At 47.5% G+C, this 69883-nt stretch overlaps 6 protein-coding genes and 1 long non-coding RNA gene across 7 annotated transcripts in view; 6 read left to right on the top strand and 1 right to left on the bottom strand.

Annotated features, from left to right (window-relative positions):
• Positions 1-9985, top strand: part of LOC130491756 (zinc finger and SCAN domain-containing protein 12-like) — a 14546-nt gene extending 4561 nt beyond the window's left edge. The window contains exons 3-4 of the mRNA XM_056865582.1: positions 3231-3419; positions 9930-9985. Of these exons, the coding sequence (XP_056721560.1) occupies positions 3231-3419; positions 9930-9985 (245 nt within the window). The remainder of the gene's footprint in view (positions 1-3230; positions 3420-9929) is intronic.
• Positions 9986-12939: 2954 nt separating this feature from the next.
• On the bottom strand, positions 12940-18582 carry LOC130491653 (zinc finger and SCAN domain-containing protein 31-like). The gene is made up of 3 exons (XM_056865470.1): positions 17854-18582; positions 15496-15616; positions 12940-13898 (listed from the first exon to the last, which is right to left on the bottom strand). Exons 1-3 carry the CDS (start codon positions 18580-18582, stop codon positions 12979-12981), a joined length of 1770 nt encoding a protein of 589 aa, XP_056721448.1. The 3' UTR covers positions 12940-12978.
• A 1393-nt stretch (positions 18583-19975) lies between these two features.
• Positions 19976-24699, top strand: LOC130491553 (zinc finger and SCAN domain-containing protein 32-like). The gene is made up of 2 exons (XM_056865351.1): positions 19976-19984; positions 24040-24699. Exons 1-2 carry the CDS (start codon positions 19976-19978, stop codon positions 24697-24699), a joined length of 669 nt encoding a protein of 222 aa, XP_056721329.1.
• Positions 24700-28999: 4300 nt separating this feature from the next.
• Positions 29000-30064, top strand: LOC130491454 (gastrula zinc finger protein XlCGF8.2DB-like). The gene has a single exon (XM_056865234.1). It carries the CDS (start codon positions 29000-29002, stop codon positions 30062-30064), a length of 1065 nt encoding a protein of 354 aa, XP_056721212.1.
• A 7338-nt stretch (positions 30065-37402) lies between these two features.
• LOC130491361 (zinc finger and SCAN domain-containing protein 12-like) lies at positions 37403-61452 on the top strand. Its single transcript, XM_056865118.1, has 5 exons — positions 37403-37924; positions 39384-39504; positions 49037-49900; positions 49981-50077; positions 61407-61452. The coding sequence occupies exons 1-5, from the start codon at positions 37403-37405 to the stop codon at positions 61450-61452; spliced, it is 1650 nt and encodes a 549-aa protein (XP_056721096.1).
• A 2732-nt stretch (positions 61453-64184) lies between these two features.
• LOC130493253 (uncharacterized) lies at positions 64185-64929 on the top strand. Its single transcript, XR_008933967.1, has 3 exons — positions 64185-64223; positions 64446-64572; positions 64881-64929. It is a non-coding gene; the product is annotated as an uncharacterized LOC130493253 (long non-coding RNA).
• A 1484-nt stretch (positions 64930-66413) lies between these two features.
• LOC130491261 (gastrula zinc finger protein XlCGF57.1-like) lies at positions 66414-67869 on the top strand. Its single transcript, XM_056865009.1, has one exon. It carries the CDS (start codon positions 66442-66444, stop codon positions 67867-67869), a length of 1428 nt encoding a protein of 475 aa, XP_056720987.1. The 5' UTR covers positions 66414-66441.
• The last annotated feature ends 2014 nt before the right edge of the window (positions 67870-69883 follow it).

Raw genomic sequence — 69883 nt, 5'->3', positions numbered from 1 at the left:
TGTGTAGGGCCGATAAATTCAGACCTGATGTTCTGCAGATGACAGTGAAATTTGTTTCTCATATGTGACTCCTTGTAGTAGAGCATCTGCTTTGCCTTAGCTGTAATAGCCACCATGGTGAAGTGGCCAGTGTGTCAGACTAGGATCTGGGAGACCCAGGTTCAAATCCCTTCTCTGCCATGAAAACTCAATGGGAAACCTTAAAAACATAAGAAGAGCCCTGTTGGATAAGGTGAGCAGTTCATCTAGTCCAACTTCCTGTTTCACACAGTGGCCAACCAGTTGCCCTGGAGGGCAACTCTCCCCTGTCGCTTTCTCCTAGCACTGTGTTTCAGGGGTTGACGGCCTCTGGATATGGAAGTTCCCTTTACTCACCTGGTCTAATAGACACTGATGGACCTCTCCTCTATGAATCTGTCTAATCCCCTTTTAAAGTCAGCTATGCTTGTTGCCTTCACTACATCCACTGGTAACAAATTCCACAATTTAATTACTCATTGGCTAAAGAAGTGTTTCCTTTTGTCTGTCCTGAATCTGCTGCCCATCAACTTCATTGGGTGCCCCAGAGTTCTAGTATTATGGAAAATGGAGAAAAAGCTCCCTCTCCATCCACTTTGTTCACCACATGGGCCAATGATCCTCCCTCAGCCTAACCTGTCACAAGATGGTGGTTGTAAGGATATAATCCTGGAGAGAAGAATGATGTAAGCTCTCTGGTTCCCCATTGGGAAGCATACATTTTTTTAAAAAATAAAAAGAATGTTTATGGATATTCCATGGCATCGCCATAGTTCAGCCAATACCTTGCAGATGACAGACAAGCCTCTTTTTAAGCTTCCTATCTACATTAAAAATCATACCACATGGAAGCTGATGTTCCTTCTTTGGAAATGACATACGTTGCAGCTAAGACAAAATACTAGTGGCACCTGAGAGACTAACGCTTATTTCAACATGAGGTTTTGTGAGCCTCAGCCCACTTCCTCAGACTAACATGCCTGCCCCTTTGCAATAATTTGAATCTGATGTACAGTCAGTTTTGGACAGAGATAGGCAAGTGGGAAGATGCTGAAAAGTTACTGGAAGCTTTACCTCTGCTCTCTTCAGATGCTATCACTTGGTAGCCGCTACCTTCCCATTTTTACGCTCATGGCTGAGGTGCGGTTCTTTCAGGCTGGTAAGTTTTCCTGGTCCCTTCTTCTCTGGGCCTCTCCTACAGGGCTACAAAAGACTTACATCTGTCCTGTTTGGGCACCTGAAATGGTTTGGGAGGGGTTCTTGCTGGTCCCACTGTGCTGCAGGCCCCATCAGGATCAGACACTTGCAGGATCGTTAAAGGGCTAGAATCTACCTCTAAGATGGCGACAGCATGACCCACGAATGCCGTAACATCTAGTTTGGTTCACATATGCTAGTTGAGCTAGCAGACCTGTCACCGCCAGAAACATTTTTAGCCTAACCCAAACCCTTTTCTTTCTTTCTTTTTTCTCTCAAAGAAGGAAGCAGTGAAGAAGAGACCAAAGGGCAGAGTTTTCCTCAGGAAGGCCTTGCGTCACAAGAAGAGAATATTTCTTTCCCAGCTGAGTTTGCTGAGGGTGCGTACACAACGTCCTCTTCAACACGGAGGCAGGAAAAGGCTGTGGAAACAGAAGCAAGTGGGGCCTGGAGATCTTCTATAATGACAACTGATCTCAGAACTACACAGATCAATTATCTAGGCAGCTTCAGAGGGTGGACTGTATGGAATTACATCCCTGCTAAGCTCCCTCCCCAAACTCCATCCTCCTTGGCGCTAACTCCAAATCTGCAGGAATTTGCCAAACTGGAATTGGCAACCAAGGTGGAGGTGCATGGGGATGGTGTCCACATGACCCATCTCCATGCTGCTCGCTGCTTTTCCTACCCCTCCACCCCTACCCCTTGCGGTCTGTCCCAGCAGTTGTCAAAGCACAGAGATGCTGCAGTGGCAGCTGCCGCTGAAACCATGGTATTTTAATCTTCCCAGCTGATCACATCTCCAGTGGCCAGTCAGAAACATTGCTGGGCAATTGATTCCCCACTCCTTCCACATGAGTGGCGGAGGCTAATCTGGTGAACTGGATTTGTATCCCCACTCCTACACACAAAGGCAGCTGGGTGGCCTTGGGCTAGTCACAGCTCTCTCTGCCCCACCCACCTCACAGAGTGTCTGTTATGAGGAGGGGAAGGTGATTGTAAGCCAATTTGAGTCTCCTTTAAGTGGTAGAGAAAGTCGGCATATAAAAACCAACTCTTCTTCTTCTGCCCCACCTGGCTTCACCCACTTTCTAAAAGCCAGGGAATAGACAGAAAAGATGGCTGAATAGATCTAAGCATGTGCACTGATCTGTACTGGGAGAGGCAGGCCCTCAGGAAGAGCGGCCCCAGTGGAGCCAAATACCACAGGGTGGGCAAGTGTTTGGAATCTTTCTAGCTAGAAGTCTTCAAGCAGAGACTGTCAGGGATGCTCCAAGTTTGGATTCCCTGCAGGGGTGGTGGTAGACAGGATAGCCTGCAAGCTGCTTGATTTGCCGTTTGGTTTCATCATCCCAAAAAACAGGAGGATTTGCTCCCGGCATTTTCACAGGGACAGGTTGCCAAGGCCAGAGATAGAAGAAAATCTGGGTCTATGGGCGCACAGCTACCCTTCCTGCTAGACAGCTAGGCACTCCTTCCATCTTGCGCAAGAACTGAAGAAGAATATGGTCCCGGGACTCCAAAACTCTGTTTCTCCATATGCCTGCTCCAAACAAGATCTGAGAAATTATTTTGGCATTAAAAGCTTAGACAGCCACAGGTACATACTGGCTTCCTCTTGAATAGAAAAACCTTACAAGAACATTGTATTGGTCCTAGCAATTTCAGTAGCTAAGTAAACATGGGCTTTCAAAGTGAGATTACAGTTTAACATAACCCCTATATATTTAAAATGAGCAACCTGCTCCATCCAGGTCAGGTCTACACTCTCATTTTTGGATTGGACAAATTCATAGGTCAATCAGTGGCAACTAGCCATGGTGACTAAAGGGAACCTCCACATTCAGAGGCAGTCAACCCCTGAATCTCAGTGCCAGAAGGCAACATCGGGGAAGGCCTTGGCCACTATGCCCTGTTGGACCTCCGGGGCCACTGGGTTGGCCACAGGATGCTGGACTATATGGACCACTGGTCTGATCCAGCATGGCTCTTCTGATGTTATTTTTTTCCCCCAGCCAAAGCCTGGATGTCCAGAAGTGATGAGGAGACATACATGCCAGACAGTTCAGAACTGGTAAGACCGTGTGGGACTCTGACATGGACAGTGAAGCAGGATGCATCTCAGGAAATCTACCCAGTGGAGGAAGCAGAAGAAGGACGCAACACCCCCAGGGACACCCCAGCTCAGCCAGGAATTGATGCTAGTAAGAACCAAAACATCTCCAGTGCTTTTGGGAAAAGCTTCAGCCAGAACCCTGGCTTCATGAAAACCCCTTATCCAGGAAGAAAAGTGCATAAATGCCTGGTCTGTGGAAAATGCTTTTTTTCCAGCTCAAACCTTATTGTCCACCAGAGAACCCACACAGGAGTGAAACCCTATAAGTGTCTGGAATGTGGGAAAAGCTTCAACCGGAGCACCAATCTTACCACACATCAGAGAATCCACACAGGGGAGAAACCATACACATGCTTGGAGTGTGGAAAGAGTTTCAGTCGGAGCCACCATCTTGCCTCACATCAGAGAATCCACACGGGGGAGAGACCTTATAAATGCTCAGATTGCAGCAAGACGTTCTGTGACCAATCAAGCTTTATTAAGCACAAGAGAATCCACACTGGTGAGAAACCTTATAAGTGTCTGAAGTGTGGGAAGAGCTTTGGACAGAATACAACCCTCATTAAACATCAGAGAATCCACATTGGGACAGAATGTCCCATATGAACCTTTCCCCTGTTGATATCTGGATTTTTGAGGCTCCGGAATTAGTTTAAAAAGCAGGGTCTTTTTAGTGTTTGCCCATTCCTGTTGAACTCTCATCCAGTGGTTGAGGTCCCTTGGGGGCTCTGGTTGCATGTTGTAGTTGGATGGTTTTAATAACATTGTGTGTGTTGTGTGTTAAGTCCCGTCAAGTCGCTTCCGACTCATGGCGACCCTATGAATGAAAGTCCTCCAAAATGTCCTATCTTTGACAGCCTTGCTCAGATCTTGCAAAGTGAAGGCTGTAGCTTCCTTTATTGAGTCAGTCCATCTCTTGTTGAGTCTTCCTCTTTTCCTGCTGCCCTCAACTTTTCCTAGCATGACTGTCTTTTCCAGTGACTCTTGTCGTCTCAGGACGTGACCAAAATACGATAGCCTCAGTTTAGTCATTTTAGCTTCTAGGGTCAGTTCAGGCTTGATTTGATCTATAACCCACTGATTTGTTTTTTTGGCAGTCTGCGGAATCTGTAACACTCTCCTCCAACACCACATTTCAAAGGAATCTATTTTCTTCCTATCAGCTTTCTTCACTGTCCAGCTTTCACACCCATACATAGTAATAGGGAATACGATGGCATGAATTAATCTAGTCTTGGTGGCCAGTGACACATTGTTACACTTCAAAATCTTTTCTAGCTCCTTAATGGCTGCCGTTCCCAGTCTCAATCTCCTTCTGATTTCTTGGCTGCAGTCTCTCTTTTGGTTGATGGTGGAGCCAAGGAATAGAAAGTCTTGAACAATTTCAATTTTCTCATAGTCAACCTTAAAGTTGTGTAATTCTCCTGTAGTCATTACTTTTGTTTTCTTGATGTTCAGCTGTAGTCCTGCTTTGGCACTTTCTTTTTTAACTTTCAGCAGTAGTCGTTTCAAATCTTCACTATTTTCTGCCAATAATGTAGTGTCATCAGCATATCTCAAATTATTAATGTTCGTCCCTCCAATTTTCATTCCACCTTCATCTAAATCTAATCCAGCTTTCCTAATTATATGTTCTGCATATAGATTGAAGAGATAGGGAGATAAAATACATCCTTGTCTGACACCTTTGCCAATTGGAAACCATTCAATTTCTCCATATTCTGTTCTAACTGTGGCCTCTTGTCCAGAGTACAGATTGCGCATCAAAACGATCAGATGTAGTGGCACACCCATTTCCTTTAAAACCGGCCATAGCTTTTCATGATCCACACAGTCAAAAGCTTTGCTGTAATCTATGAAACACAAGCTGATTTTCTTCTGAAATTCTTTGAATAACATTACGTATTTTTATTACCTTAATCCACTTCGGGGGTTATTTTGGTTTGAAAGGCAGTGTCAAAAGAACTGTACAGAAAACAAGTAATAAAATTTTATATGGGTTCAGCCCTTCAAAAAGTGTTCCAACATCCAAATCCATGCAGAAGAATCCAAAAAAGGAATTATTATTTTTTTAAAAACTAGATCAGTGAAGCTTTTTCCACTGAGAAAGGGCCCAGCCAGTGTTTCATCACAGGAAAATTATGGCAATGCTTTGATTAGAATAAAAACTTTTTGAATGATCAGACTTTATAATCCATCAGGGAAACATGAGTGATGGTATTGGATGCTCAAATCAGTGAAGATGAGCTGTTTGCTCAGGCCTCTTTCCCCCCAGATGCCGTCTTTATTTGATAATAAATTATCTTCTGATTATGTAAGGATGTAATTAGCATAATGTTCTCGCTCTGGTGATTAGTAAGTTTTTGTGTGCACTTTTCCTTTTGGTATAGTATCTAGCTGCCCAATGTCCACTTAAGGTGATGGAAACTGCTGTAGGGTGTTTCAAGGCAAGAGACATCCAGAGGTGGTTTGCCATTGCCTGCCTCTGTGCAGCGACCTTGGACTTCCTTAATGGTCTCCCACCCAAATATTAATTCTCCCTCTTTCTGTCCCTGGGCTTTTTGGCTAATAGGCATTCCACCTAATGTTGTGCAAAAAGCAGGAATTCAACAGGAAAAGCATTAACACTGCATTTGTAGAAGCCAGATTAGGGCGGCACTCCACCAAGGGTGGTCCAGAGGTCACCCAGCAAGCTTTCATGGTAGAAGTGAGGATTTGAACTGGGTTGCCCAGGTTCCTAGTCCACCTCTATCCACTACCCACACTGGCTCTCAGCAGAGTGGAGGGAGAAGGCCAATGTGGGCTCTCCACCTACGGCAGATGGCATCCTTCCAAAGCCCCCATGGCTGATCTAAATGTGAACACAGATGATGTGGAAATGATTTGGGATCTCCAGCATCTAACTTACCACCCTGAAGAGCAGGAGAGGTGGGTAAGGCCCCCAGGTTGAAACATTTGCTCAACCATAGATTAGGACCTGGGTTCACTCAGCCATGCCTTAGACCAGGCATCCCTAACCTTTTTGAGCCTGTGGGCACATCTGGAATTCAGACACAAGTTAGTGGTTGCAACCATAACATGGCCGTAATGAGTCGTGCAGCCAACCTCAAAATGGCTGCCGTGAGAGGCAAAGCCACACACAAAGGAAAGCCAAGTACAGGGGACAAGAGGAGTAATTTTAATGTGCACAGCCAATCAAATCTCCAGTAACCAATCAGATGCCCTGGTGATCAGGAGCCCCAATCACTTTCTAAAAAACTCTTGATGGGTGATAGGAAAAGTGTCAGCAGACACCATGGCCCCCATGGATACCACATCAGGAACCCCTGCCTTCTCATAAACCTCAGTTTAACCTACCTCATAGGGTTGTTGTGAGGATAACATAAAGAACTACACAGAGTTGTTCTATGAAAAGTTATGAAGACAGACAGTCATCCACAATATTTTCTGCTGGATGTTAAGTTTACACAATGGGTTGATACTCCTATCTAACCCTTGTTGAGGGAGATCTGTGAGGGTTTTTTTTTTTTTTTGGATTATATACATGCTTGACCTCTGGATCTTTGAGATATCTACAGCTTTGTCAAGAAGGTGTGTTTGGAACAGCCATCTCGAGCTAACGCTACAACTTGTCTAACCAGAAATTTCAGCCTTGGACAAAAGCCATTGAATGAGAACCAGCATCGTGAATCCAGATGAACTGCAACCAGCCAACAATTGTAGGAGACAGAGTGGCGCAGGGCCTGCTCACTAATGCTGGGGCAGCAGGTTCAAATCCTGATACAACTTCTGCTGAGGGTGGGGGAGGGCTCTACTTATTTATGTTGAATATTAAGAATAACATGTGGGGACCAGCAAGAATCTCGCAGAAGTAGCTATCCCATTCCCCCGCTTTTCCCCCATCCACCTTTTCATTTTCTCTTGTTCGCCTTCCACCAAATACATACTAACTCTTCCTCTCTCTTTCTTCCTCCCAACACCTGTCAGTCTTTCTCCCCTCCTTCTCCTGCTTCAGCTGCTGCTACTGATTCTTTAGTTCTTTCTCCCTCCCAACACCTGTCAGTCTTTCTCCCCTCCTCCTTCTCTTGCTTCAGCTGCTGCTACTGATTCTTTAGTTCTTTCTGCCCCAGTTCCTGCTGTCACACTCTCTCACATACACTTTTGTCTCTCTCCATCCAGCCTCCCATCATATTCTTTCTCACTCCCCTGCCTGCCGCTGACTGCAATAGTTCCACCTCCCTCCCTCCACTGCCATGGAGAGGTGGTGAATATGGGTGATGATGGAGTGGCTGAAAATTACGCTGCTCAGTCACGTTTCCAAAGGATGGTCAAGCCCAGCCCAGTGGCATCCTCACCCTAGCCCCAGCCATTTTGCAGACTCAATGGGGGGTGGCTACTCTCCCGCCCACCTCCCTCCCAACACCTGACAAGTCTTTCTCCCCTTCTGCTCCTCATCTAAGCTGCTGTCGCTGCTTCTCTTAAGCCCGCTCTTTCTCCCCCAGTTCCTACTGGCACACTCTCTCACACACACTGCCTTTCTCCTTCTCAGGGCCGGATTAAGACCTTTAGAGGCCCTAAGCGCTTAAAAGAGTTTGGTGCCCCCCCCCCATACATGTAATTCAAAATATAAACAATAATAAACCATCAAATAAAATTTTATTTTTCGAAATGAAACAAAACGTACAGTAAGATGGAAAATAATGTTTATTTTTGTATGCTTCCACTTTATATTTGAAAAGTTTTCTCCTACTTTTTGTGGACCCTGGTTGAGCTGCACCATTTGCAGTTTTGCATCATATGGTCCACGGTAAATCCGGCAATGGGAAATTTCTTTGGTGTGTCCACCCCCCGTACTTATTTTGTGTGTGTTAAGTGCCGTCAAGTCGCTTCCGACTCATGGCGACCCTATGAATGAAAGTCCTCCAAAATGTCCTATCTTTGACAGCCTTGCTCAGATATTGCAAATTGAAGGCTGTGGCTTCCTTTATTGAGCCAATCCATCTCTTGTTGGGTCTTCCTCTTTTCCTGCATCTAGATGTGCATCTGTGTGTGTGTGTTAAGTGCCGTCAAGTCGCTTCCGACTCATGGCGACCCTATGAATGAAAGTCCTCCAAAATGTCCTAACTTTGACAGCCTTGCTCAGATCTTGCAAATTGAAGGCTGTGGCTTCCTTTATTGAGTCAATGCACCATTTTTTTTGCTTAACGGTTAATCCAGCCTTGCTCCTTCTCCATCCACCCTCCCATCCCTCTTTCTCTCGCTCTAACTCCCCTGCCAGCAGCTGACCACAGCAGCGCAGCAGTGACTTCCGTGCAAACCCCCGGCCAGCCACGTCGCCCCATTAATGGCAATACTTGCGTGGGGGGAGAAATCCTTCCCACCATTGGGGGGGGGGGAAATCCCTCCCACCATTGCCGCTGATGCCGGGACCGGCTCCCATCCCCCGCAGCTTCTCCCATCCCTTCCCCCCCCCCCCCAGCTCCATCATTGCAAGCTCAGCAGGGGGCAAGGAGGACTATCTGACTCCCTGGGTTGCCGGCTCTGCGGACGGGGTGGGGGGCAAGACTTCCCCCCGATCCCGCCCATGTCCTTTGTTGCCAGCTCAGTTTGCTGGTGGGCGGGCTTGGTGGGTGGAAGGAGGGGCAGCGAGGACTCCCATGCGCCGCGCCCAACTCCCTCCTTTCGGGTTTGGGGGGGGGCAAGGACTCCTCCCCCAGACTCCTGCCCGACTCCTTTGTTGCTGGTGCGGTGGGAGGGCAGGGAGGAGGACTCTTGTGCTTGACTCCTTTCTTTCCGGCTCGGTGGGGGGTGGGTGGGGGGCGGCTCGGCGGCCAGGGCTTCTTTCCCCCTGCTGCCACCACCCAGCTCCACCCCGAGGCTTCCCGCACAAACAGACCGTTTATGCACGGGAGGTTTTGCTTTGGATTCACCGCTCAATAGATGCGCATTTTCCCCATCCGAATTCCCAAAACTCAACAAGAAGCCCCCCTGCAGAGTTTGGAGAATTCGGATGTGGGAAATATGCATCTAGAGAGCAGCAAATGTGCATCTGTGTTAACATTTATACATGGGAGGTTTTGCCTTGGATTTGCCACTCTAGATGCACTGTCCCCCCAGCCATATTCTCAAAACTCAACAATAAGCCCCCATGCAGAGTTTTGAGAATTCGGATGGGGGGAAATGTGCATCTACAGAGTGGCAAATCCAATGCAAAACCTTCCGTCGCTTCCGACTCATGGCGACCCTATGAATGAAAGTCCTCCAAAACGTCCTGTCTTTGACAGCCCTGCTCAGATCCTGCAAATTGAAGGCTGTGGCTTCCTTTATTGAGTCCATCCATCTCTTGTTGGGTCTTCCTCTTCTCCTGCTGCCTTCATCTAGAGAGCAGCAAATCCAAGGCAGAACATCCCATGCATAAATGGCCATACTGACCATGGCGGAGCCCGGACGACGCTGGAGCCGGGCCTGGAGCGTCTCTCGGCGGCTGCTGCTGCCACCGCCAGCCCTCCAGGAATGCATGCATAGACAATACTTTTTTTAAAAAATCGGGAGAATTTCAACCCCTGGTTTTGCTGCTTCTTTTTTTTTAACTTTTCAGATTTTTCTGCAGAAAAACTGTTGGGGAGGAAGTGTGCCCCCTGTCTGCGGATTTAAGCATCTTGGAAATTAGATATATGGATAGATTATAGAGCTGGGAAAGGTGCCTAAGAGGGCAACCAAGATGCCCAGTCTAGGGATGTCAAACTCCAGGTACTACCTGGAGATCTCCTGCTATTACAACGGATCTCCAGCCGATAGAGATCATTCACCTGGAGAAAATGGCTGCTTTGGCAATCGGACTCTATGGCATGGAAGTCCCTCCCCAAACCCCGCCCTCCTCAGGCTCCGTCCAGAAACCTCCCAGTGGTGGCGAAGAGGGACCTGGCAACCCTAGCCCAGTCAGTTGGTGCACCTTCCCTATAAAACATGTATGGCCATTACATTGTATTTAGCCTTTTCCTATTATTAAACTTGTTGGGTAAGAGATTCAGGTCAGGAAAAAAAAATAGAAATAATTCTGCACTTCCTGAGAAATTAAACTGTAGAATTCACTGCCAGTGAGAGTAATGATGGCTTGAAAAGGGGATTGGACAGATTCACAGAGAGAAAGGTCCATCAGTGGCTACTAGCCATGGTTAGTAAAGGGGAGCCACCATATATAGCGACACTCAGCCTCTGAATACCAATGCCAGGAGGCATTGAATACCAATGTCAGGGAAGGCCTCAGCCTCTGTTCCTTGGCTGTTGGCCCTCCAGAGTACCTGGTTAGCCACTGTGCGAGGCAGGATGCTGGTCTAGATAGACCACTGTTTAGATTTAGCAAGGTACCACCTATGTTCTTGTGGTACATCCCTGCCCATGAGCTTGCTTTTCTACCATTTCTACCATCAGAACAGCCTGGCTGGATCAGACCTATGGTCACCCGTTGTCTTTTTTCCACACTGAAAAGCCCCAGACTCTTCTGCCTTTCTTTGTAGGAAAAGTGCTCCAACTCCTTAATCATCTTGGTTGCCCTCTTCTGCTTTTCCCAGCTCTGCAACACCTTTTTTTGAGATATGGCAAAATCTTCAGACCTTGTCTGCATTCTCATTCTTTCACTTGCACGGTGAAAGAATATTTAGAGGCCTTTTAAAAACTATCTTGGTTTACCATTCACCACTAAATCCATTTTTCGAAGCTTGTTGCGGGTGAGATCTTTCCCCCCACAACCTAAAAGTGGAGAAAGTCTGGTGATTTTCACCTCTTACCAAAGGAACAGGGACAGCAAAAACTATGCAAAATATGGCATCTACGGGCTGCATCAGGGGCAAAAATGTATAACCTTAGGCCAAAATCCAACACAGAAATCAGGGAAAGAGCTGATACTCTGTGGTGGAATCTTTATTCTGTGTGATGAAGTTCCCAGAGTTAAAAGGTTATTGGGCAGATCTTTCCACCACCTGCTACTGAATCTCTGGGGAATCAAAGAAAGAGCAGCCAACAAGAGTAGCCAATTCCCATCTGGATGGACCTCTGGTCAGACAAGACAGCTTCGTAGGTTCATGCGTGCTTCAATGCAGCTCATGCTATCCTGGACAATGGCCATATTTCAAGACCAGGGCTCTTGTCACACCAGGTGGGAAGAGCTGTCCCCACTGTGCAAGAAGTCATGAGCAGGACTGAGGGACATGGGGAAAACTTTTATGCACCCTGTTCCCATGCCGCTCACCACTTGGCACTGCTCTTCCCCGCCTCTTTCCTGCCCTTCCCAGCTCAGAACCCCTTCCCCAACAGTGATCCTTGGTTCACAGCTGAGCCATGGCTGAGGTGTCTTTTTTTTAAAGCCCTGTATAGGGCTAAAGTGGGTATGGGGAATGCCAGAGATGATTGTTGCCATTTTGAAGATGGTTAAGCTCAGTCCCCGCGCCCCCTCAGTGGCTGAGGGCAGAGCTTTCTCACAGAGGCTTCTGCCCATCGTTGTATGTCCATTTTTCCTTCAAGGCAGAGCCAAGGAGGTTTCCTTAACAGGGAAAGGCATGGAAGCCCCATGAGTTGTGTTTGGAAAGAGCAGTGTTGTATGGGCATGTTGTGTGCCAGCCAGGGAAATGGCCCCATATGGAAACAGCCAATGTTTGAACAGATGAATGTGCAATACAGGAAATCAGGTGGTTTCTGTATTGCAGGGGTCCCAAATTTGACACCTATGGGCACCATGTCACCTGTCAAATGTTTTTAGAGAGTGGGCAGGGACCAGTGGGACGTTTGCCTAGTAGGGCTTCTGGTTGGCTGTACAGATTGAGGGGGAATTGCTTTGGCAGCAGCTGACACCACAGTACAAAGGGACTGAAGGTAAGCTGTGTGTTCGCAAAAAAATATTTTAAAACAATACATTCATTTTTTAAAATGTCTGTCAAGCAGAGCTTCTCCTGCAATATTGAAGAGTTACTATGACAGTTATGCTCCTTCACATTGTGTGGTTGTCTCCACCACCCTGTGTCAGAATTCCAAAGGAGACAACAGCCTCAAAAAAGGTTGGGGATTCCTGCTTTACTGCATACAAAACAATGTGACTTGAAATGGGCTGTTTCTAGACATTTAAGATGGGGCCAGTCCTATTTTCTGTGGAACTGAGTTCCCCAGGTTAAAAGCATATTTCTCTCGCATGTTGGGACACAAATATGTTCTAGGGATTGGTAAGATTTCTTGGCCAAAGATTGTATGGCATCCAACAAGATGGGCAGCTGCCCCAGACAAGAAGCTTAAACAATCAGCTTTCTCTTGGTTAATGCAAATTCAAGTAGCTACACACACACACACACACATCAAGTGCAGACTATCTTTGTCATTTATTTTCTAATTTGTCTCTAGCTCCCCAAGGTGACATATAAATAAGAAAAATACAGCTAACCTCTTCAAAGCATTCAGGTGAAAATGTGCAATGAAACCTATAGAATGATCCACTTTCTCTATCATAGAAAGCACAGAGATATCCAGTTTCCTCAAACTAAGTGAAGGTTTGCAAAACAGAAATATGTTTCCAAGCTTCATAAACTTCAAGAGAATGCTAGCAAAGCCTCCGTAGCCAAGAAGGTCTGCAGCAAAGGGGCAGTCACTACAAAGGCCCTTCTTCATGTAACTGCCCTCTGCGCATCAGAAGGCCAGAACCCAGTTTGATTACCTAATTGTACTGGGAGGCTGGTGTGGGAATTTTCCATCATATGAATTCTGTGGTGTGAAATAAGGGTTGCACGCTGACTGAAACTCCTTCCACACTCGGGGCATTCGTACGGCTTCTCTTGTGTGTGGATCCTCTGATGCGAAGTGAGGGCTGTGCTCCGATTGAAGCTCTTCCCACACTCTGGGCACTGGTAGGGTTTCTCCCCCGTATGGATCCTCTTGTGCTTGGTGAGATTTGATTTGTCACAAAAGCTCTTGCTACATTCCGAGCACTGATATGGTCTCTCCCCCGTGTGAACTCTCTCGTGGATATTGAGGCTCAGTTTGTGACTGAATCTCTTCCCGCACTCCGAGCATCTGTACGGCTTCTCTCCCGTGTGAATCCGTTCGTGAGAAATCAGGCCTGCGCTCTGTCCAAAGCTCTTCCCACACTCAGAACATCTGTATGGCTTCACCTTGGCATGCATTGCCTTATGTTTCAGGAAATTAGATTTTATCTTAAAGCTTTTGCTACAGTCAGAGCAGTTGTACAGTATCTCCCCTGTGTGGAGTGTCGATGATGCAGAAACATTTGTGATGTGACCAAAGCTCTTCCCTAACTTCATGTTTTTATTCAACTTCTCTCCTTTGGGGCTTCCCAAGTGTCCATTAAGGAATTTGTTCTTCCTATCCTGGGTCGGCTTTTCTTGCTGGACTGGAAATTCCTGGAACTCCCCTACTTGGCAAAGAATTAGTTCATCCCTCCTCTCCACCATGTAGCTTCCCTCCTCCCTCTGTGGTCCATCTCGATCCCTGAAGCTGCCGTTCAGATCTTCATTCTTGGCTTTTTCTGATAATTGATGTTGTTCTCCAAAATCATCTGCATCCCCTGCTGGGATCAAGAGAATAATGAAATTGGCACTCAGGTTTGAACACAAAATCCAAGAGTGTGTTTCAAATATCACAACAATATGTCTCACCAACACTTCAAAAATATAATCAATGGCTAAATAATAACAATGCCATATATAATTCACAGTGGGTAGCCATGTTAGTCTGTTTGTAGTAGTCAAAAAGGGCAAGAGTCCAGTAGCACCTTAAAGACTAACAAAAATATTTTCTGGTAGGGTATGATTGATTGAATATTAGCAAAATGCCATATATAGTATGTGACAGTATCAAAATATTGCTTCAATATACATCTTAAGGTTTCATAAATCTGAAGGTTGCATAAACTGCAAAATGGCTGCTGTCAGAGGTGGAGCCAGCCACAAAATGGCTGCTGCAGCTTACTGTCAATCACACAGTGAAGATCCTTGTGTTACAGTGGCAGCTGCTACCAAACCAACATTTTTAAAACATCTTGCACATCCAATCAAATCTCCAATGCCCAATCAGAAGCCTTGCTGGACAAAAACCCCATCCAGCCCCACTCACTTTCTAAAAACACTTGGCGGGTGCCAGGAAACGTGTTAGTGGGCACCATTGGTGCTCATGGATACCATGTTAGGAACCCCTGTCCTAGTCCCACTGTGTTGTCTGTTGGATGTCTCGTGGCGTTTGGCAGCACTGTCTTACCCTGTGTAATCCACCTTTCATGAACAGAGGGCTATGAATGAAGCAAATAAACAAATAAATTCTACAGCCAGGGTCGTGAGATTTGTTTCACAGCAATAAGAGGTATTTTCTGGCAAAGGGCAGTGAGAGGGCTTGAGAGATCTTTGTGTCCCACATAAAGAAAAAATTTGGGGATCCACAACACTTTGCCAGATGTATCTCCAAGCTAAAGGACCCCACCCCTGTCAGCTTCAAACATTCTTATTCAGCCCTACAAAAACAGAATGTTCAAGGGCATTCTAACTGCGAAGGCGTATTCGTCCCTCAGCCAGTGGAGTAGCATAGAGAAAAATGGGAAAGGAACCTAATTCTAGAGTCATCATCAGAATTCTAGGACAGCTTCTGAATTTGGTCCTCTCCTCCTTCTGTGCCCCCTGGTCCTTTTATTCCCTTTGAGACTCACTTTAGCATTTGACAAAGTGAACTCTAGCTGGTGTGTGTGTGTGTGTGTGTGTGTGTGTGTGTGTGTGTGTGTGTGTGTGTGTATGTAAAGTGCCATCCAGTCACAGCTGATTTATGGTGATCCCTTATGGGGTTTTCAAGGCAAGGGACTTAACAGAGGTGGTTTTTGCCAGTGCCTTCCTCTGCGTAGCAACTGTGGTATTCCTTCATGGTCTCCCATCCAAATACTGACCAGGGCTGACCAGGGTTGATGAGATCGGGTTAGCCCGGGCCATCCAGGTCAGGGCCTAGCTGACATACTCTTCCATAAATTGCCCAGTTTTTAAGGTAGTGCACAAGACTGGGTTTTTGTTTCCAGAACAGCTCCTGTGCCCCCTGAAGGAAGAAAAAGTTCCCAGAGCAGAGGTGAGACCAGGAAAGAACTTCCGAGCACTGCAGACCTCAAGCACAAAACACCATCCCTTCCTTACCCAACAGGTTGGCATCTCCATCCTCCTCCTCTTTGGTTTCCACACAAAACTGCATCTGCTCACTGTCACACGGATCCCGGCCTGCCTGGGAGACGCTCCTGGATGCCTCCTCCAAGGGCACCTGCGACAGCAGAGAGGGACACTTTCAGGGCAGAGTGACAAAGATGGGGGTGGGAGGGAGACAGAGGGAACGATTCTGACCCCCAGCCCTGACCTTACCAGATTCATTGGTAGGTGATAGGGAGAAATCAGAACAGCATTTCCTTAAGGAATACAGAAACTTTTGGGCACCACATTTTTGTGGGGGGAGACAGAGGGAAAGGGCCCAATTCTGTCCCCTCACGTTGTTCATTAGCAACCCCATGCCCACTTAGGTGGAAAATCCAGGCTGAGTTTGTTTGATAAACAGACCACTGTCCAGGATCATCTGCTGGGAGGCAGAGGCCACTAACATCTACAACTACCATGAAGGTAACCTAGCTGATTCCCTGCAGTGAAGAATTCCATAAACAAGGTGCCACCATCAAGAAGTCCCTGAACACTGTTGAGGGGCTGTGGCTCAGTGGTACAGCATCTGCTTGGCATGCAGAAGACCCCAGGTTCAGTCTTTTAGCATCTCCAGGTAAAACAGGGGTGGGGAACCTTTTTCCTGCCAAGGGTCATTTGCACATTTATGACATCATTCAGGGGCCATACCAGGTGTAGATCTCCCGGTGGGGGGGGAAGAGGCTAGGGTTGCCAGGTCTCCAGCCACCACCTGGAGGTTGGCAACCCCAGGGGAAGCCACACAGAGAAGGCCTGCAGGGTGCCCCCCTCCCCCCTCCCAGGCGGAAGGGCAACCAGCAGTGCGCCCGAGCAAATGAGGTGCCAGGGGGGCACAGCCCACAGTCGATCGGCAAGGGAGGAAGGAAAACAGAGAAAGAGGAAAAGGGAGGAAGGGAGAGAAAGGGAGAAAGAAATGGAGAGAGAGGGAGAAAGAAAGAAAAGGATGAAGGGAGACAAAGAAAAGGACGGAGGGAGACAAAGAAAGAGACAGAAAAAGAGGGAGAGAAAGGAGAAAGAGTGACAGAAAAAGGAAGAAAAGAGAAAAGCCTTCCCCCCCACACACACACCCGCTGGCCCCGCGTGACCGGGCCCCAGCCTCCCCTGCCCACACACACACCCAGCGGCGCACAGAGCCCCACGCGACCGGGCCCCAGTCTCCATGCCCTTTCCTCCCCAGAGTCCACAAAAGGCCTCCCCCCCCCCGAAGCCCAATTGGCTCCTGCATGCATGCTCTGCCGCCGGGAGCCGCCAGCCTCTTTCCCCCTCCCTCTCGCTGCTCAACAGCCGACAGTAGGCGAGAGGAGGTCCAAAGGGCGCCGCAGCACCACTGTAAGCCGTGGCGCCAGGAACACCCTCTGGGAGGGCCGCCCTGCGCCCCGCCTCTGCAACAGGGCCCCGGAGCTCCCGAGGGCCACAAAAAATGTCCTCGGGGGCCGCATACGGCCCCCGGGCCTGAGGTTCCCCACCCCTGAGGTAAAAGATCCTCCCACCTCACAGAGTGTCTGTTGTGGGGAGGGGAAGGGAAGGTGATTGTAAGCCGGATTGAGTCTTCCATAAGTGGTAGAGAAAGTCAGCATATAAAAACCAACTCCTCTTCCTCTTCTTCTGTAAGTGATGTAAAACCCTGAAACCCTGGAGAACTACTGCCAGTCTGAGTAGACAAGACTGACCTTGATGGGCCGATGGTCTGATTCAGTATAAGGCTGCTTCATGTGTTAACGTAACACAATCACAGTCCTCCAGTCTGCAACTGGAGGGGCTTGGGAGATGTGTGGTGAGACATTATTCAGATGACTGAAACTCATGTGTTCAGGACTCTAAATAAAACATGCAGCAACCTGGATGCATTCAGACATGAGGCTGTAACAGCTGCATGTCCTTCTGGGCAGGTTGTATCTGGTGTGTCATCCCCCCCCCCCCCGCCCCAGTTCAGATCAAACCCAAAAATGTACCAGAGAAGCTCCACAAAGAGCATATTGCAGTAGTCTAGCCTAGAGGGCTACATCATAACCAAGGAGGTGGCGCTCCTGACTACAGCCATCAACTGTGGGCACTGTAACACAGCCAGACTGTTGAGCATTTTGAAGCCACAGACCTGCTTTTTTGGGGGGCAGGTGGCCCCATCCAAAGCAGAACACCCACTCTCTTCCTTCCCAACTAACGGCAGCCTTATCAGGGCTGAGCGTCCAAGAAAAGGACAAGACCCTCCCATCACACCCTGGCACTCCTCCCTCCTTTGATGGACAGAGATCTCAGCCCTGGCTCCACCCCAGGCCCTCTCGCACTCAGGACCCCCAAGCAGAAGGGCCTCACCTGCTTCTCCTGCCTTGAGAGGAACTCCTCTGCCAGGGCCACCACCTGGGAACAGCTCTCAGGGCTGCTCTCTCTCACTCGGCTCTGGATCTCTAATGGCAGGACGCTCAGCAGCTGCTCCAGGATCAAGAGCTCCAGGATCTGCTCCTTGCTGTGATTCTCCACTCTCAGCCACCCGCGGCACATTTCCCGCAATTGGCTGTAGGCCCCTCTTGGCCCCTCGGCCTCCTGGTAGCAGAAACGCCTGAACTGCTGACGCTGCTTCTCTCGGCTCAAGGCATCCCCTCGCAAGATGGCTGCCTTCACCTTCCCATAATCCTCCCTGTCTCTGACACCCAGTCCTTTAAAGGCCTTCTCAGCTTCTCCACTGAGGGCTGGCAGGATTCGGGTCACCCACTCTTCCTGGGGCCACTGACAGGCTTCAGCCACTTGCTCAAAGGAGGCCAGAAAGGCCTTGGCGTCCTCCCAGTGTGACGGTTTCTCTGGTAAGTGTGGGATTCCCCATCCAGAGTGAGGGTTTTCCACTATCCTGAGAAACTCCTGCCACTGGGCATCCCAGTGTGCATGGGAAAGGGATCCTTTCCCTGCTTGCTGATGCATCAGATCTCCTGATGTCCTTTCCAGGAATTCTCTGATGCTTCCAGGCTGGAGAACGTGAGGGGTTTTTCTTGCTGCCTCTGATCCTTCCCCTACTGTGAGAACTTGGAGGTCACACTTCTCCATTTTCATCCCTGGGCGATCGTTCGATGATATTATTTGACAGGAAAATGTGGAAATAAAGACAAAAAAAATTAAGATCCTAACAAAAAATTTAGAATTCATTCTAAACATTGGAATCCAAATTTTACCAACTAGTATGAAGACATCACTCTTCAGATGAGTAACAAAACGGTCACATAAACTGGTACCAATATTCCTCAACCTGGATTTACAGGAATTTACCTTACACTGGCCAGGAGCTCATTTTGAAGACAAAGATTTCCTGTCTATTTTCCAAAATGAATTCATAATCTCTAGTCCTACTTATCCATCGGAAGATGAACATGAACCAGAGAGGATAGGGGGTGGGGGAGATTAGAGTGTCAAAGGTTAAGGCCAACTGAAGATGCTGGTATGGGCTGCTCTATGTATCTCTACATATCATCTCCTGCTCCAGAGGAATCCCATTTACCATAAAAGAGATTCCTTTCAGGACAGCCAAGGCAGAACTATTCAGACACCTCACCCCTGCCTGTGTCAGCTTTTACCTCAAAGATTTGGGATGGGATTCTCTCACAGACTGGGGTGGGAGTCTCCATGGGGGAAACCGTACACCCCACCCAGTTTGCAAACTTCTCTCCTACCATACCAGATTTGTGGTGATGCCTACAGATCTTTAAAGCAGGCTTGCCAGGTCCCTCTTCGCCACCAGCAGGAGGTTTTTGGGGTGGGGCCAAAGGAGGGCGGGGTTTGGGGAGGGGAGGGACTTCAATGCCATAGAGTCCAATGGCCAAAGTGGCCATTTTCTCCAGTTGAACTGATCTATATCGGCTGGAGATCAGTTGCAATAGCGGGGGATCTCCAGCTAGTGCCTGGAGGTTGACAACCCTATTGCCCAAGTGACCAGGAGAAACTCCAGTTCGCCCAGCTCCTATGCTTTTAACAGAACTTCCACCTGCAGAGATCAGGAAGGGAATCTGTTCCTGAAGGAAAACTTGATCCCCTCCAGCTCCTTACAAAAGATCCATCCTTGGTTCCAGAAGCCAGATCTAGCAACTCTCCTTGGGGGCAGAGAAGGGGCGAGCCCGCCCTCCTCCTCCTCCTCCTCCTCCCTCCTGCCCCTGTTCTCCATGTTGGACCCAAAAAGCTCCCACCCCCCCCACCCCCCAAGGACTGTCCATCCTGGGAGAGCATCTTCCCTGCCCCGCTTCTCTTTACCCTTTTGGGCAACCCCCTGTCCTGCTTCAGCCTCAGTCTTCCAGCTCTTCCGCAAGCAAAGCCTTCCCAGAGGGGAAGGAAGAGGAATTCAGCATTTCTCCCCTCCCTTTGCATCCTGTCTAGGAAACACCGCTCTATAACTTTAACCCTCCTTTGCACTTCTTGTTTGGACCACTGTACCTATCTCAAGGTGAAAGAGGCCGATATGATGAGAGTACCCAAATAACCCCTCCCCTGGCTGATGTGCTATTGAGAGCAAAGCTGCGCTCTCTCTCTTTTTTCTTGTTTTGGCTCCCTTTGGGAATCACGGCTGGCTATTTCTAGTTAGAGAGCATCCGGATCACTCCCAGCGCACTCCTGATAGGGACATGATAGCAGAAAAGAATTAAAACAACTATTTAAAACACATAAACACGCAAACAGGAAGGAGGGTTAGTAAGGGAATACCTAACAAAACAGTAGTCAAAAAGGGCAAGAGTCCAGTAGCACCTTAAAGACTAACAAAAATATTTTCTGGTAGGGTATGAGCTTTCGTGAGCCACAGCTCACTTCTTCAGATCACGAAAGCTCATACCCTACCAGAAAATATTTTTGTTAGTCTTTAAAGTGCTACTGGACTCTTGCCCTTTTTGACTACCGCAAACAGACTAACACGGCTACCCACTGTGAATTATCTTCTAACAAAACAGAAAAGTCTTCACCCACTGGAGGAACACAGTGAGAGAAGGGGACAGATTAATCTCCCTGGGGAGGGAATTCCATAATTTGGGTGCCACAACTGAGAAGGCCCTTTCTTGAGTCGCCTCCCATTTTGTCTCCGATGACGAGGGCACCCTACATAAGATATCTGAAGATTATCATAGGGTGAAAACGCATGATCGCTTTATCCTCCTTTAATCCCTGTTCTAGCCAGGATCGAACGCACATTAGGCGAAACGCGTGCGTTCGAACCAGGCTGAATCCTGGCTGAAACAGGGATTAAAGGAGGATGAAGCGACTGTGCGTTTTCGCCCATAGTGATTGGGTAGGTTCATAGAGGAGCAGGTGGTCCTTAAAGTAGGATACCAAGCCATATAGGGCTTTAAATGACAGCACCAGCACCTGGCCCCTGAATCAAACTGGAAGCCATTGTAGACAGAACAAGACAGGACTGATATGGACCCTATGACCCATTTCAGTCAGCATGCTGTCTGCATCATTCTGTACTGATTCCATGATCAGAGGAGCATGCTTATTATCTTAGGTGCTGTGGAGCACGGGCAGGATGGTGCTGCTTCAGTCGTCTTGTTTGGGGGCTTCCTAGAGGCACCTGGTTGGCCACTGTGTGAGCAGACTGCTGGACGTGATGGATCCAGCAAGGCCTTTCTTATGTTCTTATGATTGTAATTTCCTGACACTCTTCAAGGGTAGCCCCGTGCAGAGCGCATTGCAGCAACCTAATCTAGGTTAGTTTGTCTAGATTAGCACCCCATTACCTTTCTGATAACATTTTTGTACTCCTTATCTTATTTGAAACGGATGCTCTCTTTTTTTTGGTAGGTAGTTCGCCATTGGCTGACAATGCCACTGAGCATGAACAGAGGGCCTTGTCATTAATCACGGAACAGCAACATTTGGATGTTCCACTTCTAAAGAGTAGAGAGAAGGCATGTCAGGCCAGAAGATGGTGCTAAAAGAAACCCTTTAGATTTGGACTCAGGGCACTACGGGGTTTATAAAGAGAATTGAATATTGTATTAATAATGGAAAAGTAGTGCGCTGTATATGTAATTTTTTTCTTTTTTATATGTATTTTATATTTTTTTTCTTTTTTTGTTTTTGTTTATTATAAAAATAATTAAAAATTAAAAATAAAAAAAAACCTTTAAAAACCTTCTTTATTAGTTGTGCTGCCAACCTCCAGGTAGCACCTGAAAATTTCCCTCTATTACAGTTGATCTCCAGATAGGGTTGCCAGGTCCCTCTTCACCTCTGGCAGAAGGTTTGGAGGGCAGGGTTTGGGGAGGGGAGGGACTTAAATGCCATAGAGTCCAATTGCCAAAGCGGCCATTTTCTCCAGGGGAACTGATCGCTGTCACCTGGAAATCAGTTGTAATAGCAGATCTCCAGCTAGTACCTGGAGGTTGGCAACCCTATCTCCAGATGAACAAGCCCAGTTCCCATGGAGAAACTGGTTGCTTTGGAGGGTGGATTTTCTGGTATTATACCCTACTGAGGTCCCTCCCCTCCCCTCTCCCCAGACTCCACCCCCCCCCAAATCTCCAAGTATCCCCCCCCCCCAAGCTGGCAATTCTGTTTATTAGAGTATTTTCCTTTTGCCTACTTGGGCTTAACAGGGTTAAAGCGATAGAGCTAATTTCCTAGAGAGGATGCAATGGGAGGGGAGAGACACTGAAGTCTTTCAACTTCCTCCTTGTAGGAGAGCTGGAGGACTGAGGCTGGAGCTGCACCTGGGGATGCGTGGAGTGGTAAACAGGTGCAGGGTGGAGAAAGGACGGGCAGCCCTGCAAGGGGTTGTCTCTGGGTCCCACATGCAGAGCCGGGAAGGCTGGCCCCTTCTCTGCTCCGATTAATGTTGGCCTACTTTACAGTAGTGTTGTAAGAATTTCTGAGAAGAAGATACCTGAAGAGTGTTGAATACCACAAAGCGTTCTTCACCTCTGTTTGCCACCTGTGGCAGCTTCCTCTGCCTTTTGGGGAAATCCCTGCCCTAGACATTTTCCGAGCAGGCTTTGACCCTTCCTCTCCCCATCCTGGGGCCTTTGTCAGGTCAGATTAGCCAACGCCAGGTTGGAAAATTATTAGAAATTTGGGGGGAAGGGGCCTGGGAGGGCAGGGATTGGGGAGAAACCTCAGTAGGGTATAATGCCGTAGAGTCCACCCACCAAAGCTGCCATTTTCACCAGCAAAATGGATCCCTGTTATCTGGAGATCAGCTGTAATTCCAGGAGATCTCCAGCTCCCACCTGGAGGTTGGCAATCCTAGACTTGGCCATCCTAGTCTAGCTGGGGCTTGCTCATCTTGAACCAAGTGGATTGGCTCGCTGACTTAAGTGATGTAACCAACAGTGTCCTGAAAGATTGAGGAATGTCTGACACTGAGTGCCGCTGTCTTCTGTGGTGTTCTCTGCAAGTGCCACTTGGTTGAGGATAAAGGAATATCTGTGGGGTAGATGTAAGTGGAAGGCATAGCTCAGTGGTCCAGCACGTGCTTTGGATGCCAGAGGACAAATGCTCACTCCAAGGCATCTCCAGCCTGCTGGGGAAAGACTCCAGAGCCCACAGTACTTCTGACTCTGTGTAATGTAAGGCAGTTTCCTGTGAAACCCCATGGGGTCAGCCTTTCTGAGGGGACCCTTTTGATGCCCTTTGAAAGATTGATTGGCACATACAAGACAGACTGAGGGGTAAAGACCAGATACTGACCTTGAAAAAATATTCTAAATGATTCATAATTTCTATATTTAAGGTCTAAAACACACAATTTCATATGTGGCCAGTAAAAATTAAGTGGTAGCCCCTGTTGTGCTCCCCCATTCTCATAGAGTCCAATGAGAGCAATGAGGGCAGGAGGTTGGTTAATTACAGCTTGCTTTATTGGCCAAGAAGTCATAACCGGGTGAACCAGGATCCAGACAAACAGCTCTGTGATCGTGTCACCCCAAGGCAGGGCAAATGCAAGAGGTTTTATAGACGTTTGACATTCCAATATAACAATGATACATTTTCTTAACATCTGATTTTAACTTGTCAATGCAACGTCATTAATTTCTTCAGCGCGTGCGTGAGCCTCGCTACATTAATGGAGCCTATCTTATTGAGCAGTTCAGAGGGTTCCCTTGCAGGGTGAAGCGAAAGGATCAAAAAGGAGGAATAGGTAGGAGGGAGGCTGTCGAAACGTACGTGCTTGGTGCTAAAGGAAAGGGGGGGCCACTGGGAAGCGGCTTCTGTGGTTTTGCTTGTAAGCAGCTTATGCGTGTAGCTTGCATGTATGTCTGAATGTGATGCAGGTATGATTACTCAGGCACAACACCCCCAGACTGGAAGCTAATGGTTCCCTTCAGCGTGTGCTCTTTCTCACTCTCGGTTCTGTCTCTTCTTTGCTCTGGGTAGATGCCAAGTCTTCAATGGTGTAATTGATTTCCAGAGTTGTTGGGTACCTATCACCAAATAATCATTCGGAGGCCACAATGAAGATGCAAAACCCCCACAGGCCCCAAATTACAAGAAATATCAGAAGGGAGAGGAAAAGCCCCTCATGTCCTCCAGGCTGGGAGTATTGAAGAATTCTTGCAAAGGACACCTGGAGATCCAATGGATCAGCAAGCAGAGGAGGGATCCCTTTCCCTTGCACACTGGGAAGCCCAGTGGCAGGAGTTTCTCAGGACAGTGGAAAAACCCCTCTCTGGATGCGGAATCCCACAGTTGCCAGAGAAACCTTCACACTGGGAAGACGCCAAGGCCTTCCTGGCCTCGTTTGAGCAAGTGGCCGAAGCCTGTCGATGGTCCAAACAAGAGTGGGTGACCCAACTCCTCCCAGCCCTCAGTGGAGAAGCTGAGGGGGCCTTTAACAGTCTGGATCTCACAGAAAGAGAGGATTATGGGAAGGTAAAGGCAGCTATCTTGCATGGGGACACCCTGAGCCGGGAGAAGCAGCGTCAGCAGTTCAGGCATTTCTGCTACCAGGAGGCCGAGGGGCCGAGAGGGACGTACAGACGACTGCGGGAAATGTGCTGTGGGTGGCTGAGAGTGGAGAATCACAGCAAGGAGCAGATCCTGGAGTTCTTGATCTTGGAGCAGCTGCTGAGCATCCTGCCAACAGAGATCCAGAGCTGGGTGAGGAAAAGTGGCCCTGAGAGCTGCTCCCAGGCAGTGGCCCTGGCCGAGGAGTTCCTCTTCAGGCAGGGGAAGAAGGTGAGGCCCCTCTGATGGGTCCTGAGTGCAGAAGGGTCTAGGGTGGAGTCAGGGCTGAGATCTCTGTCCATCTCAGGGAGGAGAAGGGGAATGCCAGGGTGTGATGGAAGAGTCTGTTGCCTCAAATCCCTGGAAGCTCATTCCCGAGTTTTTGGGTGGGGAGGAATTCTCTCTCAATCTAGGATTCAGTGGTTGGCCAGTCTTGATGGGGTGACTCTTCCCTGAAACAACAGGTCTAGTAGTTCTCTGGGAGCTCTAGATTCCTGTCCCCTTACCATCTCCATTGGTGACAGGTGCAGCCTGAAACGCATCTGCAGGTTTTGACCCCAGGAGTCCTGAAGATCTCCTTCCCTCCTCCCATGCAGTTCAATTGGTGCCAACTATGTCTGGGACCTTCTTGGTGGTAGTGCCTTGGTTTTTGAATACTGTACCCAGTTACATATTTTATATGTTGAAGTCTGATGGTTTGGATGATAATTAGTCTTTCATGAAGAGCTTTAATTCTTATTAATGGCCAATTCTTGATTGTTCTGAAGGCAGCAGCTGGGAGTGTTTCTGAGGCAGGCGCGAATCCGTCTGAAAAGAAGCAAAGGCATCCCTCAGTGGACATCAAGGAAGAGGAGGACAGAGAGGCCAGCCCCCTGGGTAAGGAGGTAGGGAGGCCTTTTGGGGCTTGAGATCTGGGAAGCTTGGAAGCTGTTCTGGAGCTGAGCTCAGCTGTGGGACTTTTAATCCCTTTAGGGTTGCAGTGTCCTTAAATAATAGATATTCCAGAGCAAAGGGCTGGTACTTATGAAGAGCCCTGCTGAACAAGGCCCAGTGCCTATGACGGGGAAAATTTGGTTCCAGTGCAGGGAGTCCTGAACCCGAACCCAATAATACATAGATTAAGATTTTTATTCTAAAAAAGATTTGTTAATTGATCAATAGTCCGTACCTTAAAATCTCTATAGAAATCTCTTGGCAATGGCCCAGGGCAAGGACTTGCAAGACTGGTTATAGTAATAGTGGCATCATCAGGATTTACGTATAGCCAATAACATATTGATTACAATATAATTAGCCACAGAGAAATCTCCCCTCCTGTCTTGCGTTTGGTGATCCCTCACTTCCCAGGAGCTGGGGCAACCTAGAGATGTCATTCATAGAATCATAGGGTTGGAAGGGACCTCCGGGGTCATCTAGTCCCGTTCATAATGCAGGAAATTCACAACTACTTCTTCCCCCCCCCACACCCCCCAGTGACTCCTACTCCTTGCCCAGAAGATGCCCCCCCCAAAACCCTCCAGGATCCCTGGCCAATCTGGCTTGGAGAAGAATTGCTTCCTGACCCCAAAATTGTTTCCTGACCTAGGGTTGCCATGTCCCTCTTTGCCACCGGCGGGAGGTTTTTGGGGCGAAGCCTGAGGCGGGCAGGGTCTGGAGAGGGGAGGGACTTTAATGCCATAGAGTCCAATTGGCAAAGCGGCCATTTTCTCCAGGTGATCTCTTTCGGCTGGAGATCAGTTGTAATAGCAGGAGATATCCAGCTACTACCTGGAGGTTTGGTAACCAGTGCTAATTGGTATATAGTTATTGCTGTGTTCCGTATGGAAAAATACTGAAATAATGAACAAAATTTACAACTAAACCTTGTTTGCCTTTACTGGATGTTGTGTATACTTCATACAATCTTACAGTCATATGCCTTATCTTACACACATACATACAGATTTACACATCTGAATACGCAGGCATAATATGCCCTTGCAATTTTTCCAAATCTGGTGTAATTGCCAATTTTTCTTTGAGGGTAATGCTCATAGAAAAATTGGCAATTATACTAGATGGAAAAATTGCAAGGGCATATTATGCCTGCGTATTCAGATGTTTAAATCTGTATGTATGTGTATGAGATAAGCCATATGACTGTAAGTTTGTATGAAGTATACACAACATCCCGTAAAGGCAAACAAGGTTTAGTAGTAAATTTTGATCATTATTTCGGTATTTTTCCATACGGAACACAGCAATAACTACCTGGAGGTTGGCAACCCTATCCTGACCCCAAAGGTCACATACCATCTAAAAAAGGAGGGGGAATGGGGCTGCTGTTCGTTCCACTTCAGAGATTTTCAAGGCTGTATTGCCCTGACCATTCCCTGACCTGGATGGCCCAGGCTAGCCTGATCTTGTCAGATCTCAGAACTAAGCAGGGTCAGCCCTGGTTAGTATTTGGATGGGAGACCACCAAGGAATACCAGGGTTGCTGTGCAGAGGAAGGCACTGGCAAACCACCTCTGTTAGTCTCTTGCCTTGAAAACCCCAAAAAGGGGTCGCCATAAATCGGCTGCGACTTGTCGGCACTTTACACACACACACACACATTGCCCTGACCAGCACGCTTTAGGAATAACAAAACCAACAGTTGTTCAGACTGTGGCATCTGGGACAAGATAGGTCTTCTTTACAATAACAGGACAGAACTAAATCAAAGTAAGTGAAAGGGTGGCCCTATACAATCTTAAAGCAGAGTAGATTCAAAATCCATAACGTAAACTAGACACTTAATTCTAATGTAATTAGTTGAATTGACTGATACGAATAGAACACAGAAAAAGGAATAAACAGGAATGTAAAAAAATGCATTCACCTATCAACTCTTTCTTAGAGTGGTCAGCTAGATGACTCCAGGCCTCCCCTGAACAACTGGATTTCAGTCCCAAAACTACGCTTGTCCCCTTGGAATGGTGGGGTTCACTTCATGAGGTTCTGGCTTCTCCCCTCCCCCTCCGCCAGCAAACATATATATTTTGGGAGGCTCCGAAGCGCCTTCTGTTGCTCCATCTTGCCTTTCAAGGGCTTCTCTGTCCTTAAACTTTCCAGACAATTCTAGGCAAAAGGGGTTGAAGTGAGAGGATAAATGTAAAAACTCTCCCAAAGGTGTAGAGCCCTGCCAGATGAGACCAAAGGCCCACCTAGTCTAGCATCCTCTTTCTTGCAGTGGCCATTGAGATGCTTCCAGTAAGCTTCCAGGATGGGCACGATGGTATCAGGCCTTCTCTATCATTTGCCCAGTGACTAGCCAGAGGTCCCCAACATGATGCCTGTAGATGCTGTAGTACCCACTGACACCTTTTTTTGGCACCTGCCAAGTGTTTTTAGGGCTTTTACCTAGCAAGTCTTCTGCTTGGCCAATGGAGATTTGATTGGCTGTGCAGATTTTTTAAAACATTGCTTTGGCAGAAGCTGCCACCACAGCACAGGGATGATCTTCGCTTTGTGACTGAAGGTAAGCTATGGGAAGCCATACTGTGGCTGGCTCTGCCTCCTGTGGCAGCCATTTTGTGGCTGTTCCCACCATGCTGTGTCAGAATTCCAATGGTGTGCGCAGGCTCAAAAAGGTTGGAGACCCATTGACTAGCTTTCATTGGCTTTCTGCCTCTGAACACTAAGAGATGGTGACTGCAGGCTCTGGAAAGGAGCCCAGAATTTAATTTACAGTGTTCCTCTTTTAACTCTCTGGTTTGATGTTTGGAGGGGAAAGAATACTCTTTGGCCTTTAGAATTCACAAGAATGTTCTATGACAATCCAGTACTGATGTGTCAAGTATTGATTTTTTTGCCATTGTTGGCCATAATAAGATTTGATTATATGGTAATGTTTTGAACCCCAATCCTTTCTTTCTTTCCCCTTGTTCTTAGATCTTGAACAATAAAACTTAAATAAGACCCAGCTCTACCCCAATCCCAAAGAAGGAAACTCACAGGATGGGTGGCAGGAAGAAATGTTCCTCCTATGGGAGGAAGTTCATGTTGAGGACAGGAAGGAGAGAGTGTGTGTCAGAGGCAGTCAATCTCTAAATACTTTTGCCAGGAGGCAACATCAGGGAAAGGGCCTTTGTTCCCTGTCTGTTGGCCCTCCAGAGCAGGTGGTTGGCCACTGAGTGAGACAGGATGATGGACTAGATGGACTGCTGGTCTAATCCAGCAGGGCTCTTCTTATGTTATTATCTATGGCCCCAGGAACATCTGACCAGGTAAAAGGTATGATCAGCTGTTCACTGTGGCAGAGGGTAGGTTCTGGAAAAGGCTGCCTTTTATGGATGGCGATTGGATCTCTCTCTGTGTCTTTATTCCAGCAGATAATGTGGAGGCGAAAGTTGGGGGATTACTTGGGTTATCATGGGAAAAAGTCAAGAAGGAGGAGACCGAAGGAAACATTGAGAATCCAGATGAACCAGAGAGGCAGGAGGGAAGCCATGCAATTGAGAAGAGGGACCAACCCATTCCTTGCCAAGCAGAGTACTTTGGGGAACTTCTAGTCCAACAAGAAATGCCAACCAAAAAGCGAAGGGACAAACACCCCAGTGTTGATGGGAGAATCCACACTGGGGTAAAACAAAATGAAAGTGTGGAGTTTGGAAATTGTGTGGTCAAGAGAAGTGAGACAACCATTCTTTACCAAGCAAGGGACTTCTCCAAAATCCCGAACCAGGAAGAGATGCCAGCTCAGAAGAGAAAGAACAAGGGCAGAATCCACATAGTGGAAAAACAAAATGAAAAGACAGAGCTTGGAAACAGCTTCATCAAGACCAGAAGCCATACTTCAGATCATAGAATTCACACGGAGGAGAATCAGTATGAATGCCCAATGTGTGGGATGACCTTCTCCAATGTTACCAACTTTAATATACATTTACAGACACACAATGGAGAGAAGCCATTTCAATGCTTTGAGTGTGAAAAGAGCTTCAGACAGAAATCGCACCTCCGAGATCATCAGAGAAGCCACACAGGAGAGAGGCCGCACAACTGCTCTGAGTGTGGGAAAAGCTTTTCCCTTAAATCGAGTCTTGTCCGGCATCAAATAATTCATTCAGAGGACAAAGGGTTTAAATGCTCTGAGTGTGGGAAGAGCTTCAGTCAGAAAACAAAGCTTACTTCACATCGGAGGATCCACATGCTGGAGGAACCATATAAGTGTTTGGAGTGTGGACTGAACTTTTCAAATCAAACCCAATTTAATCTGCATCTCAGGATGCACCATGGAAAGAAGCCCCACATGTGTTCCGAGTGTGGGAAGAACTTTCTATATAGAGCACTTCTCCTACGACATCAAAGGATGCACACAGGGGAAAAACCTTACAACTGCTCAGAGTGTGAGAAGAGCTTCTCTGCTAAATCGTACCTTGTTATACACCAAAGAATTCATTCTGGAGAGAAACCATACAAGTGCTTGGAGTGTGCAAAGAGGTTCAGAACACGTGATAAACTTACTGTGCATCATAGAAGTCACACAGGGGAGAAGCCCTATACATGCTTAGAGTGTGGAAAGAAATTCACTCAGAAAAAATATCTTCAAAGACATCAGACTATCCACACAAGAGGAATTTTATAAATGCTCAGAATGTGGGAAGAGCTGATTCCATGCTGTAATAATTATCTGAGACTCCACAAAAGTGGGGGGAACCACTTATTTACTTATTTGATTCTTGTAGGTTATCCAGGCTGTGTAACCGTGGTCTTGGTATTTTCTTTCCTGACGTTTCGCCAGCAGCTGTGGCAGGCATCTTCAGAGGAGTAACACTGAAGGACAGTAACACTGAAGGACACTTATTTACTTATTTATTTACTGCATTTTTTCTCTGCCTTTCTGTCCAATGGGACCCAAAGCAGCATATGTTGTTCTCTTCCTAAAATCTTGAAAATACCTGCGAGGAATATATCTCCATGTTAAAGGACATTAAAAGGCACAATGGATCAAGTTCTGTGGATCACATTTTTATTCTCAGGTTTCCTCCAAGGAAAGTATTAATGCATTACAAGCATGTCCAAAATAAAGCAGTTCACACAAGGCAGTATTTTGTAAGGATTAGATTAGACTAGGACTGGCAAGACCCAGGTTCAGATGCCCATGTTGCCAGGAAGCTTTGGAGTGACCTTTAGCCAATTACACTTTCTTGGCCTGACCTACTTTGCAGAGTTATTGTAATGATGCAGGAGAGAACCACGTATCTCTCAGCCCAGCCTACTTTGCAGGGTTTTTGTTAGGATGAGAGGGAGAAGGAGAGAATGCAGCTCTGAGCACCTTGGAATAAAGGCAGGGAAAACCATGAGATACAAAATATCATATACTGTATTTATTTCTGCATCTTAAGGTATTGCATTTTGTAAACTGCCTTTCATACTTTGGTGGGTGAGGTGAGGCATAAATGTAGGAAATAAATAACTTTGTAATTAGTATCCCATTGCCTTTGTGAGGGCAGCTTTGTACTCCTTACCGGTCCGTGAGAGGTGCCCCTTTACCCAAGCCTGGATTTCCACTGACTGACAATACCTCTGAGCATGAACAGAGTGGCCAGGCCATCCCACTGAGAATCCACCGTCCGCCTGCTACTTGTGGGCTTAGAAAGCTGGTTTTCCTGGCCAGAAGCAAGCCAGTGTGGGGTAGTGGTTAGAGAGTTGGACTAGGATTGGGGAAGCCCAGGTTCGAATCCCCTCTCTGCCATGGCCACTCCATGGGTGACGATGGAGCAGTCACACAATCTCAGCCTAACCTACCTCTAAGGATAAAAATGGTGGCAGCAGAATGATTCTTTTTTTTCTTTACCTACTAGGGTTTAAGAGGGTTAACATGATAGAGCTGCACTTCCTACAAAGGATACAAAGAGGAGAAATACTGAAAAACTTCTTCCTCCTGTTGTCTGTCTTGCAACAGATGAGTTCCCTTGGCGTGAGGATGGAGGATACCTGGAAGGATAAAGATCTGTGGGGCAAGGAATGGGGAGAAGCTCCCCCAGGCTGGGAAGCCCTGCAAGGGGTCTCTCTGGGTCCCATGTTCTACCACCCGTGGATTCTGTTCCAACAACATTCAAGTCTGGGTGGTAAGACCCTCCTTGGTTCCCTCTTTTAGAAAGGACCAATGGAATGGACACTCTCTCAATTGCCTTGCCCAGAAACAATAAGTTTGAGACTGGGCTGTAGTTGGCAAGATCTCTAGGATGTAAGGATGGTTTCTTTAAGAGCAGACACATCACCGCCTCTTTCACACACCCCCACAAAGTCCCCAGTATCAAAGGACCTGTTGATGATATTTCCCAGGGGCCCCCACATCACCTCCCGGCTTTGCCCTGTCCAGGTTGCTATTTTAATAAGCATCATGGCTCAAAATTGTCATCAGTAATAGCTTTGTCCTACTCCAGGGGGAGTAGGGCTGACAACTCCGGGTTTGGAAATACCTGGAGATTTGAGGTTGGAGCCTGGGCAAGTGGGATTTAGGGAGGGGAGGGACCTCAGTAGGGTATAATCTCATGCAACCCATCTTCCAAAGCAGCCATTTTCTCCCAAGAAAAGTGGAATAAATATTTTAAATGGGTTTGTGTTATATATATTGATTGTTAGAAGCCGCTCTGGGTCGGCTTTGCTGGGAAAGGTGCAGGGTAGAAATCAAATAAATACGCAGTTTATATAGTCTGAAGATAAATTGTAACTCCAGGAGATCTCCATCCCCCACCTGGAGGTTGGCAACCCTAGCCCTGAAGATTACAGCTGCTGTCCAGATGACAAGAGATCAGTTCCCCTGGAAAAAATGGCTGCTTTGGAGGGTTGACTACGGCATTGTATCCCACCAATGTCCCTGTCCTCCCCCAGCTCCATCCCCAAATCTTGAGAGTTTCCCAGTCTGGTTCTGGCAACACCCCCCCCCCCAATTCTGGGGGATCTGACAACCCTATTTCTACAAGGACTAGAAAGAGTTAAAGTGAACGAGCTGTGTTTCCTAGGATGCATAAGGAGGAGAGAAGCACTCCTCAAAATTCCTCTTTTGTGGATCCGGCTTTGTTTGCAGGAGAGTTGGAGGACTGCGGCTGGAGCCAGAAGTGGGGCGCCTGGAAGGGTAAAGATCTGTGGGGCGTAGAATGGGAGAGAAGCAACCCCAGGGTGGGCACCCCTGCAAGGGGGTCCCGTGCAGAGCAGGGCCGGGAAGGAGGAGGTCAGGCTGGCACCTTCTCTGCTCCCCAGCTCTGGATCCGGTCCTTGTAACAGGATGGATCTGCAAGCAAAGAGCAGGAGGTGACAGTTTTCCCCCCAGGCCTGCAAGGGATCTACCCCCCTCTGCACATCTCTGCAGATCTATACACTATGCTAAAGGCACAGCGCCTGGCAAGCTGGGTTGGTAGGCAACTTTAATTAGGCATGTGAGCATCACTGTACAATCTGGAAAAGCTGGAGAGGGTGTTACATTGGAGGGGGGGGGGAGGAATGGAGCTGGTTCCATGGAGAGATATGCCCCTGTCTGAAAGAGGTGGATGCCTGATTTTTCTGGCTCTCTGCTTTGAGTTCTTGCAGGGGCCTCAGCTGAATACTGTGTGGGGCTTTGGGGATTTTCACCTTTTGCTGTCCTCAAAATAATCTTTTGCCCGGTATGGTGGATGGAATTCCTCTGGAGGAGAAGGTGGAGTTGTGGGAACAGGAAGCTGCTCAGAAAGACCCTCTTGTAGCTTCCCTACATCCCATAGGATTGCCCAGAGGTCTTCTTTACAATCCTCTTTCCTTGTTCCTCTCTGGCCTTGATTGAAATTTCCTCTCAGGCACATTCAGGAGGAGGAGGAGAGAAGAAGAGTTGGTTTTTTAATATGTCGACTTTCTCCACCACTTAAGGGAGAATCAAGCCTGCTTACAATCACCTTCCCTTCCCCTCCCCACAACAAACACCCTGTGAGGTAGGTGAGGCTGAGAGAGTGTGACTAGCCCAAGGTCACCCAGCTGACTTCATGTGGAAGAGTGGGAAACAAATCCAGTTCACCAGATTAGCGTCCGCCACTCATGTGGAGGAGTGGGGAAACAAACCTGGATCTCCAGATCAGACTCCACTGCTCCAAACCACCGCTCTTAACCACTACACCACGCTGGCTCTCTGGTAACTGAAGCAAGCTACAGAATCTCCCAGGCTCACTCCCCCTGTATCTCCAACGTGGGTGTTATCATCCTGCCCCACTGTACAGGGGTGTTGTAGGAATTTCTCAGACCATGTATCTGAACATGTATCACCAAGACCTGTTAGGAGAGGGGGAGGGTTAATGTCTCCCAATTTCCCCCATCCATACTTAATGATACATGCCTATGTTGGGACTGTGAGACAGGTCTGGGGTTCTGTTGGTGTACTGCCCACCCCACTGTCTCGGGGAGGTGGTCTGGGGGTGGCATTTATTTATTGGCTTTATTTGATTTATGTCATTTATAGTCTGCCTTTCTCACTGGCCTTCAAGGTGGGCTATGCCCTGTAAATCAATGCAATCAATACAAGGAGGCATCTGATAAGCAATGGGACAGGGCTAGGAATTGCAGAAATTTGAAACAAAGCTGTTGACTAAACCGGGGCTTCTTAAACTTTTTCCACTCACGACCCCTTTTTGTCAGAGAAATTTTTACATGACCCCGGGTATGTGTGTGTTAAGTGCCATCAAGTCGCTTCCGACTCATGGCGACCCTATGAATGAAAGTCCTCCAAAATGTCCTATCTTTGACAGCCTTGCTCAGATCTTGCAAATTGAAGGCTGTGGCTTCCTTTATTGAGTCAATCCATCTCTTGTTGGGTCTTCCTCTTTTCCTGCTGCCCTCCACTTTTCCTAGCCTGACTGTCTTTTCCAGTGACTTGTCGTCTCATGACGTGACCAAAATACGATAGCCTCAGTTTAGTCATTTTAGCTTCTAGGGTCAGTTCAGGCTTGATTTGATCTATAACCCACTGATTTGTTTTTTTGGCAGTCCACGGAATCCGTAACACTCTCCTCCAACACCACATTTCAAAGGAATCTATTTTCTTCCTATCAGTTTCTTTACTGTCCAGCTTTCACACCCATACATAGTAATAGGGAATACGATGGCATGAATTAATCTAGTCTAAGTGGCCTTACACATCAAAATCTTTTCTAGCTCCTGGGTATACAGGTATACAAAATAGGTACAAACATTTACTGATAATAAATCATACAGAAACCTTTTACTGTTGCCAAATTTTTCACAACCCCCACATTTATGGGGTCGCTACCCACAGTTTAAGAAGCTTTGGTCTAAACAACGCACAAGTCTTCAACATGAGATGTTAAGCAATGCAGGGTGTGGTGTTACATCAGTAGAACTCAGGGCCCCTAGGTGGGTTGTCCTGAGGGACCTCTTCATCCAAGCTGCGGCTACCTTGCTGGGAGTGGCTCAGGATTTCATGATCTCCTAGACAACCATGGGACTGTCTCAGGTAATAACATGCCCCACACACTGTGCAAGTTACACTCTTGGGCTTGTTCCTCTTGGTCAGGAAGAAGGTGGTCTGAAGATGGGGGAGGGGGAATGAGGAGTGTTCCTCTTGCCATGATCATCACTTGCTGCAGTTTAGCGTTATAGGGGTACCAAGACACTGCAGTGGTGGGGAATCAATTAAAATACCCCCCTCAGTGAGATGGAGCCAAATGGTTTTCAGCTGTCCTTAGAGGATTTTCCTGTTGATATGCTTGATACTCCTCTCAGTGCCCTTATAAGGCTGTATTGTAATGGACTGTTCAAAAAGATGCTTTAATGAAGGACATGCGGTATTCTCACTCATGGCATCCTGACTCCATTAATGTGTTCACTCTGCTACTGGCTGCTTGGGGAATTCTCCATGTCCATTCCCACAGTATAAAAAAAGCCTCCTGGGGTAATTGAAAGATCTCTTTGCTGTTTTGGAGGGCTTGTAACAGAACTCTTTAGAAAGGCATTTGGCCCCTCAGCATGAGTTGCCTTCAAAGACAGCTATCTTTGTGGGTTAGTTTTGTGCTTTGTTTTCCTAGTTGATTTAATTCAGTCATTTTTCAAACTGTGAGGGTTTTTGTTCTTTTTCTAATGTTGTTTTCTGGGAGAAAGGTGGGCTTATAAATTGTGTGTGTGTGTGTGTGTGTAGTGTAGATAATGAAGCCATTGGGGGCTGATTTCTGCTTTAACATAACACATGATATTTGGTGTGCTGAGTTGTTACCTTGCTACCTTGGGAATCCACTGCAAGGATTCCATGACAATCACATGATACCTTTTTGGGGGCCGTGGCAATTCCGAATGTTTGCGTGAGAGTTCTGATTCCAAACCATTTAAAAGAATGGAGTCCATCTAGTAATCTGTGTGTCTGTTGGTCTCCTTCAAAATAATGGCTTCTATGTCTTCCTGTAGAAGGTTAGCTATGACTTATGGGATAAGAACCCACTGGAGCTTGGGGGGCCCAGAGCACACCACAATGAGAAACAAAGAACAAAAATTTTACACTATGCAACGTAGATTAAGATTTGGAATGATCAAAATTTGTGGCAAGGACACCTATCAAACATTACCTCAGCTGCCCGGAATGTAGCAACCTGTATCATGCAGACCAGACCTTCTCCTCCTCCTGCCACGTGCATCTATTGTCACATGATTTGGAGGGTTTCCTGCCCACTCACTGTCTGTGCATATAGGAGTGTACATAGAGATCTTCATTCTTGAATGACAAGAACTTCTGACACCAAGTGGCACTTTCTTCAGTGCAGTTCTCTGCAGGTGGCACTTGGATTGGGATGGAAGGATTTCTGTGTGTTTGGAAATGAGACTGGGCCATAATTCTGTGGCTAAGCATATGCCTTGCATGCAGAAGGTCCCAAATTCAATCCCAGGGACCTCCATCCACAGCCAGACCAAATAACGTAGTCAGGAAAGGCTCTGGAGAGCCACCAGTTGGAGCAAATAAGATGGAGCTGATGTCCTGAGGTCTAACTTGGTATAAGGCAGTTTCATAGAATCATAGAGTTGGAAGGGACCATCAGGGTCATCAAATCCAACCCCCTGCACAATGCAGGAAATTCACAACTACCTCCCCGGCGCCCACACCCCTAGTGACCAGAAGATGGCCAAGATGCCCTCCCTCTCACCATCTCCCTAAGGTCACAGAATCAGCATTGCTGACAGATGGCCATCTGACCTCTTCTTAAAAACCTCCATGGACGCTTACCACCTCCTGAGGAAGCCTGTTCCACTGAGGAACCGCTCTAACTGTTAGAAAATTCTTCCTAATGTCTAGACGGAAACTCTTTTGATTTAATTTCAACCCATTGGTTCTGGTCCGACCTTCTTGAGCAACAGAAAACAACTCAGCACCATCCTCTATATGACAGTCCCTCAAGTACTTGAACATGGTTATCATATCCCCTCTCAGTCTTCTCCTCGTCAGGCTAAACATACCCAGCTCCTTCAACCTTTCCTCACAGGATTTGGTCTCCACACCCCTCACCATCATGAGGGGTTTCATGCTAGTATTTGTGGGGAATGGATATGTTTGCTGTTGTAACTTATTTGGTGCTCTTCAGAAGAGCAATGTGTTCGTACAGGACAGACCAAAAGTTCTGATTCCAACCTTTAAATGAAATTTTAAACAGATTAATAAGAATTTATATGTATGCAGTTAATAGAAAATATATATAATCATACTGACCGGGAAAAACCAAATCGGGCCCACTTTTATCCATTCTCACTTTGTGCTGTTTCTTTTTTCTCCAGGGAGAAGCCCAGTCTACAACACTGTATTTTATTTTCAGATTTTTATAGGAACCTCTTAATTGAGCAATCATCCAGTATGAAAACAGAGGGGCAAAGCACAGCATCCGAGGGGATAAGAAAACCCCCTCATGTCCTCCAGGCTGGAAGTATTGAGGAATTCCTACAAAGGAGACAAGAAGATCCAATGGTCCAGCAAGCAGGGGAGGGATCCCTTTCCCTCGCACATTGGGAAGCCCAGTGGCAGCAGTTCCTCAGGACTTTGGAAAACCCTCACTCTCCATGGGGAATCCCACGTTTACCAGATAAACCTTCACACTGGGAAGATGCCAAGGCCTTTCTGGCCTCCTTTGAGCAGGTAGCTGAAGCCTGTCAGTGGCCCCAGAAAGAGTGGGTGACCCGACTCCTGCCAGCCCTCAGGGGGGAAGCAGAGCATGCCTTCAGCAGGCTGGATGTCAGAGACAAAGAAGATTATGGGAAGGTGAAGGCAGCCATCTTGCTGGGGGAAGCCATGAGCCAAGAGAAGCAGCGTCAGCAGTTCAGGTGCTTCTGCTACCAGGAGGCTGAGGGGCCACGCGGGGCTTATAGCCGACTGCGGGAAATGTGCCGTGGGTGGCTGAGAGTGGAGAATCACAGCAAGGAGCAGATCCTGGAGCTCTTGATCCTGGAGCAGCTGTTGAGCATCCTGCCACTGGAGATCCAAAGCCGGGTGAGGGAAAGCAGCCCCCTGAGCTGCTCCCAGGCGGTGGCCCTGGCTGAGGAGTTTCTTGTGAGGCAGGTGAGGCCCCTTTGCTGTGTGGGAAGTAGGCTTACCAGGTCCCCCTTCTTCTTTGGTGGGAGGTTTTTGGAGTGGAGGTGTGTGTGTGTGGGGGGAGTCGCGCATGCCCGGAAGTGCTACCTCACTTTCGGTTTACACCTGGAAACACAGAATCACAAAGGGCTGGTTACTACTCAAACTATTGTCGAAGGCTTTCATGGTCAGAGTTCATTGGTTCTTGTAGGTTATCCGGGCTGTGTAACCGTGGTCTTGGTATTTTCTTTCCTGACGTTTTGCCAGCAGCTGTGGCAGGCATCTTCAGAGGAGTCTCCGTTTGAGTGGTAAAAGGCCTGTTGCTCCCAGTTTGAGTGGAAAACGGCCCCTTGTGATGTGTTTTACACCTGGAAGTGCCGCATCACAACAGGCCTTTTACGATTCGGCACTTCCGGATGTTAACTGGAAGTGATGGGTCGCTGCGTGCATGCGTTGGCTGCCGACCCTCAGCTGGTCAGCGGGCAGCCAGGTGGATTGGCGGGGGTTTGCTTGCCACCACCTGGCACTTGGCAACCCTAGTGGGAAGGCATGGGGTGCAGCTGGGGCTGAGATCTCTGTCAATGTCAGGAGAGCAAAGAGAAATGCCATGGGGGAATGGGCTGGCCCAGGGGTTCCCAGCATGGTGCCAATGGAAATCATGGTGCCCACCAACACCTTTTCTGGCACCTGCCAAGTGCTTTTAAATTGTGGGTGGGGCTTTTGCCCAGCCAGCAGGGCTTCTGATTGGCTGTGCAGATTAAAAGGCATCTTGTTAAGCGCAGCTTCCACCTGCAATGCTGAAGTGTTACGATTAGAATTATATAACCTCGCTCCCTCACATTTTGTGGTTAGCTCTTCCTCCTTTGGCAGCCATCTTGTGATTGTGCCCACTGCCCTGTGTCAGAATTCTGAGGTGCCTGCAGGGTCACAAAGGTTGGGGGACCCTGCTGGTCTGTTGCCTCCTCTCTGTGGAAGGTCAATGAAGGTTTGGAGGATGTGCAGTAACTTGCCATCCTGGACCGTGTGCTTGGCCTGCATTGGACTCTCCCTCGCAAATGGCAGGTCCTCTGTGTGTTCACATTGCAGTTATTTTTAAAAGCTAGAAACCAAACAAACAGATCACAGCATCTGTGAGCTGGTCTACCAGAGCTCTCCTTCTCAGCTTATGGATCAGGCTGGTTCCAGTTTTCTTTTCTGTTTGTTTTATAATTCTGGGCCCCAAAAGTGTTCCTTAACAGTTTTATTCATTAAGGGAACTCTGTCCAGGTGTCTTCTTGCTGCTAACTTCAGGGCTGGGAACAGAGCCCTGCCCTTTCTTTCTCCCTAACCTGTTCCGTCGCTCTGCCCTGAAAGGGTCTGTCCCTCTCTGCTGTTGCAGGTGCCCTTGGAGGAGGAGACTGGGAATGTCTCCAAGGCAAGCCAGGCTCTGCCTGAGGGTGAGTTGAGGCAGCTTTCCATCGGTGTCAAAGAAGAGGAGGATGGAGAGGCCAGTCGGCTGGGTAAGAAGGGAGTGGTAGGCTTTCTGGGGCCTGAGATGCTTGGAAGCTGCTTCTGGGGCTGGACTCAGCTGTGGCTCCTTACCCTCCTTCTGGGGAAGCTCTGCCCTTAAATTGTCCACACTATTCCATATCATGGGGAAAGGGCCTGGGCTGAAAAGATCAATGCAAGAACCTTCTCAAAGTGGTTCAGAAGAGCCCTGCTGTATGAGATCTAAGACCCATCTAGTCCTACATCCAGTTGAAGAAGAAGAAGAAGAAGAATTAGTGCTTATATCCTGCTTTTCTCTACCATAAAAAGTCTCAAAGCGGCTTACAATTTCCTTCCCTTCCCCCCCCCCCCCACAAGAGGCAGGTAGGTGGGTCAGAGAGAGTTCAGAGAGGAGAGGCTGTGGCTCAGTGGTAAAGCATCTGCTTGGCATGCAGAAGGTCCCAGGTTCAATCCCTGGCATCTCTAGTTAAAGGGACTAGGCAAGTAGGTGTTGTGAAAGACCTCAGCCTGAGACCCTGGAGAGCAGCTGCCAGTCTGAGTAGACAATACTGACTTTGATGGATCAAGGGTTTGATTCAGTATAAGGCAGCTTCATGTCTTCATGTGTCCATGACTGGCCCAAAAGGCCACGCAACAGGCTTTATGTGGAGGAACAGTGAATTTAACCTGGTTCTCCAGACTAGAGTCCACCGCTCTTAACCACTATACCATGCTGGCCAGCAAGATGCCTCCAGCAAACCCACAAGCCTGGCTATAATGCAGCCCTTCTGGCTTGTTTTTGTTTTTTGTTTTTTTTAAATCTCCCCTGCTGTGTGCTCCTGAACATGTGTCAGGTTCTAGGACTCCGTTGCCTCTCAGGAATCATCCACTTTACTCCAGACGTTAGCAGAGAGTTTAAAGTAGAATTTATTTGAAAGGAAGGGTACAGTAACCTATGAAACACAACGTTACAATGGCGCCAAATCATTTGGAGGGTATTCTTATAGAGTACACACACTAGCATGTTTACAAGTAACATCTTTGAAATGCAAAACATCAGAGGTTCCCCAATACCAAGAGAGAGAATTCACACCTTAAGATCAGAGCAGGATTACAATCAGGAAGTCACTTTGAAGTGGAGATCTCTCGAGCCTTTTGGCTGTTGCCTCTTCCTTCCCACGGGAAGGAGAGATGAAACGAAAGTCACCTCGCTATCCCGGGTCCGATTGCATGCCCTCGCTGACACTCCGCCTCCCCAAAGGCCCCCCCTCCAGATTTCCTGGTTTGTCCGGGTAATGGCGATGGAAATCCGCTACAAGGGTTGGAGCCTGTACGTGAACAGCGGACACCCACTCATCGTGACTGGAATTTAAATGTTTCCAACGCACAAGATATTCCAGTCGGCCCCTGCGCCTCCGAGAATCGAGCACCCTGGAGATTTCAAAGTGCCGTTCGCCCTGTACCATGATGGGAGTTGCCGCTTCGGGTTCGGGGTGCCATTCTGGTGCTTGTAGAAAGGGTTTTAGTAGACTCACGTGAAACACCGGGTGCACCCCTTGTAAGGATTTGGGTAGCTCCAGCTCTACCGTAACCTCATTGATAACTCTGGAGATAGAAAATGGGCCCACAAACCGTTGGCTCAATTTTTTACACGGGCGTAAAGACCTGAGGTTCTTAGTGGAAAGATACACCTTTTCTCCGACCCTCAATTCCCACTGAGGTGTTCTGTGTTTGTCTGCTTGTAGTTTGTACCTATCTTTAGCCTGTTCCAGGTTTTTTACAAGCCAGGGCCAAGTGTTCCTCACTGTGTGAGCCCATTTAGACACCTCGGGGGGATCGCCTTCTGGCGGGGTGGGTACAGCCCCTAATGGTCCAAAATCCATTCCATAAACTGCTTTGAATGGGCTCACCCCGGTTGCAGAGTGCACCGAGTTATTGTAGGCATATTCTGCCAGTGGCAGCAGATCAACCCAATTGTCTTGGTGATAATTAACAAAACAACGCAAATAACATTCCATCACCGCATTAACCCTTTCGGTCTGCCCATCCGTCTGGGGGTGATAGGCAGATGACAAACCCAACTGCACACCTACAATTCCTAAAAACGCTTTCCAGAACTTGGACACAAACACGGAGCCCCTGTCACTCAGGACCTTCCGTGGAAATCCGTGCAATTTGAATATGCAGTGCACAAACAAGCGAGCCAGTTTATGTGCAGATGGCATCCCTTCACACGGTACGAGATGAACTTGCTTAGAGAAAAGATCCGTGATTACCCACAGGACAGTCTTCCCCTGACTGGATGGGAGGTCTGTTATGAAATCCATCCCAATCACTCGCCAGGGTGCCTCGGGAGTTTCTAGGGGCTTTAATAATCCCGGGGGTTTTCCCATCAAACGTTTACTAGTTGCGCACACAGGGCAGGATTTGATAAATACTTCGATGTCTTGGCGCATCCCAGGCCACCAAAACTGTCTTCTTATTAGGTGTAAGGATTTAGCAAACCCAAAATGTCCCCCTATTGTTGAACTGTGGCTCCGTTCCAATATCTCCCGCCTCAGTTCCCTGGGCACGTAATGTTTGTTCTTACAGATACCGTTTTTGTCCGTCATCTGGGACGGGATAGATTCTTCCTCCCGCTCCCGTTGAAGAGCCTCCCCCCACCTTTTCTTGACTACCTCCGGGAGGCTTTCTGGAACTGCCCAGAGGCGGGGAATGGCAACATCCGACCCCGGCAAGGGGGTGGGTACCGGCCCTTCAGCCTGGTCCCTTCGCTCTATTTGGGAGATTCCCCCCCCCCCTCCCCAGCGGTAGTGGTTGAGAGTTCTCCGGGGACTGCTGGGGATGAGGAGGTGGGAGCGACCACTTCACGAGGGGAACTCGAACTCGAGTCCTGTGCCGCCGCGCGGCTTTGCGCTCTGGTCAGAACTCCTGCACTATTCCCCTCTGGAGTCAAACCCAGGTGTTCCCGTGTGAAAAGAGAACCCACCGGCCGCTCAACCTGACACTCATATTGCGGCATGCGAGACAGTCCGTCTGCTAAGCAGTTTTCTTTCCCAGGCATGTGTTTGATGGTAAAATTAAACTTAGAGAAAAAGGTAGACCAACGCACTTGTTTGGCTGACAGCTTCCGCTGACCCAAAATAGATTCGAGGTTGCGGTGATCAGTACATACCACAAAGGGCTCGGCAGCCCCCTCCAGGAACTGTCGCCAAACCGTGAGTGCATGTTTAATCGCCATTGCCTCTTTTTCCCCAATTGGCCAATTGAGTTCAGGGCCAGAGAACTTCTTAGAAAAATATGCGCAGGGTCTAAGCCTCCCTTGATCATCCCTCTGAAGGAGTGCGCCTCCCATCGCCTTGTCCGAGGCATCTACCTGTAAAGTGAATGGCCTGGAGCAATCTGGGTGCGCCAGAATGGGTTCAGAGGTAAAGCGCTCCTTAAGAGTTTCAAAAGCCGCCTGACACCTGGCGGTCCAAGGTACCTGGTATTGTGCAAAAGTGGCCCCTTGCCCCTTCCCTTTGGTTTTAAGCAAATCAGTAATAGGCAAAGCTATTTGAGCGAAATCCTGAATAAAATTTCTATAAAAGTTCGCAAACCCCAAAAACTGCTGAACCTGTTTGCGAGTTCTGGGAGGTTCCCATTCTAACACTGCCCTCACTTTCTCCGGATCCATGCTTAACCCTTGTGGCGAGATCACATAACCCAAAAACGACAATTGGTCCTGGTTGAATGCACATTTTGATAACTTAGCATACAAATGATTGTCCCTTAGACGACGCAACACCTCCCGCACCAATTCCCTGTGCTCTGCGGGATCCTTGGAGTAAATGAGCAAATCGTCTAAAAAGACTACCACACCTTTAAATAGGAGGTCGTGTAGAATCTCATTAATTAATTGCATGAAGCACGAGGGCCCCCCAGACAGACCAAACGGCATGACTAAAAATTCAAACAACCCATAACAACAAGAAAAGGCTGTCTTAGCTTCATCCCCCTCCTTGATCCGGACCCGGTAGTAGGCTTCCGCCAGGTCAATTTTCGAGAAAATACAACCCTCCTGTAACACACTCAGGAGGTCTGGGATTAAGGGAAGGGGGTAGGCATTAGTTTCAGTAATCGCGTTAAGCCCCCTATAGTCTACACACAGTCTGAGATCAGATGTACCTTTCTTCTTCACAAAGAAGCAGGGAGAAGAAAATGCAGCTTTGGACGGTCGTATGAAGCCCCGCTCCAAGTTCTTGTCCAGAAATTCTCGCAGCACTGCTTTCTCTTGAGGACTCATGGCATAAACTCGGGCCTTGGACGGTTTAACGTCCTTAATCAGTTCGATGGCACAATCCGTAGTGCGATGAGGAGGCAATAAGTCACAGTCCGTCCCCTCAAATACATCTGCGAAATCACTATATTCTGGGGGCAACGTGGGTTCCTCCAAGGCAGCGGCGCTTCCCCCTTCGCCCCCGGGTAAATCATCCCGGCTGTGTTTTTCGCACTGAGGAGCTCCAAACACCACCCGCCTTTGTTCCCAGTCAATGCTCGGGTTATGTCCCGCCAACCAATTAACGCCGAGGACCACCGGGTAGGAAATCTTAGGCACTACCGTGAAGTGGATCTGTTCCCAGTGGTTTCCCACCCCCAGCCACATCTTGCGAGTGTGCAAATGAACCGGCCCCCCCCGCAGGTCACTCCCATCCATTTGATGGAAATGTAAGGGTTGATCCAGTTCTCGAGTCCCAATTCTCAGACGTTCTACCACCGCCTGATCAATTAGGGTCCGGGAGCACCCGGAGTCCACGATAGCCACAACGGCCACCGGTTCCCCCCCTTGGGGATTTCGTAATACAACAGGTATCAGCAATGTCTCTCCCTGGTCACTCACCCTACATGGAGCCGGTTTGGTTTCTTCCAAGGGTGCCCTCTGTGCCGGTTCCCTCACAGAAGGCCGTCCTCGTTTTTTGCCGGTGAGGGGCTTCGGAAGCTATCTCGGGTGCCACGATCCGATGAGGTTTCCGCTTGCAGGGCCGCCGCCCCCCGGCGACCGTTCGTCCCCTCCGCTCTCCTGTGCTCCAGGTTCCGAGGTGGTGTCGCCTCCCGCTCTTGTGTCGCCCTGTTGCTCGTCCCTTCTGACGGCGTGTTGGTACATCTTGCTGCAAAATGACCCATCTTCCCACACTGAAGGCAAGCTCCCTCCCTGAACCGACGTGCCCTGTCGAGACTGTAGACTCCTCGATGTCTTCCCTCTCGCCTGGGACCTGCTGCGCTGTCCCCTCTCGTGGGCGGGATAGGGATCGTCTTCGAAGGACGATCCTTGGAGAACTGGAGGGTAAGCTTGCGGTTCTCCACTAGAGCTGCCAAATTTACCCACTCTTCCACTGACTCTGGATCTCCCAAAGTCAAACAGCCATCCAGCACTTCCCACCGCAACCCTTCGCGGAAATGCTGGACCTTTGTGGCCTCACTCCACTCCCTTATCTTGCACGACAAAGATAAAAAGTCCTGTGCATACTCACTTACTGAGCGGGCTCCCTGCTTCAAACGACGCATGGCAATCTTTGCTTTTTCCCCCCGGTGGGGGTCTTCGAACCGGCGTCGTAGAGCGCACAAGAACTCATCCAGGGATGCCAAAACTCGGGGCATAGTTTCCGCCGCTGTCACTGCCCACTCCACTGCCTCCTTCTCCAGCAGGCTGATCACATACCTGACCCGAGCTTCTTCCGAGGCAAAGGTCTCCCCCTGGTTCTTCATAAAGCCGGAGATTTGGAGTAAGAAGTGAGACAACTGTGAGCTGGACCCGTCGAAAGATACCTTCAGGTCTCTGGCCGTAGGGCGTCTGGGCGTGGGAGCCTCCCCAACAACGAGCGGTCCTGTAGTCGGCCGTGAACCCGTTTGGGATTGTTGCACGGGCTGTCCAAGCCCCCTCACTGCCCCTAGAACGGCTGCCAGGTCTCGCTGCAAGGTATCTAGCTGAGTCTGCAGGTCCCGATTCTGCAGAACGAGCATCTGATTCTGTCCGCGTATCAGAGTGGCCGCTTCTGCAGTGAGGGTCGGGGTGTGAGCGAGCGTGGGGTCCTTCCACCCTTCCCCTTCTCCATACCAAGCGGCCAGCGGTCCCCGGTAGAAGTCGCCTCCTGGTTCTGACGCTGCTCTCTGCCGCTGCCCGGTCTCCGAGAATCGGGGGGTCCACGTCGGCCTCCCAGGGACATCGGTAGGCCCGGGTGGGCGCTGCTCCGGGGTCGCTGCTCCTTGACCAACCTCAATATCAGCGGGAGTCTGCCGAAGCTCCTCTCCCGCGTTGAGCGGGACCGAGGGTGGTGCCGACATCCTAATACTACTTCTAACCCGAAAACAAAAAAGGTTGGGATTGTAACGTACTGTCAGGTTCTAGGACTCCGTTGCCTCTCAGGAATCATCCACTTTACTCCAGACGTTAGCAGAGAGTTTAAAGTAGAATTTATTTGAAAGGAAGGGTACAGTAACCTATGAAACACAACGTTACAATGGCGCCAAATCATTTGGAGGGTATTCTTATAGAGTACACACACTAGCATGTTTACAAGTAACATCTTTGAAATGCAAAACATCAGAGGTTCCCCAATACCAAGAGAGAGAATTCACACCTTAAGATCAGAGCAGGATTACAATCAGGAAGTCACTTTGAAGTGGAGATCTCTCGAGCCTTTTGGCTGTTGCCTCTTCCTTCCCACGGGAAGGAGAGATGAAACGAAAGTCACCTCGCTATCCCGGGTCCGATTGCATGCCCTCGCTGACAACATGCAGGCTCCGTGCACAGCTGCTCTGATGGGGGAGGGAGTGATGTCCTGACTCTCTTAAGAGCCGGCTGAGCATTCAGGCCTGCTGATGGCCCATCCCTACTACACACGGGCCAGGGGATGGGGCAGGAGCCACTCCCCCCCTCCCAGTGTTGATTGGGCCCACTGCAGCACTCAAACTGCCAATAGTGGCAGGTGGGGGCTGATGAGTATATACCAGGTAATCACCTGCCTGTCAGGGCCATGGCCACGCCCCCCTCTCCCCCACATGGTAGCCTGGTTGGCCCAAGATGAGAAGACATGGGTGGGCTTCTAGCCCAGAAGCGGGCATTAGCAGACCCTCCTCTTCTGACAGGACAGGGAATTGAGGGGAGACGGGTTCCAGCAGCCTGGGGCTGCTCTTTTCCACTGTGGAAGTCAGAACAACAAGGTAACGGAACAACTTCTCGGGAGGAGGAGGGAGGACCTGGGTGAACTGGAAACCCCTTCCCTTCCAACCTGAGGCAGGAAGAGGAGGAGAAGGTTTTTATCTGTTGACTTTCTCTACCACTTAAGGGAGACTCAAACCAGCTTACAATCACCTTCCCTTCCCCACAACAGACACCCTGTGAGGTAGGTGGGGCTGAGAGAGTGTGACTAGCCCAAGGTCACCCATCCAGCTTCATATGTAGGAGTGGGGAAACCAACCTGGTTCACCAGATTAGCATCCACCACTCATGTGGAGGAGTGGGAAATCGAGCCCGGTTCTCCAGATCAGGGTCCACCACCCCAAACCACTGCTGTTAATCCTTTCCCCCTTCCCCCAGTTACAGGATCCCAAGACCCTCAACGCCCTTGTGCTGTGCTGCCCTACCTCCACACAATTCAAGAGTCAAACTGTAACACTTGAATTTTTGCATCCTAATAAATAAAAACATCCTAATAATAATTAAAAAAGCATGGTTGCCTCTTCAGGTTGTGAGATTCCCTAGATGAGGTTCTGGACTCCTCCCATTCCAAGCAGGTATGATTTGTTCAATTATGTGCAATTGCAGGCCTTGGAGGGGCTGCAGTTGACACCTATGTTTCATGTTGAACCACGAGAGCAAGTGTGGTGTAGTGGTTTTATTTGTTTTTAAGATTTCTATGCTGCTCATTCCTGACCGGGTCAGGCTCTGAGCGGCTCACAACCATTATAATACAATTTAAAACCATAATTTAGAGATTAAAACTAAGTCTATAAGTTAAAAACAGGTGCCCTCAAATAAGCAGCAGAAGAGTTAAGAGTGTTGGACTAGTACCTGGGGATCCCGGGTTTGAATTCCTACTTGTGCCACGGAAGCTCTCTGACTGACCTTGGGCCGGTCATACTCTCTCAGCCTAACCTACCTCCCAGGGTTGTTGTGAGGATAAAATGGAAGAGAGGAAAACAGTGTAGGCAGCTTTGGGTCCTCACTGTGCGTAAGGGGGTGGGTACAAGTGAAATAAATACCAGTGAACAGAACCATGCATGACATGTTAATTGTGAATTTCCTGCATTGTGCAGGGGTTGGACTAGATGATCCTGGTGGTCCCTTCCAACTCTATGATTCTAAGTTGGGTGTAGAGGGAGGAATATGGATGTCCCAGTTTGAGAGGGGAAGGAAAGAGAGAATATACAGCTTGTTCCTCAATAGGGCCTGGCTGGGCAAAAAGCCCTTTGAATTGTGGGATTTCTTCTAATGAAGTCCTGGCTTCTACCCCTTGTCTTCACTTCTTGTTCAAAGATATGTGGGGAGCTACAAATTATTTGGTTCCAAATTTTTATTTATTTAATTATTTGATTTTCATCCTGCCCTTTCCGGATCGGACTCTAGCTCAGGGCGGCTAGCAGCATTTAAAATATACAGTTAAAATGAATACCTATACAGACGGATAGGATGTAAGATTAGATAAGATATAAGATTTATTAAATACAGTCATTGACCAGCATAGGTGTGTAGGTTAACATTTAAAATCCTAACCAAATATGAAATTCAAGAATAATACCAAGAATAATACCAATTTTGGGGAGAACAATCAGAGAGGAGACAAAAAGGGAGGGAGAAGGGGAAAGGGAAAATAAGGGGGAGGAAAAAAACAGGAAAGAAGAAGGGAAGAACAGGAGGAGGGAGGTTAGCTAGAGTGGAAGCATCTCTATCTCCAACCATAGGCCCAGTGGAACATCTCAGGCTTACAGGTCCTGTGGAACTGAACCAAGGCCCAAAGGGCTCATTTGATAGAGAATTCCTTCAGGCCAGGGCCAAGGCTGAAAAAGCCCCGGCCCTGGCTGAGGACAGCGGGATACATTTTGGGCCAGGGACCAACAGTAAGTTGTTACCAGCTGAGCATAATGCTCTTTGGGGGTATATCGAGAGAGGCAGTCCCACAGATACTATGGTTCCAGACCATTTAGGGCTTTGAAATATGAAGAAATGGTGTACAGCCGCAGGTCCTGACAAGGCTGCCATTTATGATAATGTTCAGCCACAAAGACCAGACAAGAAAAACAAGCATGGCATGTCCAGTGTGAGGGAGGGGGGAGGGATACTGCTACATTTCTTTTTAAAGCTAATATGGATGCATTCCTATTTAGGGGAGAGGGAGGAAAGAGAGAATGTATTCCTTTGTTGGGCCTGGCTGGGCAAAAGGGATGATCAGCCTCATGCTTGAGGCAGAAAATCGGTTCCGGCAGGGGACACAAAATACACACAGATCACTTAGGAGGGATCAGTCTGAGACTTGGCTTCTTGCCACAGTAGTAACTGGATCTCTGTCTCTCTGTTTGTTCAAGCAGGAGATGTGCAGGAGAATGAAAATAATGGGGGACTGCAGGTGTCATTGTCAGGAAAATGCAAGAATGGAAATATAAAAGGAAACTTCGGGAATCAACATGAACAAAAGAGGCAGGATGGAAGTAGCTTAGTGGAGAGGAGGGATAATCCCATTCCTTGCCAAGGAGGGCACTTCCAGGAATTCGCAGTCCAGCAAGAAAAGCCACCACAAACGAGAGAGAACCTCAGTGCTCAGCTGAGAATTACCACCAAGGAAAAACCAAAGGATAGTGTGGAGTTTGGGAAGAACTTCAGTCAGAGCATGAACTTTATTTCACATCAACAGATTCACCCAGGAGGGAAACAGTATAACTGCTCAGTGTACAGAGAGAGCTTCAGTAGGAGAACAGTTCTTACTTCACATCAAAGAATTCATACAAGGGAAGAGCCCCCAAAAGTCCCAGAATATGAAAACAGCTGCAGCGGGAGATCGCACCAACAACAGCATCAGATAATTCACACAGGAAAGAAACGGTATCAGTGCACAGAGGCTGAAAAGACCTTCAGCAATCGTGTAAGCCTTACTGTGCAACGACGAACATACACTGAAGAGAAAAGGTATAAATGCCCAGAGTGTGGAAAGAGGTTTCAGTGGGCATCACTCCTTCGGCAACATCACATAATCCACACAGAGGAGAGACCCTATCGATGTTCAGAGTGCGGGAAGGCCTTCCGTCACCGCAAAAGCCTCACTGTGCATCGAAGAATACACACAGGGGAGAGACCTTACAAATGTTCAGAGTGTGGAAAGACGTTTAGTCAGACATCATCCCTACAGCAACATCAAAGAACCCACACAGGTGAAAAACCCTATGAGTGCTCAGAGTGTGAAAAGAGATACAGTTGGCAATCCCACCTTCAGCGGCATCAGAAGATCCACATGGTGAAAAACCTTATGAGTGCTCAGACTGTGGAAAGAAATTTGGTTTAAGTTCCCACCTTCTATGCCACCAAAGGATCCATACAGGGGAGAAACCGTATCAGTGCTCAGAGTGTGGAAAGAGGTATATTCAAACATCAGACCTTTGGCAACATCAAAGAATCCATGTGACACGAACTACATAGCTTCTGTTTTCAAAAACTGGCCAGCAGCTTAGGATGTGTGGAAGGGGCAGTGCCAAAAACGAAGGGAATTGGAATATCCTGGCCCAGGCTGTCTCCAGAACATTTCTCTACAGTTTGCAATGGAAGTGATAGCCTACTCACTAGAAGTTATAAAGGTGGAGGCATCACAGATAGGGAGGGTAGAAAATATCCCATACTTTACAAAACAAACATTCAGCCAAGTTTGCCAGACAAGAGGTTTCCTTGAAGATAATGCTCATTGGAATAATGCTCTATGTGCCTGGGAAATCTCACACAATTACATTTGACTTTAAAAGAAGGAACTTCTCTAAAATGAGGAACCTGGTAAAAATGAAGTTGAAAGAAACAGTTAGGAGGGTTACATCTATGGAAAAGGCTTAGGGAGTTACTCAAGGCCTCAATACTAGTGGCTCAGCTAGATTGTATACCGCAGGTCAGGAAAGGCAATGTAACATCCAAGAGATCACCGCCATGGCTAATGGGTAAGGTGAAGGAAACTATTAGGCGGGAAAAGGCTTGGTAACAAGGCAGGAAGTTCTAGAATGTATAGACAAACTGCAAACTAACAAGTCACCGGGACCAGATGTTATTCATCCTAGAGTTCTTCAAGAACACAAATGGGAAATTGCTGAACTTCCAACGATGATACGTAACATGTCCTTTAGATCAGCCTCTGTATCAGAGGACTGGAGAATGGCCAGTGTAAATCCCAATTATAAAAAGAGTTCCAGAGGGGACCCAGGAAATTGTAGGCTAGTTAGCTTAATGTCTGATCCAGGTAAATTGATGGAAAGCATTATTAAAGATAGAATTGTCAAGCATATAGAAGGTCAAGCCCTGCTGAGCAAAAACCAACATGTTTTCTGCAAAGGTAGGTCCTGTCTTACAAACCTTTTAGAGTTTTTTGAAAGTGCCAATAAACATGTGGACATGAATGTGTTGGAAATACAATGTCTAGTGCACAAAGTTTGATTAAAGAAAGGAAGAACAGCAGGGGGCAGCAAGTGTGAGAGTTAGTCGTGATCCTTCTCCCTTCCCTTCCTGAGTTCTTGTTTGTTGTAAGGCACCCCTCCTCTTCCTCCTTGTTACAGTTAAGGAGAGGAGTAACAGGCTGCATATTACCCTGTTAGTTATGGATGCTAGTTAGGAATAAGCCTGTCTCTCAGTCGTTTACCAAGTTTGTGATTTCTGAATAAACTCACTTTGTTTAGTCCTTAATCAGACTCAGGATCATTCTTAAGAAAAACTCCATTTCCTTCAGAATGAACCTGTGGACATTGTGTATTTGGATTTCCAAAAGGCTTTTGACAAAGTCCCCCACCACAGACTGCTAAGCAAACTTGATAGTTATGGAAGTCCTCTTATAGATTGAGAGCTGGCTGAAAAATAGGAAGCAGAGAGTAGGCATAAATGGCCAGTTCTCACAATGGAGGGATGTGAGCAGTGGGGTCACTCAGGGAACTGTGTTGGGACCAGTGCTTTTCAACTCGTTTATCAATGACCTGGAGCTGAGGGTAAACAGTGAGATGGCCAAGTTTGCAGTTGAAACAAAAACAGACTGTGAAGGGCTCCAAAAGGGTTTCTCCAAACTGGGGAAGTGGGCATTAAAATGGCAAATGTGATTCAATGTGAGCAAGTGTAAAGTGATGCATATTGGGGCAAAAAAATCCCAACTTCACATGTACACTGATAGAATCTGTGCTGGCAGTGACAGACCAAGAAAGGGATCTTGGGGTGGCAGTGGATAGTTGATGAAGATGTCAACCCAGTGTGTGGCTGCTGTAAAAAAGGCAAATTCCATGCTGGCCATAATTAGGCAAGGAATAGAGAATAAAACTGCTGCTATCATACTGCCCTTGTACAAATCTATTGTGAGACCACACTTGGAATACTGTGAACAGTTCTGGTCACCAGACTTAAAAAAGGATATCACAGAGCTTGAAAAGAGCAACCAAAATGATCAGGGGGCTAGAAATACAGGCAGGATGGTGCTGCTGTGGTTGTCTTGTTTGTGGGCTTCCTGGAGGCACCTGGTTGGCCACTGCATGAACAGACTGCTGGACTTGATGGGCCTTGGTCTGATCCAGCATGGCTTTTCTGATGTTCTTATGTAAAGGGAGGGTGGGTAGAGAGTGTCCTTACTGACTTTCCTTTGATACCATAGACGGTGGTATCCTTCTCTGCCAAGTAGCCAAGATGGCAACTGGGGGCATCATCCTCTGATAGTTCAGTCCTATCTGACTGAGAAATCCCAGAAGTGGGGTTGGAGGATACCTGCTAGACATAAACCATGTGGTCTCAGAGGGCTCACTCTTGTCCTCTGTGCTTTTTGGATTCTGGAATGTTCTGGGGGACTTTCAGAGCCTCAGAGGTGTCTCTGCTGGAGTCTCTGTTTGGGATCCAATGTGAGGTTTCTTGAGGCATTGGACAGGATCTCCTAGTGTCCTCTCCCTCCTTCAAACGGGAACCTGACTCTGTGGTGTACACTGGAGCTGGAAGGATTGCCAAGCAATGCTGAGCAGCATCATGCTTTTCTAAGCCCATTGAAGTAAACTTTCCTTTCGACTTTACTGTGGGGTGAGAAAATTTTCTCCTCTGAGATGTGGGGTGGGAAATCCCGCCCCCCGCTAAAACCTTTCTGTTGCTAAAGCCCTCTTGTTTCCTAAAATTAATAGTGAATGGGTGCCATTGCCAATACAACATTAGGTCAGTTGGTCAGCTTCAAAATTGTAAAGCATGTTGTTCAGGTAAGATCTAGGCTGCTACTTTTGGGTTACTCGGCCTTAGTTAAAATGTTCAGTTTTTTTTTTTTTTTGAGGGCTTAAAATCTTTAAGCATTGGGTGAATGTTCTCTGACTTTTGTGCACTGTTTTTTTTTACTACCTTTCAGCCTAGTTTTCCATTGGCTGAGAATGCCTCTGAGCATGAACAGAGTGCCTTGCCAGACCTCTTTTAATGAAAACATTCAGAAGGTGTTTTTCAGAGTTCTGAAGACAAGTACTGTACATGACAAAACGGTGTAAAGTAACAATTTAAAACTAGACCAGAAAACTCACAGTGAACTTCTCTGAATAACTGGAACTTCTTTGGACAAGGGCATTCCATCTGGGCCACCACAAAAAAGGCCCTGCTCTTGAACAAATCCAGTGCCTTAAACTATGATCAGAAATGAACTTGAACGCAGTGCAGACATTTCAGAACAGTTACTGTGTTTTCTCACCAACTCACAGACATGTGAGCCCTGCTTTCAAGCAGAGAGTGTGACTGTGCAGTTGAGGAGCAGAGAGCTTCAGCTTCGCTCTGACAGGCTCCTTCTCAAGAACTACCAGTCCCAGAGTTCCTTGTGCCTGGGCAGAGGGGATGGCCATTGATTCCCAGGTACCTTGGACATGTTCCCTTTCAGAGAAAGATCTAACAGCTCACTACTTAGGGATCCATTGTTAGCTGTCCAGTTACTTCAGCTATCTAGTCTTTTGTCCACCTGAAAAAGGGGGAGCATTCTACTAGACAGAAAGAATTCATACAGAAAATAAGGAGGAATTGAAACAACAAAGTCTTTTAAGATTTTGTTTACAAAAAGCAGGAAGAGCACCTCAACCTCCAAGTAGGCACAGATAGCTGACTCCAAGAAGACAAAGAACATAGTCTATGGGCTAGCCGATTCACAGGCGAGCTAAAGAAGGGTGTCAGGATGCACAGATTTCTTAAGGCTCTCCACTTTAATTTTTCTTTATTATTTATTAAAAACACTTATATCCCACCTTTCCTTTTGGTTCAAGGCGGCTTGCAATAATAGTTAAAACATTGGGGCGTGTCCAGAGGAGAGCGACCAGAATGGTCAAAGGTCTGGAATCCATGATCTATGAGGAGAGACTTAGGGAGTTGGGTTTGTTTAGTTTGGAGAAGAGAAGGTTGAGGGGAGACATGATAGCCATGTTTAAATATTTGAAGGGATGTCATGTTGATGAGGGAACTAGCTTTTTCTCTGTTGCTACAGAGATTAGGACACAGGGTAATGGATTTAAATTAATAGAAAAGCGATTCCACCTAAACATTAGAAAAAACTTTCTGACGGTGAGGGCTGTTCGATGGTGGAATGCACTGCCTCGGAGGGTGGTGGAGTCTCCGTCTTTGAAGGTCTTTAAGCAGAGGCTGGATGGCCATCTGTCAGGAGTGCTTTGATTGTGGGATCCTGCATGGCGGGGGGAGGGTTGGGGTCACTGGGGATGTGGGGGGAGGTAGTTGTTAATTTCCTGCATTGTGCAGGGGGTTGGACTAAATGACCCTGGTGGTCCCTTCCAACTCTATGATTCTATGATTTTATGATCCTTGAGAAACAGGAATAGACTGAGCCCATCTCCAGCTTTTATAATGTCTCCAACAGATGTATATCTAGACAAGGGAGAAAAAAAGCGCACAGATTTTATAACATATCAAGACATGGTAAACAAACAAAAGAAAATAAAAAAACTTGGGAAGAAATCAAAAGGGAAAACAGGAGAATAGACTGGTTAATATATAACAGAATGGTTGAAAAATGTAGACAAGACTGTTATCATCAGAATAAGTGAAAAGAAAGTACAGAATTTGAAGCATTAATAAGCAAAGAAACAGCTCACATAATGGGAAGATTGTATAAGCTACTACTTAAATATGAAACAGAACAAGAACAAGTCAAAACGTACAATCAAATGGATGCAGAACCTTAACGAAGAGATAACAGTGCTTCAATGGGAAACTCTGTGGACTAAGTCAATCAAATTCACATTGAGTTATGGCTTGAGAGAGAATTGGTACAAGCAATTTTTCAGATGGTATATGACACTAGTAGATATCAACAAAATGAATGGATCATATGATAAACGTTGTTGGAAATGCAAAGACAAAGATGGGACTTATTTTCATTCGTGGTGGACATGTAAGAAAGCAAAGAAATTTTGGGTACAGATACACCAAGAAATGCAGAAAATTCTAAAAATTAAATTTCCCTTGTACCCGGAAACCATGTTGTTGGGACTAGAATCAGAGAACTTAGAAAAAAACTGAAGAGATTTAGTTAGTTATATGACAATGGCGGCAAGGGTTGTCTTTGCAATGATGTGGAAGCAAGAGGAGATTCCAGAAATAGAGAAATGGCAACAAAAGATGTCAGAATATGCAGTGATGGCCAAATTAACTACTACATTGAGAGGAAGAATGATGAATGAATTCCGAAACAATTGGATGTGTTATTTTGAATACGCAAATCTGAAGTTATAAATGTAGATACCAGTATGCTGTAATAGAGACGAAATTAAATAATATGTTAAGAAACCATAGTTTATAGCAGAAAGGATAAATAGCTATTATATTGCTCAACGTGACAATGTAAAAATGACAATGTAAAAAATAAGATGATTCTTTATGGTGTTGTTAAAATGTCAAATACCAACCCTGAAAAAAACCCAAATCTGTATGTGAATGGGAATGTATGCAGTTTATGTTGTGTTATAATATTGTTAAAAACTAATAAAATGTTATTAAAAAAATAGTTAAAACATCCTCGGCTAACACCGAGATAAAATAACAAGACCCAAATCCTTCCCCCCTCCCACCCTATCTGGCATCGACCAGAGCCCAAGCTTTTTCCATCTTGGCTCTGGCTCTGTGGGATGGTCTCCCTGAAGAGGTGAGATCTTGCAGCACCTTGGAGATCTTGCAGCACCTTGGAGATCTGTTTGCCAGGGCTTTTGAGGGGGTTTGAAGTGGCAGACATCTCTTTTGGGGGGGGGGGGAGATCTTGCAATTTTAGATCTTGGAAGAGAGGAATGCTGCTGTCAATCATTGGGTTGCCTGTTCCCGGGTAGTAAATTCCTGGGCATTTGGGAGTGGAGAGGGCAGGCAGCTACTATTTTATTTTAGATGGCGGGAGTGCAACAGGGTGCAGAGTTACTCCAGAGCAGCCCCATTGAGCTGCATGGAGCTGTCTCTGACAACAGCCTGGCTAAAGCCCAGGTCGTTCTTCTGGATCTGGGCGCTGATCCTCATTGGGGGGGGGGGGAAGTATTTTCCATGTTACTGGAGCACATAAATGGTTAAGCCGACGGAGCTGTATGCTAGAGAGGCTGAGCAAGGTGGGGCGTAAAAGAAGAAAAGGCTCACTTCCTGCGGGGTGGGGGAAAGGGTTTGCTTCTGAATAGGGACGGAGAGGAAGGCCTCCAGATTTGCAACAGCAGGGGAAAGCCCTGCGGCCGGATCCACGCAAGGTTTACTTGCAAGTAAGTCATTGAGGTATAAGCTGTTAGATCCTGGAAGAGAGGACAGCGGATATCAGCATTGGTTTTGCTCCACTGTGCAAAGGGAGGGGGGGGAGATAATCATTGTCTGTCTGTGGCCGTTTATGCAGGGGAGGTTTTGCCTTGCATTTGTTGCTCTCTAGATGCACATTTCCCCCCATCCAAACTCTCAGACCTCAAAAACAAGCCCCCCGTGCAGAGTTTTGAGAATTTGGATGGGGGAAACGTGCATCTAGAGAGCAGCAAATCCAAGGCAAAACCTCCCCTGCCTAAATGGCCTTTGTGTTCCACTCGTTTTCTTTTGTTTTTTGTTGCTGTGAAGTCACAGCTGACTTATGGAGACTTTGTAGGGTTTCCAAGGCAAGAAAGATCTAGAGGTGGTTTGCCGTCGCCTGCCTCCGCATCGCGATCCTGTTATTCCTTGGAGGTCTCCCATCCAAATACTTGCCAGGGCCGAGGCTGAGATGTGCGTGGCTGGCCCAAGGTCACCCAGCTAGTTTCCCCGGCGGGGTGGGGATTCGAACCTGGAGTTTCCCCCATCTTGGTCCGACACCTTGACCGCTGCACCACGCTGGCTCTCAGCGCCTTTATGTACAAGGAAAAAATTCAACGTGTGAAACTGGCATGCAATGGCTGATCATTTTAATTTTGCAAAAAAATAAAAATTAAAAAAATGCTGCTATCAGTCATAGGTTGTCAGCTCTCCTAGATGGCAAATTCCTGGACAGTGAGGGAGGTGGGGTGTAATGCCCTAGAGCCCCCTCCCTCCAAAGTGGGCATTATTCCCCAGGGGAACTGATTTCTGTAATCTGAAGATCAGTTATAATTCTGGGAGACGTCCAGGTTCGACCTGGAGGTTGGCAACCCTAACAAGCAGCGGCTTTGCTCCACTATGTAAGAAGGGTGGGGAGTCAGTGTCTTTCAGTACAAGAAAAAAATTAATGTATGAAACTGGTTTTCTGTGGCTGGTCAGTTTAATTCTGCAAAGGAAAAAAAGCCTCTTTTTTTGGTCCATAAGTAAAAAAGGGGGTTTTGGGAGGGGAGGGGACTCCTGTCTGTATTGGGATCAGCAGCGGCCCTGTCCTGAAATCTTGATGCATTGCCTGGGTGGGACAGGCCCACCCCCATCCGTCCACCCCCAACCCTGCAGAGAAGCGAATTTTTAACAAAACAAAAAATCCATTCCCAAGCCTCAGAGAGCCTAGCAACGCCACCCACTATCCGTGGAAACACCACCGGCTCCCACCAGCCACAGCGCAGACAGAGAGCCACGCCGCCTGATATCAGCCTGCCCACATACAGAAGTCCAGGAAGGACACATGGGACGGGAGGACACATCGCTATGAGGAGCAACAGGACCCCTGGAATAAACGCACACCAGGGGGACGTGGGTTCGAGTCTCTGCCAGCAGCAATGCTTTGCAAGGGAGATGCACCGGGAACTTCCAACCACATTGCCCCCGCCCTTTGCCTCAGCAGTGCGCTTGGCAGAGGCAGCTGTGACAGAGTGCCCAATCCCCTCCCCTGCACTGGGGTTTGTGTGGTAGGGCTAAGGGACACAAGACGTTTGTAGGCAAGAGATGTGCACACCCCAAGGAGGGCCACACCACAGGGGCAAACACAAGAGCACAGTCACACAACATGCACCTGCCACCACGTGTCACCGCAAACCCGCCTTGGTACGATAATGCAACAGAGCTCACCCCCATGTTTGGTGCCAATAACTCCTTGAGTTACACACACAAGAGAGCAAAATAAAGCTTTATTAAAGAAGTTAAGAAAGTGTTAAAAACAGGCATACAGTTCAATGGCAGTAGAATACAATAAAATAACCACGCTGTCCTGCTTCCTGGGGTCTCAACACAGTTCCGGTTGTTCTGAAGACAGATAGTTTCCAGAGTGTTGCGCAAATGTCTTCTTGCAGTGACTAGGGGTGAGGGGGAAAGATAAAGGGAGAAGGGAATCTTCTCTCTGATTCCCCTTATGAGAAAGGCTGACCATAACCCCCTGACCAGATTAACCAATTGTGGGGCCGTGTCGATGGAGCCTTCCAGGGTAGGAGTGTTCTTCTCCCTCTGGGACAAGCCCCTTTTTTGCCTACTGAGAGGACACACACAGCCTCCTAAGAGTTTTGGGATCTAGGTTAATTATCATTATAAACCTTCTCCTCAGTTACCAGGTGTTCTAAAGGTATCAAGCGTTTAGGCTTTGGGTTCGCTGCCGTGAGGTAAGTTTTGTGGTGCACAAGGACATCATCGCGATCACCGAGGCAAGATTAGTATATAAACAACTAAGAAGATTTATTTATTTACAGGCTGGTTTAAAGGAGCAGATCAGCAGCACAGGTCTCCAGTTATGGCTTCAGAGAGTAGTTAGAAGTTCCTTTGAAGCTTAGGGGCACAAACAGGCTTTTTGCTGAGTAGCCACTAGGTTGGATCCTCTCTCACACACTGGATTCCACCCACCACAACCTGCCCATTCCCCAAAGTCAGGCTAAATTGTACAAGGTCTGCTTGTCTCCAGGAACAGGCCTAACAATTGGGTACTCTACTCTCTCCCAGAGATAGTGCTAAACAACTCTGCCACACTACCAGGCAAAGCCACCCTTCCCTCTGTCTGCTGTTTTTCCTGAGTCAGACCTGAGCTGTCCCTGCTCTTTCCCTGAGCCAGAACTCAACTCCCTCTTCTCCCGCGTTCCCTTCAACCTCTCATCCCCCTTCTCGAAGGTATTTGGATGCTGGAGCAGCACTCCAGTGGGCTCATAGAATCGTAGAGTTGGAAGGGACCACCAGGGTCATCTAGTCCAACTCCCTGCACAATGCAGGAATTTCACAACTACCTCCCACCCACACCCCCAGTGACCCCTACTCCGTGCCCAGAAGATTGCCAAGATGCCCTCCCTCTCATGAACTGCCTAAGTTCATAGAATCAGCATTGCATGTGTGGCTGATTTTCCCTTCAAAGACAGGACAGCCTCCTGTCCGACACACCCTCCCATACCAGATTCCCAGCTGAAATGTATGAGTTTATTAACCAGCTACGTATGAGTTAATTAAGTAGCCTGCAAACCGAACCCATCCTTGAAGAGTAGGTGCTATGTGAGAGAGGTGAGCTGACAAAGTGCCAGAAGAAAAAAGTCTCAGACTGGATAATTCCTCCAGATGGTAACAGGAGGTGTGGGTTTGGGTCCCACTAAGAACTCAAAGCTTCTTTGAGAAGTGAGGAGGCCCAGAGAGGAGTCCCAAACGTGATAACATGGGATGAACTATTCATGCTGATTGGCTGGCCTGTATCCCAAGGATTGGGCCAGTGCCACCCCCATCTGCAGCTTCCCTGGGGGTCCGTTGCCTTCACCTGCCAGTTCATCCCAGCAGCCCTTCATCCCAGTAGGACCTAACTCAATTCCACAGGGCCTGTAAGACAGAGATGTTCCTCCAGGCATACGGTTGAGGGCAGTGACGATACTATACCTGGAGCTGGCATCCCTTTATCCCTTTTTTTGCTTTTTCCCCTCCCATGGCCCTTTTCCCTCCATTTTTCCTGGTTTTGCTTCCCTACCCCTAAGCTCTTTCCGTCTCCATCCTTTCTGTCCCTCCACATCAACGGTGGGCACCAATGGTCAGTCACTTCTTTTATATCATCCTAAGGGAGAATATTTTAGGTGCCATTGCTATTGAATGTATTAGTTATGTTTTTAATTGTTTTAACTTTGTGTTTATATTATGTATACTTGCATGTTGTCAGCCATCCTTAGCCTGGTCTTGCCGGGGGAGGGCGGGGTATAAATAAAATTATTATTGTTGTTGTTATTATTGTTGTTATTATGCCTTACCCAGAGAAGCTTGACACACTTCCGCCTGTTCCCTGCTGCTAGGCTTATGGACAGAGCTGTTGCCTGATGCTTCAGGTCTACTGAGGAGATGCCAGAAAAGTAAATATCAGAAATTTTGTCCTGAGCTCAAGTTTACCTTGGGATGTAGCCCCCAGGACAGACTGCTGATCCCCAGTCATAGAATCATAGAATTGGAAGGGGCCATACAGGCCATCTAGTCCAACCCCCTGCTCAATGCAGGATCAGCCTGGAGAATCCCTGACAAGTGTTTGGCCAGCCCCTGGTTGAACATGGCCAGAGAGGAGTAGCTCACCACCTCCCTAGGCAGCCAATTCCACTGCTGAACAACTCCTACTATAAAAAAATTCTTCCTAATGTCCAGCCGGTATCTTTCCGCCCATAATTTATACCCATTATTGGAAGTCCCATCTTCTGCTGCCAACAAGAACAGCTCCCTGCACTCCTCTAAGTGACAGCCTTTCAGATACTTAAAGAGAGCAATCGTGTCCCCTCTCTACCTCCTCTTTTCCAGCCCCTCAGCCTTTCCTCGTAGGGCTTGGTCTCCTGGCCCCTGGTCATCCTCATCACTCTCCTCTGTACCCACTTCATTCTGTCCACATCCTGTTTGAAGCGAGGTCTCTAGAACAGCATACAGTACTCCAGGCACAGCCTGACCAATGTGGTATACAGCAAGATTATAACATTTTATGATTTGGATGTTTTGCCCCTGTTGATATACCCCAAGACCGTGTCAGCCTTTTTTGCTGCTGAATCACACTGATGGCTCTTATTCACCTTACAGTCCACCCATACCCTTACATCTTGTTCAGTGTTACCCAGAAGTATATCCCCCATCCAGAATGCATCATCGGAGACCAAACTTGTGACATCTGCAACTTATTTTAAAAGAGCCAAGTAAGGATGATCCAGTTTCCAAAGGACCAAGCAAGCATATCTTTAAAAGCTTAATATGTAATATAGCACAATGACATCGACCCCGATCTGCAAACCATGAGAAGGACAGTCATTCTGATGCAGCAGGGCAATCCTGGGAGTGTCTTAACCGGGATCAGTGATGTAGCTCCATTCTCTTTTGGTTTCTTTCTGTCTTTTTGATATCTTTTCCTCTCTCTCTTCATAGCTGTGTGAGTGGGAGCACCTTTTCACAGTTGGGAGTGACCCAATAGAAGGGGAAGGAGATGGAAGAGCAGAATCCAGAGGGATCCAGAACCTGCACGACATCATGGAAAGGCCCCTGTCCCACGCAGGTTGGGAGAGGTGTTGAGCTCTGGGAAAGAGCTGTGCCAGAAGTCCAGCATCAGGACCCTGTGATCTCTAATGAACATCACCAGCGCTTCCTGCAGTTCCGCTACCATGAGGCTGATGGGCCCCGAGAAGTTTGCAGCCAGCTCCATCGACTTTGCAACCGCTGGCTGAAGCCAGAGAGGCACACCAAGAAGCAGATCCTGGACCAGGTGATCCTGGAGCAGTTCCTGAATATCCTGCCCCCAGAGATGGAGAGCTGGGTCAGGGAATGCGAGCCGGAGACCAGTTCCCAGGCAGTGGCTCTGGCCGAAGGTTTCCTCCTGAGTCAGGCAGAGGAGAAGAGGCAGGCAGAACAGGTGAGGGTGCTTCATTCATTCCATTCAAGCTTCCCTGCCAGGTACTTCTACTTCTAGAGAATTCACTAGGCTGGGGGAAAAGCTCGACCCTGGTTCTTGCCCCTGTGGTTGAAGCGGCTCTGCTGGTCAATACAGGGGGGAGAATCCATCTCCTTGGCTGGTTCCTTCTCTTACCCATTTCCCTCGCTGCTGTTTCAGAAGTGGGGACCATCTGTGAAGATGGAAGCGAAGATCTTGGAGGCGGAAGGAGCTCCATCAGAGGAAGTGCAGAGGGCACAGGCCAAGCAGCGTGCCCAAGACACCCTCTTACATGGTAATGACTTCTCATGCCTGGATAGGATTGGGGCACCCAGGGAAACTGAGGGGTGAAAAGAAAAAGAAAATTCATCTGCATACAACACTGTATGGACTGGTGGTACTCATTGCCAGGGGGTGTATTGATGGCTGTTTACTTTAAATGGGCATTAAACAGATTCAGGGAGAGCAATTCTGTTCTTCTTCACATTAATTAAAATGTCCATATCTCACCTTCTTTCTGTTAGAGGGACTCAAGGCAGCTCAAAAAAGAAAAGTTGACCAGGCACTCATGGGAACTTTGAGGGTTGGGCAAGGGGTGGACGTGATATCACATTCACCATAGAAACATGGTGCTGGAAGGGACCCCAAGGATCATGTAGTCCAACCCCCTGCACAATGCAGGAAATTGACAACTGCCTCCCCACCCCCACCCCCGGTGACCTTTGCTTCATGACCAGAAGATGACAGAACCCCTCCGAGATCCATGACAAATCTGACCTGGAGGAAAATTGCTTCCTGATCCCAAAGTGATGATCGGCATTACCCTGGGCATGCAAGAAAGGGTCACGAGAGCCAAGCACTGACTCAACCTTTCCTGCCCTCCCTCTCATGATCTGCCTAAGTCCACAGAATCTGCATTGCTGTCAGATGGCCTTGTAGCCTCTTCTTAAAAACCTCCAAAGGAGGAGAGCCTACCACCTCCCCAGGAAGACTGTTGCACTGAGGAACTGCTCTGTCAGGAAGTTCTTGCTAATATTTAGCTGAAAATTCTTTTTTGATTAATTTCAAATTAATTAAATTGGCTCTGGTCTGACCTTCTGGGGCAACAGAAAACAACTCAGCACCATCCTCTATGTGACAGCCCTTCAGGTACTTGAAGATGGTTATCATATCACCTCTCAGTGATCTCCTCTCCAGGCTAAACATACCAAGCTCCTTCAGTCTTTCCTCATAGGACTTGGTCTCCAGACCCCTCACCATCTTCACTGCCCTCCTCTGGACACATTCCAGCTTGCCTACATCTTTAGAATCATACCATCATAGAGTTGGAAGGGGCCATACAGGCCATCTAGTCCAATCCCCTGCTCAGTGCAGGTTCAGTTTAGAGCATCCCTGCCAAATTTTTGTCCAGCTGCACCTCCCTAGGTGGTGATTCCACTGTTGAACAACTCTTACTGTACACTTTTTTCCTAGTATCCAACTGGTACCTTTCTGTTCATAATTTATACCCATTGCAAATCCCACACGGAGTAATGGATTTAAACTAACAGAAAAACGATTCCACCTAAACATTAGGAAGAACTTTCTGACAGTGAGGGCTGTTCAACGGTGGAATGTGCTGCCTCGGAGGGTGGTGGAATCCCCGTCTTTGGAGGTCTTTAAGCAGAGGTTAGATGGCCATCTGTTGGGAGTGCTTTGATTGTGGGATCCTGCATGGCGAGGGGAGCGTTGGGGTCACTGTGGATGTGTGGGGAGGTAGTTGTTAATTTCCTGCATTGTGCAGGGGGTTGGACTAGATGACCCTGGTGGTCCCTTCCAACTCTATGATTCTATGAACCTGGTGTTTCTCTTCCACCTTTTCCACAATATACTAAAAATCCTTACAAATTTTGTTGGATATACATAGGGCAGGGAGGGAAGGCAGCATGGTATAGCACGATCTTGTCAGAACTTGGAAGCTAAGCAGGGTCAGCCCTGGTTAGTGTTTGGATGGGAGACCACCAAGGAATACCAGGGTTGCTATGCAGAGGAGGGCACTGGCAAACCACCTCTGTTAGTCTCTTGCCTTGAAAACCCCATAAGGGGTCACCATAAGTCGGCTGCAACTTGATGGCACTTTACACACACATACATAGGGCAAGGTTTCACAACCCTGGGAATGGGTGTGTGTGAAGCAGGATTCAAACAAGCAAACCAAATATGAAGTCTAGGCTAACACCCTTCCATTCGCCTTCATCTCCCTCGCAGGCAGTGGAGAGACATTGTCGAGCCATCATCTTTGCAGAGGAGTGGAAACGGCTACTCTAACTCTGATCCAGGTAGGGGATATGAGTGGGGGACAGCCTGAGTCCCCCATCTTTCTCAGGAGGTTTTTTGCTCCTGCACTTGCTGCTAAGATGTCCAAGCAAGAGAGGCTGTGAACACCACTCGTTTTACCCACGCCAAGCTCTACATAACTGCACCCTCCCGGCATGCCCCCTTCCAGAGTGCAGTCTCTGCCTGGTGTGAGCTCTGAAGAGGGAATCTGCTTTTTCTTTCAGTGTCCGTTTTCCTTTGAGGATGTGACTGTGTATTTCACCGATGCTGAGTGGGCCCTGCTGGATCCGGGCCAAAAAGTTCTCTATGCAGAAGTAATGCTGGACAACTATGAGAGCGTGGCCTGTCTGGGTAAGGATCTTTCATAGGTGCCAAACGTACAAATTGCTGCCATTGGAATGATGCATGAATCATGAGGTTCACCCCTGTACTCACCCATGCTGGGGATCTGCAGGAGATGGGGTGGCAGTGGAAGCGGTGTGGAGTGACCCAACACATGTGGCTGGCCCAGGGGCAAGTGTGGCCAGTGTTGTAGCCACATGACAGTATGTTGTGGCAGCATGACAGCCAGGGTGGGTGTCATGGCCAGAGATGGAGACAGACCAAGGCCTTGTGTCTGTCTGCCTCCCCCACTCACTCTCTCCCTCTGTCTCCCAAAGAAGCTAGGAATGTAAGAGAAACTTCACTGGAGACAGATAAAGGCCTTGCGTCTGAAGATACGCTGGAGGCAGATAAAGGCCTTGTGTCTGAAGAAGGGCTGGAGAGTTTCTCAAGAGGATCTCAAGAGACTATTTCCTTCCCGAGTGAGCTGGTTAAGAGTGAGTTTCCTTCACAGATATGTCAAGAGAATGGGTAAGGAATAGCCATGGAGGATTTCTGCTTCACTTCTTAGCAACTCTGTTTTGGTCGAATTATAAATCCCTCTATGTAAGGAGGGAGGGAGATCTTCTGGGGCCTGAGATATGGGAGTGTCACGTCTTGAGAATCCTGAGAGTTTAATCTCTTGACGGCACCTCTAACGCACCCCTCTCTAGTAATGCCCACAAGAAGACTGTCCTCCCATGGGATGATTGAAAACACTCACGGCTCAGACATCCAATGAAGAAAGGTATCTGTTTATTCATGAGTGTTCATAGAAAGGTTGCAGTAAAAAGACACTAGTCTCATATTTCTTATCTTCAAGCTAAAAACAAAGGGATTAGGAGAGCCTCAATATAATCAAGCTCTCTCCGGAAATAAGAAGAAACAAACCAATAACAAAGACTTATAGAAAGCATATGACCTACTAACTAAAGAACTACATTTCCCAAAATGCTATAGTTTAAAGGCATAGGGCATAAATCACAACTAGTAATCTACACATTTATTAACTGTTCTCTGCCGGGGCAGAACAGGGAAGCTCAGAAGCTCCTTCTGGGGCTGAGCTCAGCTGTGGTCTTTTTAGTCCCTTTTCCGGGCTGCAATACCCTTGGATATTGGATATTCCAGGGAAAGGGGAGGTGTTTACTTAAGAACAGCTTTGCCAGATGAGTCAACTCTTTCCTACAGTGGTCAGCTACATGCCTCCAGGCCACCTTCCACCACCACCCCTCAACAACTAGCATCCCTTCCAAAAACCATGGGGATTCCTTTTGAACTGTGTGGTTCCCTTGGGGAGGTCAAGAATTCTCCCCCTCCCAAGGCAAACATGTATTTTGTGAGGCTGAAGACCAGCTCCTCTTCACTCTTATCACACCTGGAATAAAACCCTCCATATGGTCGCAGGAGTAGAAATTAGGAAAACCTTTTGTATTGAATCATCCAGAGACCTGCACAGCAGGTCAAATGTGAAGAGTAGGGGAATGATTCTTTGCCACCTTCCCCCTTAAAGTACATATTGGGAATCTGGGGGGAGAGATAGAGATAATATTAAAAAAGCTCTACTGGAGGGCCTAGTTAAGGAAAATTTGTGACCAGAGGCTCAATTTGAGTGGAGTGAGGAGAGAGGTTCTGACAAAGGAAAGAATATGCACATCCATTGATCAGGAGTGCCTAATAGGTGGCGTGGCTTCTTGTGTGGGTGGTGATTGGACCTCTCTCTTTATTCCAGCAGGAGATGTCGAGGAGACAGTCAGGGAATTCCAGGGGTTCTTACTGGAAAAAGATGTGAAAAAGGAGTTTGAATGTCACTTCAAGGATCAAAATGGACCAGAGAGGCAGGAGGGAAACCACACAGAGAAGATGAGGGAAGAACCCATTCCTTGCCAAGGAGGGGATTTCCTTGAAGTCATTCCCAAGACAGAGGAAATAGGCAAATGGTTGGAGTGTGGACTGAACTTCTCAGATCAAACTCAGTATAATATCCATTTGGGAAAGCACCCTGGAAAGGATGTCCATAAATGCCTGCAGTGTGGAAAGAGCTTCCATTGTGGAGAAGAGCTCATTAAACACCAAAGAATCCATATAGCAGAGAAACTGTATAGTTGCTCAGACTGTGGCAAGAGGTTCTCAGAGAAAACAAACCTTATTCAACACCAGAGAGTTCATTCAGAAGGGCAACTATTTATCTGCTCAGAGAGTGGAAAGAGTTTCTTTGCACATAAATGCTTTCTGTGTGGAAAGTACTTCAAGTACAGATCAGCGCTCCTTTTGCACCGAAGAACCCACACAGGGGAGAAACCTTTCGAGTGCTCAGAGTGTGGAAAGAAATTCAGTAGGAATTTCTGCCTTCAACAGCATCAGAGAACCCACACAGGGGAGAAACCTTTTGAATGCTCACAGTGTGGAAAGAGATTCGGTCAGTGTGTCACTCTTCAGCAGCATCAGAGAATCCACACAGGGGAGAAACCATTTGAATGCTCAGTGTGTCGAAAGAGATTCAGTCATGGTGTCAGTCTTCAACGGCATGAAAGAATCCACACAGGGGAGAAACCTTTTGAATGCTCCGAATGCGGAAAGAAATTCAGTAGGAGTTTCCATCTTTTACATCATCACAGAACCCACACAGGGGAGAAACCTTTTGAATGCTTAGAATGTGGAAAGAAATGCACTAGGAGTTTTCATCTCCAACAACATCTAAGAACACACACAGGAGAGAAACCTTTTGAATGCTCAGAGTGTGGGAAGAAATTCAGTCAGAATGGCAATCTTCTAAATCATTACAAAACCCACAGAGGGGAGAAACCTTTTGAATGCTCAGTGTGTGGAAAGAAATGCAGTAGGAGTTTCCATCTTCAACAACATCTAAGAACCCACACAGGGGAGAAACCTTTTGAATGCTCAGAGTGTGGAAAGAAATTCAGTCAGAGTGGCAATCTTCAACAGCATCTAAGAACCCACAGAGGGGAGAAACCTTTTGAATGCTCCGAGTGCGGAAAGAAATTCAGTAGGAGTTTCCATCTTCAACAACATCTAAGAAATCACACAGGGGAGAAACCTTTTGAATGCTCAGTGTGTGGAATGAGTTTCAACTGGAGTGGCTATCTTGAACGGCATCAGAGAACACACACAGGGGAGAAACCTTTTGAATGCTCAGAGTGTGGAAAGAAATTCAATAGGAGTTGCAATCTTCAACGGCATCAAAGAACCCACACAGAGAGAAACCTTTTGAATGTTCAGACTGTAGAAGTAGTTTCACTCACAGATTCTGCCTTCAATGACATCAACTAACCCATAGGAGAAACCATGTAATTGCTCAGCCTGTGTCAAGAGATTTTCTCATATTTCACAAGAGAACCACAGAGTCCACTAAGGGTTGAAACCTTATAAACTCTTGAAAAGATCTTGCTCTTAACAGAAACCCCACCCTAACCGTAGAAATGGGGGGCAGGAGCCGCAAGTTCAGCTGCAGATCTGAAGAGGACAAAGAAGAAAGAGCCACAGCTATTTAGAACAATTCAAAGCACTTGAGTCTAAGTGCTAAAACAATCATAGTCTCCAGATTTAAAAAGAAGCAAGTGGGGACCCACAAAAGCAGCCATACCATTTTTGCCCCCCCTAGCTTCCTCCCCTCACCCCATCCCCTTTCTCTGCTGTCTTCCCCTACCCCCAGCCCAGCCTTCAGTGGCTTGCCCAAAGCCGTCCGAGTGGGCATGCCAATCCTTCCCTTCCCACAGCCCTGCTCTCAGCGGCTCGCCTGGAGCAGTCTAGGCAGGCATGCTGAGGCTCCCCCCACCCCACCCGGCAGCTTGCCTGGACTGCTGCGGGGAGGCGCACCGTGGCTACCCTCCCTCCCTCTGTGGTTTGATTGGACTGCTTGAGGCAGGCTCGCCAAGGTTTCCCTCCCTCTCTCTCTCTCTCCCCCTCTCCCTGTCTCTCTTCCTCTCCCCCTCCCCCCCCTCTCTCTCGGTAGCTCTCAAGAACTGCTCCAGGCAGAAGCTCCAAGGCCACCTTTGGGCCCAGCGTGGCTCCTGGGCTGCGCCACCAATGGCAGCCTGAGGTAAGTATGTTTTCTGTGCTCTCACAGAGAAGGCTTTTTTTGGTTGGGGGGAATTAAAAAAACCCAATTTTTTTTAGTTTTCAGAATGTTTATTTTGGGGAAATTTAAAACTCCCACTTATTTTTTTAGATTTTTCTGCAAAGTTGGGGAGTGTCCCAAGTTTGAAGAAGCATCTATTTGGGGTAACATGTATTTGGGGTGAGTGTGCCCCCTATTTGCGGATTTGGTATCTGGAGATAGGGGGCACAGTTAGGAATTAGATATATAAAGGAGGTAAAGCCTTAGAAGAGTTGGAGGTTAAGAAAATAAACAGACATTTGGCATTAGTATGTCAACAAAATCTTTGAATTAGGCAATAAAGCTAATATGTTTTTGTATTATGAATTGAGTTAAAGAAGGGGAATGAGTACAACTACTGCCATAAAAGATGAGAAAGGTAATATAGTTAAAATGTACATAAGCAATTTTAGCAGTTTGGTGGTTTTTTTGCTAATTAATACTCCTCCCAGAATCTTAATTTGAGCCAAATTAATGAATTTGTTTCAGAAATGAACATCTTTACATTATCAGAAAAAGAGAAAAAAATTAAATAATCCCATTAGTATACAGGAAAATAATGAAGCGATTAAAACATTTTCTAAACACAGATCTCCAGAGTTTGACAGTATTACACTACAATTTTACCAGCAGTTCATGGAAATAGTTGCTAATCATTTCTTTGCTACAATAAATGAGAGTTATACTTTAAAGATATTACCAATGTCTTGATCAGAGTCCAGTAGTTATACCAAAGCCTACCAGCTTGAGCTCTTGCCGTCCCAGCAGGCAGCTCAACTATGATTACATAATCCTTACCACTGTCTTTGTGAACAGGTTAAGATGTTTGTATCCAGAAACATAAATGCAGATCAAAGAGGTTTTGAATTGCTTGCAGGCTTTAGGGGATCAGTGAACAGTTTAAGGAATGGGCAGAATTCATTTATGCAACTTCCAGAGCACGTTTATCTATCTGTAATGTCTTGTCAAACCGAATTCTCATAAATTGAGGAGTAAAGCAAAGGTGTCCTCTTTCAGCCTTATTATTTAATTTATTGATAAGGGTTATTAGCAATAGCAATACGAGATTCTGACTCAGTAACAGTTGTAAAACTAGATAATGCTCAGCTACATTCTATACTTTATTCCTTTTCAGATATATCAGGTTCTAAGTTAAACATAGAAAAAACTGAAGAAGTGAGCTGTGAC

Source organism: Euleptes europaea, chromosome 1, assembly GCF_029931775.1.
Source record: "Euleptes europaea isolate rEulEur1 chromosome 1, rEulEur1.hap1, whole genome shotgun sequence".
NCBI lineage: Eukaryota > Metazoa > Chordata > Lepidosauria > Squamata > Sphaerodactylidae > Euleptes > Euleptes europaea.
Note: the sequence above shows the minus strand (reverse complement) of the source record. Positions and strands in the feature narration are given on the sequence as shown.

Coding starts and splice junctions, on each gene's coding strand:
- LOC130491454 (XM_056865234.1), top strand. CDS start 29,000: ATGCCAACCAAAAAGCGAAGGGACAAACACCCCAGTGTTGATGGGAGA.
- LOC130491361 (XM_056865118.1), top strand. CDS start 37,403: ATGGTCCAGCAAGCAGGGGAGGGATCCCTTTCCCTCGCACATTGGGAA. Junction 49,901..49,980: donor ACCCTATGAGTGCTCAGAGT/GTGAAAAGAGAT, acceptor ATGAGTGCTCAG/ACTGTGGAAAGAAATTTGGT. Junction 50,078..61,406: donor TGCTCAGAGTGTGGAAAGAG/GTATATTCAAAC, acceptor CTCTCTTCATAG/CTGTGTGAGTGGGAGCACCT.
- LOC130491653 (XM_056865470.1), bottom strand. CDS start 18,582: ATGAAAATGGAGAAGTGTGACCTCCAAGTTCTCACAGTAGGGGAAGGA. Junction 15,617..17,853: donor TCTCAAGGCAGGAGAAGCAG/GTGAGGCCCTTC, acceptor CTGCTGTCGCAG/GTGCCCTTGGAGGAGGCATC. Junction 13,899..15,495: donor TGGAGATGCCAACCTGTTGG/GTAAGGAAGGGA, acceptor TCTTGATCCCAG/CAGGGGATGCAGATGATTTT.
- LOC130491261 (XM_056865009.1), top strand. CDS start 66,442: ATGAGGGAAGAACCCATTCCTTGCCAAGGAGGGGATTTCCTTGAAGTC.